Source organism: Nycticebus coucang, chromosome 8 (genome assembly GCF_027406575.1).
Source record: "Nycticebus coucang isolate mNycCou1 chromosome 8, mNycCou1.pri, whole genome shotgun sequence".
Classification (NCBI taxonomy): domain Eukaryota; kingdom Metazoa; phylum Chordata; class Mammalia; order Primates; family Lorisidae; genus Nycticebus; species Nycticebus coucang.
In genome coordinates, this window is record NC_069787.1 from 113,692,537 (window position 1) to 113,764,625 (window position 72,089).

At 37.5% G+C, this 72,089-nt stretch overlaps 1 protein-coding gene across 1 annotated transcript; it reads right to left on the reverse strand.

Annotated features, from left to right (window-relative positions):
• Positions 1–7,198: 7,198 nt before the first annotated feature.
• PLSCR5 (phospholipid scramblase family member 5) lies at positions 7,199–35,860 on the reverse strand. The gene is made up of 9 exons (XM_053598850.1): positions 35,612–35,860; positions 33,818–34,102; positions 31,031–31,067; positions 27,506–27,684; positions 22,235–22,277; positions 21,042–21,262; positions 12,237–12,398; positions 8,765–8,926; positions 7,199–7,281 (listed from the first exon to the last, which is right to left on the reverse strand). The coding sequence occupies exons 1-9, from the start codon at positions 35,858–35,860 to the stop codon at positions 7,243–7,245; spliced, it is 1,377 nt and encodes a 458-aa protein (XP_053454825.1). The 3' UTR covers positions 7,199–7,242.
• Between the last annotated feature and the right edge of the window lie 36,229 nt (positions 35,861–72,089).

The window sequence follows — 72,089 nt, forward strand, 5'->3', positions numbered from 1 at the left end:
TCTCTTGCCTCAGCCTCCCGAGTAGCTGGGACTACAGGCGCCTGCCACAACGCCCGGCTATTTTTTGGTTGCAGTTCAGCCGGGGCCGGGTTTGAACCTGCCACCCTCGGCATATGGGGCTGGCGCCTTACCACTGAGCCACAGGTGTTGCCCGTCTTTGTCCTTTTTGATTGATGAGTTTAGAGATTTTACTTTTTTTTTCTGGTTAGGTTAGCCAAAAGTTTATCTATTTTATTGACCTTTTCAAAAACTTTTTGATTTATTGATCTGTTGTATAATTCTTTTGTTTTCAATTTCATTTAATTCTGCTCTAATTTTGGTTATTTCTTTTCTTCTACTGGGTTTGGGGTTGGAATGTTCTTCCTTTTCCAGTTGCTTGAGATGTCCCATTAAGTTGTTAACTTCTTCTCTTTCCGTTCTCTTGAGGAAGGCTTGCAGTGCTATAAATTTCCCTCTTAGGACTGCCTTTGCAGTATCCCAGAGGTTTTGATAATTCGTGTCTTCATTGTCGTTTCATTCCAAAAATTTGGCAATTTCCTTCCTAATCTCATCTCTGACCCAGCTATCATTCAGCATAAGGTTATTTAACTTCCATGTTTTTGTATGAGTATGCAGATTTCCGTTGTTATTGAGCTCAACTTTTATTTCATGGTGGTCCGAGAAGATGCAAGGAATAATTTCTATTCCTTTTAAATTTACTGATGTTAAAATTGTGATCTAAGATGTGATCGATTTTGGAGTATGTTCCGTGGGCTGATGAGAAGTATGTGTATTCAGTTTTGTTGGGATGAAATGTTCTGTAGATGTCTGCTAAATCCAAATGTTGGATGGTTAGGTTTAAATATAAAATGTCTTTTCAGCTTCTTATTGGAGGATCTATCCAAAACTGCCAAAGGAGTGTTGAAATCTCCAACTATTATGGAGCTGGAGGAAATCAAGTTGCTCATGTCTGTTAGAGTTTCTCATATAAATTGAGGTGCATTCTGGTTGGCTGCATAGATATTAATAATTGAAATCTCATCATATTGAGTATTACCCTTAACAAATATGAAGTGACCATTCTTATCCTTCCTTACTTTTGTTGGTTTAAAGCCTGTTGTAACTGCAAATAAAATTGCAACCCCTGTTTTTTTCTGTTTAGCATTTGCCTGAAATATGGATAACCATCCTTTCACCCTGAGTCTATATTTGTCTTTTAAGGTAAGATGTGACTCTTGTATGCAGCAAATATCTGCCTGAGTTTTTGTATCCAGTCAGCTAACCTGTGCCTCATTAGAGGACAGTTTAAGCTATTCACGTTAATGGAGAATATTGATAAGTCTGGTAAAATTTTGGGTATTGAGTTTTTTGAAAGTCCAGTGGACATTTTTAATCCTTTTGCCAGTGTGGAAGTTGGAGTATGATCAAAAGTTTCTGAGTGAGTTTACTTTTGTGGTAGAGGATTGGGCTGGTCATTATGGAGGATAGGTCTGACAATATCCTGAAGAGCTGCTTTGGTTATGGCAAATTTCTTCAACATATGAATGTCATTAAAGTATTTCATTTCTCCATCATAAATGAAATTCAGTTTAGCTGGATACAGGATCTGGGGTTGAAAGTTATTTTGCTTTAGGAGATTAAAAGTTGATGACCACCCTCTTCTGGCTTGAAAAGTTTCAGCAGAGAGATCTGCAGTCATTCTAATATTCTTCCCTTTGTAGGTAATGGATTTCTTACGTCTGGCTGCTCTCAGAATTTTCTCCTTCATATTAACTTTAGTGAAGTTAATTATGATATTCCTGGGGGATGTCTTATTGGGATTGAATCATGCTGAGGTTCTGAAACTGTCTGCTATCTGAATTTCAGAATCTCTCGGCATGTCTGGAAAATTCTCTTTCACCTGGCTTATTGTACCCTCAATGAATCCCCAACAATAAAAAAAAAAAAGAAAGAAAATTCTCTTTCATAATTTCACGGAGAAGGGCCTCTATGCCTAGTGAGGCCACGTCATCACTTTCAGGCATTCCAATGAGGCAGATATTAGCCTTCTTTGAATTATCCCAGAGCTCTCTGAGAGAATGATTCATTTTTGCTCTCCATTTCTCTTCCACTTTGAGAGTTTGGGAGCATTCAAAGGCCTTGACTTTAATGTCAGAAATCCTTTCTTTTGCTTGTTCCACTCTGTTACCGAGGGATTATACTATATTTTTCAGATCTTTTAGGGCTGCAAATTCTTGCTTTGGTGCATCAAAATCTTTGGTGTTTTTTTCTTTAAATTTGTTAAATTCTTGAGACAACTTTTGAATTTCTCCTCGAATTTTTAATTCTGACTTTTGAATTGCTGCTCAAATTTCTAATTCTAAATGTTCCTCCATTCTATTAATCTTGTTTGCAATCCAAATTCTGAATTTGATTTCTGACCTCTCAGTCAGCTGTTTATGAATGGGATCTTCAGTTACATCTGCCATATCTTTCCTTTGGGGGGTGATCTATTCTGGTTATTCATGTTACCATGATTGATTCCACACCATGATTGTTTTACACTGTTTGATTTTTTCCCTTAGAATTTTGTCGAGGACCTGTACAGTGCTATGGCCTGAGAAATGGGGGACCTGTTTGGTGTGGTGGGCTAAGTGGTTCTGTTTTGTTTTCAGCTGGTCTCTGTTTGACCCTAGTGAAACAGTTACTCTCGGTTGAAGTCTCAGCTGTGGAGAAATACCAGCAATTAAGTCACCCTGCTCCCACAGGCAACAATTAGAAAAGGAAAATCAAACCTTCCTATAACCACACACTCAGGGCACCACCTGAATAATCCTCAGGTGATTGGCTCAGTTCAAAAGGTACAAATGAATTGTCTCAGTCAGCACCTGCCTCAGGTGGGAGAGTTTAAAAGGTCTCTGGCAACTGGATCTCAGGGGTCTGGTGACTACTCTGATATGGCTTGCTCCAGTGCTCTGTGGAGTCAGGAGGACCCACCCAGCAAATAGATCAGTCTGGGAAGGTTGATGCCTCCTTCCCCACCTTGCACCTCTGTCACACCTAGTCACTCATAGTCCCACAGGGCTTTGACCCAGTTGCCTGTAATGAATAGATACTCCAGGGGTTTACACCTGCCTGAATCACAAGGAAATCTATTTCTGCTCAGCCAGGCCACTGCGCTCTGCCTCTATCTAGCAGGGGGAGGTGAGGCCTGACAACCTCGGGTGCTTGATGGAGGCTTGGGGGTGTTCACTCAGTTCCAGCCCTGCCCCTGATTGATGTTACTGACAGAACAGAACAACTTTGTGGGAATTTGTTTCTGTCCCTGCTAAATTCCCCTGCAGAAGAGAAGCTGTTTTGAGTTCCCAGAGCCTGTGCCTCAGGCCCTGTCTTTGCTCTTGCAGGTTTGTATTCAGTTATCTGTCAGTTCTAGCCTCCTGTTTTCCCTTGTCTATAGGCTGACGATCCCCTGAGGGCTGGGTGCGTCTTAGGCTCAGTAAAGCGGTCTGCTGGGTCAGCCCCACCCTGGGAACTTCCCTGCTCTGCGCATGCGTTTCTAGTCCCCACGCTCCACCCAGGCTGGTACCACCTCAGGGAAACCTTTACTCACAGGGCCTGTGTTTCTGTCCCAGATCTGTTCTGTGGTGGTTGCCACCTGAGTAGATGCCCAGCCTCCTCTGGTTGCCCAGGGAGACAGGCCGTGTGGCTTCAGAATATCCGAGAGTGAGCCCTATTGTTGCTAAAAGACGGTTGCTGCTCTGTGCCTCGGGGCACCGCCTTTCTGGTGTGGTTCCCTCTCAGCCAACCATCCTCTCCTCACTTCTTTGCCCCAGAGTCAGCACTGACCAACTGCAGTTTAGGCCCTGTCCATATCCCTCAAGAAATCACCCAAGAATCTGGACTTCTGGGGCACAGACCTCCAGACCTCAGAGTGAGAGTGGAGGGGAGTGCTGGGAGCTCAGAGTTGCAGGTAGAGAATATATACAGTTTTATACAGTTTTATGCCTGGCAGGAGAACGCCGTGGCACCCTAGTAGGGGAGGTAGGTCCAGTTTTTAAAGGGTCTCTCCTGTGGAGTGTAGTGGGAGGACCGTTGAATTCTGCTCTTTTGTTTGTGGGGCACTCCAAGCTGTTCTCATGGGGGAGGGGACTCCCATCTGCTTGGTGATGGATTTTGTACCTTTTGTTTGTATCCTGTGGTCGCAGCTCACCTCAGTTGCTGTGCGTTCTTCAACCTTCTCTCTTGGTGCAGCTCAAATCCACCGGGTTACTTGCTAAATTTCTGTCCTTTAACTCTCCTTCTGGATGGGAGCCTCTGTGGAAAGCTGGCTTCAGTCAGCCATCTTGTCTCCACCCCCAATTTTTTTTTTTTTTTTGAGACAGAGACTCAAGCTGTCGCCCTGGGTAGAGTGCCGGGGCATCACAGCTCACAGCAACTTCCAAATCCTGGGCTCAAGTGATTCTCCTGCCTGAGCCTCCCAAGTAGTTGGGACTACAGGTGGCTGTTACAACACCCAGCCATTTTTTGGTTGCAGCCGTCGTTGTTGTTTGGTGGGCCCGGTCTGGATTTGAACCTGCCAGCTCAAGTGTATGTGGCTGGCACTTAGCTGCTTGAGCCACAGGCACTGAGCTGATAGCCAAATTCTTTATCTGTGTTCATGTCACTGTGATTATATTATGTTGTTGGGTGAATTATTATCAACTCTAATGTATGTAAGCGATACTGGTGCAGATAAGTTGTTACTTTTGTTTGCTGCTATAACTTAATGCTGACATTGATGCCCAGCACCCTGAATGCATTCCAAAAATATTTGTTGGAAAGGTGTTTAGAGTAGGGACGATGTGCCACTGAATATAATACCCAAGTGCCTAATCCAAAGCACAGTACATAGAAGTAGTTCTATAAAATAAGTAGCTAAATAAATTCATAGGAATAAGGTCAAGAGATGTATTGTACAACATGGTGACTATAGTTAGTAACAATGTTTTGTATTCTTGAAAACTCTTCAGAGCAGATTTAATAATAAATGTTCTCACCATACAAATGATATGTGAGATTAATGTGTATAATGATAATTAGCTCAATTTAGCCATTCCACGTGCATGTTTTTAAAACATCACGTTGTACATAATATGTATAAATTTTATTTGTCAAAATAAATAAGGATGAATAAATTCCTTGTCTATATATTTCTAAAAAATTTATTTTTAGGAACATTGCTGAAGTAAACCAAAAATTTTTCAGATCTCTATAGGTCTATGGTACAATTATCATAAACTCGTCTCTCTCTAGAAATACATGAGATGAAAAGATATTCACTTGTCTATTTGACATCTCCTCTTGAAAGACTTAAAAGACTTTTTCAGTGCCAAAAACTGAACCCATGGTCTTTACCCCCAAATCAGATCCTTTTGTCGTGTTCTCCCTGTCAGAAATTCCCCTTTTCTTTTGTGTCTCCATTTTCAACTCAGCCTCGGGTAATGTTTATTTTATCTCCTAAACACAGCTTGAATCTTCCTACTTCCCTCTTTCTCCATGACTGCCCTTTTAATCCAAGCTATTATTAGCTGTCACGTGCACTTCCACAGTGTTTATCAGATGCTTTGCTAAGAGGACAGCATCTGAAATCTTTGGTGTGGATGGAAGGCCCTATTTATCCTAATCTTGTGGCATATACCACCTTACTGCCTGAACTTTAGTCGATGGCCTTCTTTTATAACTTGAAATTGTCAGATCCACCTCTTTCCTCATCACAGAATTTTACAGACATTAGTATCTCTCCCTAAACTGTTCTGTCCTCCATTCTTATTTTTTTCTTCATACATATTAAAGCCAACATCACTCCCTCATTCCTTGAACAACATATCTCTAGATTAACACCTTGTCTATCTCCTTCAAAAACTTCTTATATTTGAAATCTGACTTCTGTTTGTGTCGTTTTTTTAACTAAAAGGGGTTTTTTGTGCTTTTTTTTTTTTTTTTTTTTTGAGACAGAGTCTAACTTTGTTGCCCTGGGTTTGAGTGCTTTACGGCGCTGACCACATACACGGAGGCTGGCAGGTTTGAACCCGGCCTGGGCCAGCTAAAATCAACAATAACTACAATGAAAAATAGCTGGGAGTTGTGGTGGGTGCCTATAGTTCCAGTTACTTGGGAGGCTGAGGCAAGAAAATCGCTTAAGCCCATGAGCTTGTGGTTGCCGTGAGCTGTGACACCATAGCACTCTAACAAGGGTGACATAATGAGACTCTGTCCCAACAACAACAACTAGCCAGGCATTGTAGCAGGTGCCTGCAGTCCTGGCTACTTGGGGAGGCCGAGGCAAGAGAATTGCTTGAACCCAAGCATCTGGGGTTGCTGTGAGCTATGACCCCATGGTACTCAACCAAGGGTGACAAAGTGAGACTGTTTCCCCACGCCCCCCAAAAAATGTTTTATTTGACTGGTTTTGTTTGGTTTTGCTTAAGTCTTGAAGTTGTCCGTTTGTTAGAGACTCAGATCCCAAAACTGATTGAACTTCCACTGCAAATAGACAAACGTCCTGCTGTTTTTACTACCTTAGATGTTTCTTTATATGTTTATTTAATTATCTGGCATTAAAAGGTATTTAAAACATGGTTTGGTTTGTAAATATTAGTTTCCTTATGGAATGTAACTGTGCCTCTTGCCATTGAAATGAATCGATACCATCGAACTTTCTCATCTTTAGATAGATTACTTATTCAACGTTTAACTTTTCTAATATACAACATCTTACTACAACAAGAAATTTAATAAACAAAGTGTAAGGAGCATACTTTTGAGAAAATATTTTAGAAATTCAGTCCTTTTGATTAGTAACCAGGCTTAGTACCAGAAAGACTTCAAAGTGTTCTCTAAACATTGAATTTTCATCAGTGATGCTGCAAGCCTTAGTTATCATCTTTCATGTTTACCATTGCAATAACTTCAAAAGGATAAAAAGAAAGACTCGTAATCTCTCAAAACAACCTTGTGCTCAGGCCAGTAATCGTGTATTTAGCTATACTGTGCATTCACAACTAGATAATTGCCTCATTAAATTATGTTTTAATAAATATCATAATTAACATTTTGCTACAAAAAAGCAAATACTCAAATCATTCAGAAACGAAGTCCAGAGCCCAAGGGATTTCTAGAAGAAAATGAAAAAGAATTAGATAGCGTCCAATATAGACATCTTCAAAGGTAAAGAGATCATTTAAACTTGCTTTTTACTCACTGAAATATGTTCTGCATATTTTATTGTTTTCATTATCATGCTTGTTATAATCCAGCCAGTGAATGTTCAAAGAACATGAAATCCTACAAATAAATAAACTGAATATGAGTGAATTTACAAAAAGGCAACAATTAAGATCAAGAGCCTGACATGGAAACTTTGATTATGAAAAGCAATTATATTTCCTGTGGTGTTCCAGCATGGTATGATTTATCAGGAGGAGAAAAATTGAAAAGTTTTCAGCTTCCTGACACTTACATGTTGAATTTTCAGAGTCTGAATAACTTGGAAACTTTGTATGAATAAGTGTGGTATTCTCAGTCTAAATTTTGGGTGATCAATAGTTTAGAGAATCAGATTGTGGCGTGTTCTGGGCTAGTGAAGGAAGATGTGATAGGCACTGACCTTTGAATAAAAATTAGATATATCATTACAGACAATGAGATCAGCGATTAAGTAGTCATCTGAGGAAGAACTGAAAACATCACAGAGAACTCAAGACAGTGGAGTATGAGGAGGGAGAGTTATGGGAAGTAAAGTGGTCACCTGGAACAAGAAGAGGCCAAAAATTAGGTTGCATTTGTGGATTTTTTTTTCCTACAGATCAGGAGGTATCCTCACATCAGCAGCTTTCTAAAGCTCTTTCAGTATTTGTACATTTCTTGTGAGTGTTTAGGAGAAATTCAGTAAATAAGGCTGATTTTATTCCACAGCAGCACGCATTAATATAGCTGTAAGTTTTAGGATTTTAAAAACTTCAGAGAACAATAAAATAAGAGGAGTAATTTAAGCTTACTGAAAAATTCTATGAGTTTTTCTGAGTGCATTGAAAATGGCAGGAAATGACTTAGATATTAGAGCAGGAATTAGGGGTAGGAGCCTGCCAAGAATTTTGGCACAAGTATTACTTAACTTCTGCTCTTCAACAAAATTCTAAGTTGAAGTAAAGATGAGGACATAATATCTTTGTAACAGCTGCAACTGCTACCTATTAAGTCATGTGTGTGCTCTCTTGTATCTATGTTCAGATAGTAAAGGCAAGAAAGCTGCATTTTTCACAGTCTGAGTATTAGCTAGCTCATTGATAATCAGGGTTCTGAACTTTACCCAGGATAAATCTTGTGATATTTATGATTGCATGTTTTTTTTTTTTTTTTCAGTTTTTGGCCCCAGGCCGGGTTTGAACCTGCCACCTCCAGTATATGGGGCTGGCTCCCTACTCCTTTGAGCTACAGGCGCTGCCCATGATCGCATGTATTTTAGTTAAAGTAAAAATAAGCCAAAAGTCTCAATTGAAGCTGAAAGTGGAGGAAAACTTGGTTCTGGAGGAAAGGATGAGTAGATGTTATGGGCAACATAGAAAGAGAGGGTGTGAAATCATAGGATGGGGGGCTGCCCAACAGAAAGGCAATCTTTTAAATTCTGATTTTTGAGAAAAGTCCATCTCAAACTAGGATTCTATGCATAAAATTTACTCTTTGGGAATAAAAACTGTGTCAACTAGGATTGGTTCTATAGTAATTAACAAGAGAGAAAAATACGTCACCCATAGAAGATCATACTTACAAGGAGAAAACAAGCGCCAATCATTGCTGCTTTGACTGACACATCCAGATCAGCTGGCACATGAATTCCAAAGTTGTCAGCATTTGTGAAGACATCATTTACAAATCCTGACCAATATTTTGAAATCTTCCCAATTGTAAGCTTTTCATTAATAGTTTTTATCTTCAAAAAGAAAATAAGAAGTAGTAAGTTTGAAGGTGAAAAAACATGGTTTTACACTTCTGAGGGTAAAAGTTCATGAGAACTTTCAATTATTTTATTCCTCATTTCCAAATGACAATTCTGTGCCAGTTATTCCTTTATGTAAGTATAGGTTTATAGATTTAACACTCCAGGTCACTCTTCAGAAATTGTACTTTTCTAATACTTTTTTAATCGATAGTAATTCTTTTTTTCTCTTTTTGTGTCTAAATGGAGACTGTAGTAACAATAAATAATTAAGGACAGGCTACCACAAGGTGGCAGCAGGTACATAGTTCAATTATATGGTTTAACCAAGAAAGTTATTTCTTTACCTGAGGTCTAGCTTTCAAACCTGAATTCTCCATTTAAAAAAAAAAAAGAGAGAGAGGGAGAGAGAAGGTATGTTTGAACAAAATTTAAAAGTAATTACATTAATTTCTAGGCACAATTTGTAAACTTTCAATCTTTTATTGCTACCTATAATGTTATTAAGACATTTAAATATTATCAGTAATTATTACATCACATTTTTATCTTATCCTCAGACATTTGTTAGGTCATTCCTTCTAACTAATCCTAAATCCTATTTTTACACCCAAAACCTCTCTGGTCTAATGTTTTACACAGGAAGTTCAGACCAATTTGACATCAAAGTCTGTCAGTCTTTCTCTGCTAGGAGTCTACAGTTCAACTTTACCAACTATTCATTTGCAAATTTGTTCCCCATCCTGATGCTAAAAGTGATTCAATATAAACTTCACTTTCCATATGGTAGAAAGAAATAGAAAATAGAGGAAGTAACTTAGGGCATCTCTATATCCTGAATCCTAAAACTCTTATGTTTTAATTTGCCATCCTATTACTCCAAGGAAAGTTATGCCAAATTGTTCTGGAATGGGATGGAGTTAGGATAGCTCACTTTGTAAAATTTACATTGTATTTCTAGAAGAATAATGTTTCCTGAAGTCCTGAAAATTGATGTCCTAGGTAAGATATATGTGAATGAATAAATGAATGAATGAAATAAATACACACTTTAAATTAGGCCATCTCCTCTGCCTAAGATGTTATCTAAGAGAATCTGTTAAGATAGTTTCTATTTTGAGTTCTTTGAGGATTCTCCACACTTCTTCCAAAAAGGCTGTATTAGTTTGCAGTCCCACCAGCAGTGTAAAAGTACTCCCCTCTTTCCCCTCTTACAGCCAGCATCTGTAGCTTTGAGATTATGTGGTGTGGCCCATTCTCACTGGGGTTAGGTCGTGTCTTAGGATTGATCCTGCAATCTCATTAGTGGGCATCTACCCAGAAGAAAAAAAAATCCTTTTATCATAAGGACATTTGGACTAGACCAATTTACAATTTAAAAACTGTGGAAATAGTCTAAATGCCTACCAAATCCAGGAATGGATTAACAAGCTGTGGGATGTGTATACTGTGGAATGCTATCCAGCCACTAAAAACAGATGGAGACTTTACATCTTTTGTATTAACCTGGATGGAGGTGGAACACATTCTTCTTAGTAAAGCATCACAAGAATGAAGCAAGAATCCAATGTACTCAATTATGATGTGAGGACAAGTGATAACCTAGTACATGGTCAGGGGTTAGGGAAGGGAAGAGCTGAGAGAGGGAAGAAGGGAGGGGGTGGGGAGTCATGATGTGTGACACACCTCTTGGAGGTGGGACACAATTATAAGAGGGACTTTACCTAACTAATGCAATCAGTGTAACCTGGTTCTCTACACCCTCAATGAATCTTCAACAATAAAAATAAATAAATAACACAACAAAAAAATAGTTTCTATTCTTACAAATTGAATTTGCAACTACTTATTGCTCTTTAGCATTCAATTTACACAAATATGAGAGTATATCATTTTATAAAATAAATTTCAAAAGTCTAGAAACACAGTTTTTAAAATTAGTGATTTTTAATGGAGTGTGCTTCTGAAATTAGATTTGAACATGGTTATGTGACCATCTGGGCTATAGCAAAGAAGTTATATAATTTAGATTATTCTAAATTGTATCCCAAGTATAATTTCACATAAATAAAACACACCAAAAGTTGAATGTGTTGCTATTTTTCAAAATCAGAAAATATAATTTAAAAAGACAAAACAATATGTTTTACTGCATTAAAAGCTTAATGTTGAAACAATTGGATTTTTTTTTTTTTTGTAAAGACAGAGTCTCACTTTATGGCCCTCAGTAGAGTGCCGTGGCCTCACACAGCTCACAGCAACCTCCAACTCCTGGGTTTAAGCGATTCTCTTGCCTCAGCCTCCCGAGTAGCTGGGACTACAGGCGCCCGCCACAACGCCTGGCTAAACAATTGGATATTTTTAAAGTAACAAGACATTTTACTGTGCTAAGTAGGGAAAGATAATGAACAAATTATCACAAAACACATAACATTGTATTTAGCTAAATTTACATTCAGGAAAAGTTTTATTTGATAACCATCATTATATTCAATTTGTTAAAATTACTTTGAATAGGGCGGCGCCTGTGGCTCAGTCGGTAAGGCGCCGGCCCCATATGCCGAGGGTGGCGGGTTCAAACCCGACCCCGGCCAAACTGCAACCAAAAAATAGCCGAGTGTTGTGGTGGGCGCCTGTAGTCCCAGCTACTCGGGAGGCTGAGGCAAGAGAATCGCTTGGGCCCAGGAGTTGGAGGTTGCTGTGAGCTGTGTGAGGCCACGGCACTCTACGAGGGCCGTAGAGTGAGACTCTGTCTCTACAAAAAAAAAAAAATAAAAAAAAAAAATTACTTTGAATAATACACTGGCTTATGACAAATATGACCAAAGTAGTATATTTTATAATACTATTTAAAAAAAAATTCTAAGACGGGCGACGCCTGTGGCTCAGTGAGTAGGGCGCCGGCCCCATATGCCGAGGGTGGCAGGTTCGGACCCAGCCCCAGCCAAACTGCAACAAAAAAAATAGCCGGGCGTTGTGGTGGGCGCCTGTAGTCCCAGCTGCTCGGGAGGTTGAGGCAAGAGAATCGCGTAAGCCCAGGAGTTGGAGGTTGCTGTGAGCTGTGTGACGCCACGGCACTCTACCCGAGGGCGGTACAGTGAGACTCTGTCTCTACAAAAAAAAATTCTAAGACTTAGCATCTCTTAAATTATTCGTAGAGCATATATAACTATAAGTACATTATATTACATTACTTCACAGATACATTATTTTCTAAATTTATTTGAGGTTAATTGATTTGACTATTTTAAGAATTAAAAAAATCAGAACCTAAGTGAAAACCTCCTTCATTTTTCAATCATACCTCAAAATCCACATCGCCAAAACAGCCACACGTTGCACAAGGACCAACAATTTTCAAAATATCTTCTTTGTTTGCATTTTGGATTGTGAATTTAGGCAGAAACGGGTCCCACTTCTGTGTGACATAACCAACTATAGTACCAGGAGGTGCTTGAATTTCTAACTATAAGAAGAGATAATAATAAAATAAGATTTTCTTGTTATTATATTTTACTGTTACTATAAAATCAATTTATCTCTAAACAGTGCAGATATAAAATTATTTTCATATTCTACAAATCATCCTAAATATCTGCTTTTAAGAACACAAAGCAGGGGACTTTTTTTTTTCTCTTTAATAGAAGCAAATTCATTGTATAGATACATGTTTGGCACTGTGCACTGAAAGACCGTGTCTTATTTTGCCTAAGGAGATTCTTCCCCAGGCCTATCTTCCGACTCTGGGACATTGGATTCTTTGCCATTTGATGCCAAGTACAACCGTTTGTCAAACCTTGAAGCTGTTCCACATGTACTACTTCTAATCTACTTCCTCTCAGTCGTAGCCACAATATATATCTATCTCAAGTCTCCTTTACCAGTTATTGAGTGTGCATGAGCTTTTTCTCTTTATATTGTTAACTTCCAGTTTGTGTGTAATTAAAAACAAATGCTTTTTGAAGTCATTAAACACTAGTTTAATTGCAGTTACAAGTGTTCCAAAGTATTAGAGACTAGCAGCTGTATTTTGCATTTTTAGAATTTGACCCCATTAGTCTTACATAAGCCAAACCAAATCTGATCTGTCACCTGATTTTAATTTTCTTATTAAGCTTATAGTCTTACGTATGTAGCATCCTTAGACAAATATGGTTTCAGCTAGATTGCTTAGAATTATGTTTACTTGTTCTGAGGCCACTTTTAAAGTACATGATTTGATTTTGACTGAATCTTAAAAATTTACTAATGGATATTATGACATATCTTATGTTTAATTTGTAACACTGGGTTTCTATTAAATAAAACATTGATTATCAGAAATATTCAAATGGCCACATAGTCTATAATTACACTGACTATACCATCTTGGGGCATACTAATATTAAATATTTTCAGTAGGTAGAGGGAAATTCTTGGGTTCCATATATGAGTACTTGAGACATCTTATCATGGGGTACCCACCTATAAATAGTTGGAAAATTAGCTTCAATATATATTATTAGAAATGACCTTAAGGGAAGGCAGAGGAAGATGGCAGACTAGAGACAGCTTCTTTGCAACCGGGTACAGTGAGATTTGGGAGAAAAGACTCCAGGCACTTCTGGCTTGTGGGCTCTACCAGAAATATCCATTTGGGGGCACAGGAAGGCAATGGGAGACTTCAGGACCCCAAGAGAAGGACAAAAGCAGTGGAGAAGTGGCAAGTGTTTGCAATCAGTCAGTGTCTGGCCAGCTGGCCGTGGTGGCCATGGTGGCTGCAATGGCAGCAGCTATGGCAGCAGTGAGAGTTTGCAGACAGGGCAGGCCTCCCTGTGGGGTTTTTTTTTTTTTGGACTTGGGCACTTGGTTGAGTTACCTTGGGAGACTTTGGGTGAGTGAGCGAGTGGCTGGGACTGAGCCACTGGAGACGAATGGTGCTTTTATCCTTCTGCTGCAGGCTGTGAGCAGCCATTATGGGAGAGCTGCCTTTCAGGCTCAGCCCTCAGGTTCCTAGAGCAAGGCTAGTTCTGGTGTGCCTGATAAGCGGGCAGCCACTTCTAGAGAGATCTGAGCAACACACACTTTCCTGGGAAAGCCACTGCTTAGTTAAAGGACACGGATTGGAAAGATGGAGGTGTGTCTATTAAGTGGGCTGAGGAGAGATTCAGGCTCCCAACACTGTGGGGTTTGAGGACAAAGAAGTTAGCAGAGACTTCCAGTCTCCATCTTATACAGCTGTATGAGCATTGTGATTAGCATCTCATACCTCAGAAAATCACCTGTTGCTCAGGCTATAGTCAGCAAGATATATATGTATAGGTAAATTTTTTTTTTCATTTAAAAATATTTTTTCAACTTTTCCTCTCTAGATTTTCCTTTTTTCTTCATTTTTCTCATGTAAATATAATTTTTATTGTTGCCTTCTTTAATAATAAGAGCTTCATTTTCACTAGTTTTTCTCCTTTGTTATTTGTTTTATCTCCCAATTTTATTCCTTAAGGTTTTTTGTTTGTTTGTTTTGGTTTGATTTATAGTATTTTTGTTTTTCTTCTCTATTTTGTGGAGGTGGGGTCCTGTGTCTCCTCAGGCTGGCAAAGAGCTACAGACATCCAGGGTCCACTCAACCCAGGCCCCCCAGAGGTCCAGATCTTGGGGTGTGGGTCAAAGTACTCTACTGCACACTACCATAACTTTTGTCTCTCTCTTCTGTTCCTCTCTTCTTTTTGTCAGTCTTCCATTTTACTCACCCCCCCTTTCCTTTATCTTTTTTCTTTTTTATCTTTTATCCCTTCTTGCTGTTCACTCTTCTTATCCTTTTAGCCCTTTACCAAAGGATACTTTAATACCTTAGGTCAGAGGCACAGTAACCTAAAGAGCAAGAGGAAGTGAAAGGAATAAGTAGGGTAAGGCAACAGACAAGAAAAGAAAACACTCATGAAGAAGAAACAGCAGAAAAATCCTAGCCACATGAAAAACCAGGCCAGAGCACCCCCACCCCCACCCAAGGGATCATGAAGTAGCTCCTACAGAGGATTCCACCTATACAGAAATGTTAGAAATGACAGAAGGGGGATTTAAAATATGGGTGGTAAAAACAATGAAGGAAATTGCTGAGAAAGTGGAAAATAACCAAAGGTAAATCCAAAACCAGAATCAAATAAGAGATGAAAGATATGAAGAATATAGAAAGGATATAGCGGAGCATAAGGAATTGAAGCAGTCCATCAGGGAACTTAAAGATACAGTAGAATGTATCAATAACAAATTAGACCATGCAGAAGAAAGAATCTCAAAGGTAGAGGATAAAGCTCTTGAGCTAACTCAGGCAGTTAAAGAGACAGAAAAAAAGAGAGAGAAAGGAGAATGTTTGATGACAGAATTATGGGACTTCATGAAGTATTCAAACATACAAGTTATAGATATCCCAAAAGGGGAAGAAGAATGCCCTAGAGGAATGGAAGCCCTAAAAATTTTGTAAATGAAAATTTCCCAAACATTGTCAAAGATTCTGACACACTCTTTTCAGAGGGATATCTAGGCCCCAGGCCATCACGGCCGAAATAGAACTTCTCCAAGACACATTGTGATGATCCTGCCCAAAGTTAAGGCAAAAAAGAAGATTCTGCAAGTTGCCAGGAGTAAGTGTCAATTGACCTACAAGGAAAAATCCATCAGGGTTACTGTGGACTTCTCAAATAAAACTTTTCAAGCCAGAAGACAATGACCACCTACCTTTAATCTACTTAAACAAAAACAATTTTCAGCCCAGAATTTTATATCCTGCTAAGTTAAGCTTTAAAATTGATAGAGAAATAAAATCTTTTACTGATATGCAAACATTGAGGAAGTTTGCCACAATAAGACCAGCTCTATATCAAATACTTAGATCTCTTCTACACACTGACCATCATAATGGACTACCAGGAAAGTAAACATCCACAAACTAAAGGACAATACTTAGCTTCCACAATGTAAGATGAATATTATATTCAGCACACTTATCAATTATCTCAATAAATGTTAACGGCTTGACTTCTCCACTGAAGAGGCATAGGCTGGCTGATTGGATAAAGAAAGCACAAGTCATCCATTTACTGTCTACAGGAAACACACCTAGCCTTGAAAGACAAACTAAAACTCAGGGTAAAGGGATGGAAGACAATTTTCAGGCAAATGGAAATCAGAAGAAAAGAGAGGTTGCAATCTTATTTTTAGATACAAGGGGATTTAAAGCGATGAAATTCAAAAAAGACAAAGATGGGCACTTCATATTGGTCAAGAGTAAAGTACAAGAAGACATTTCAATTCTAAATATTTGTGCACTGAACTTAAATGCTTCCAGATTCTTGAAACAGAATCTTAATTAGTCTGAGCAATATGATATCTCATAACATCATAATGGCAGGGGACTTTAACATTCCTCTTATAGAGCTATGCAGATCCTCTAAACAGAAATTAAACAAAAAGTCAAGGAACTTAAATGTGACCCTAGGACAACTGTGCTTGATAGACACATGTAGAACAATCCATCCCAAAGCTAAAGAATATATCTTCTTCTCATTGGCCCATGGAACATTCTCCAAAATATCATATCCTAGGACACAAATCAAACCTCAACAAAATCAAAGGAATTGAAATTTTACCTTGTATCTTCTCAGACCACAAGGCAATAAAGGTGAAACTCAATTTGAATAAAAATTGTCATCCTCACACAAAGTCATGGAAATTAACCTTATGCTGAATGATAGCTCAAAGAAGAGATAAAAAAGGAAATCATTAACTTCCTTGAGCATAACAACAATGAAGACACAAGCTACCAAAACCTGTGGACACTGCAAAAGCAGTCCTAAGAGAGAAATTTATTGCATTAGATGCTTACATGGGAAAAACAGAAAGAGTACAATAACATAATGAATCATCTTAAAGACGTGGAAAAGGAAGAGCAATCCAATCCCAAACCTAGGAGAAGAAAAGAAATAACCAAAATTAAATCAGAAATAAATGAAATTGAAAGTAAAAGAATCATTCAGAAAATTGATGAAACAAAAAGTTGGTTCTTTGAAAAGATAGATAACATTGATAAATCATTGGCCAGATTGATAAGAAAAAGAAAAGCAAAATCTTTAATAATCTCAATCTGAAATAAAAAGGGAGAAATAACAACTGATACTACAGAGATACAAGAGATTTTTTCTGACTACTACCAAAAACTTTATGTCCAGAAATTTGACAATGTGGAGGAAATGGACCAATACCTACAATCGCACCGTCTTCTCAGGCTTAACCCAGAAAAAATAGATTTCTTCAACAACCAATATCAAGTACTGAGGTTGCAGAAACAATAAAACAGCTCCCAACAATAACAATAACAAAAAAGGCCAGGACAAGATGGCTTCACATCAGAATTCTATCTCACCTTCAAAGATTAGCTTGTAGCTATACTGCAAAATCTGTTCCAAAACATTGAGAAGGAAGGAGCCTTCCCCAGTACATCTTATGAAGTAAACTTGGTTCATAAACAAACTTTGGGATGGATTGTTCTATATATGTCTATCAAGCAATCTTGATTCCAAAACCAGGAAAAGACCCCCCTAAAAAGAAGAACTACAGACCAAATTCACTAATGAATAGTGATGCAAAAATACTCAACAAAATATTAGCTAATAGATTGCAGCTACTCATTAAAAAATTATACACACAATCAAGTAGGCTTCATCCAAGAGATGCAAGGTTGGTTTAACATAAGCAAATCCATAAATGTAATACACCACAGCAACAGAAGCAAAACAACGACCATATGATCCTTTCAATAGATGCAGAAAAAGCATTTGACAAAACTCATCATCCTTTTCTAACAAGAACACTTAAGAAAATTGGCACAGGTGGCATATTTATTAAGGTATTGAAGCCATCTATGACAAACCCACAGCTAATATCATACTGAATGGTGTAAAACTGAAAGCTTTTCCACTTAGAACTGGAAATAGATAGGATGTCCACTATCACTCCTATTATTCAATACAGTTCTGGAAGTTCCAGCCAAAGCAATCAGGAAAGAGAAGGATATAATGGAGGCAGAGGAGGTTGAACTCTCCCCCTTTGCTGATGATATGATTTTATACTTAGAAACCCCAGAGACTCAACCACAAAACTCTCGGAAGTCATCAGGAAATACAGTAATGTGTCAGGATATAAAATCAATGTCCACAAATCAGTTGCCTTTGTATATGCCAATAACAGCCAAGTTGAGGAGCAAGTTAAGGACACAATTTCCTTCACAATAGCTTCAAAGAAAAGGAAATACTCAGGAATATACCTAACAAAACAGGTGAAAGATTTTTTCAAAGAAAATTATGAAATCCTTAGAATACCAATTGCAGAAGACACTAACAAATGGAAAAACATACCACATTCATGGCTGGGAAGAAGCAACATTAAAATGTCAGCTTGCCACCTGTAGCTTAAGAGGCTAGGGCACCAGAAACATACACCACAGCTGGCAGGTTTGAGCCTAGCCTGGGCCTGTTAAACAACAATGACAGCTACAACAAAAAAATAGCCAGGCATTGTGGTGGACACCTGTAGTTCTAGATACTTGGGAGGCCCAGGCAAGAGAATCACTTAAGCCCAAGAGTTGGAGGTTGCTGTGAGCTGTAATGCCATGACACTCTATGGAGGGTGACATAGTGAGACTCTGTCTCAATAAATAAACAAACAAACAAACAAATAAATAAATAAAGTGTCTCTTCTACCCAAAGCAATCTACAGATTTGATGTAATCTCCATTAAGATACCAATGTCCTATTTTGAAAAATTGGAAAAAATAGTACTTCATTTTGTATGGAACCAGAAAAACCCTGTATAGCCAAGGCTATACTTAGTAATAAAAACAAAGTTGGAGGTACCACCCTACCAGACTTCAGGCTATATTATAAGTCCACAGTAATCCAAACAGCATGTCTATATTTTGGCACAAAAATATAGACATAGACAGATGGAACAGAATAGAAAACCAAGAGATGAAACCGGTGTCTACTTGCCATCTGATCTTTGATAAACCTAACAAAACATACAGTAGGGAAAATAATTCCTATTCAATAAATGGTGATGGGAGAACTTGATAACCACATGCAAAAGACTGAAACTGAACCCACACCTTTCACTCCTTATAAAAATTGACTCAAGCTGGAAAAGACACTTAAATCTAAGACACAAAATGATAAAAATCGTAGAAGAAAGTGTGGGGAAAACTCTTGATGATGTTGGACTGGGAAAGATTTTATGATGAAGACTTCAGTGGTCATCACAACAAAACTTAACAAATAAAGCAACTTAAAGCTGAAAAGCTGGTGCATAGCTAAGGTCACACAAGTAAAACAAAAAGACAACTTTCAGAATGGGAAAAGATATTTGCAGGGTATCAAGCTGACAAAGGGTTGATAACTAGAATCTACAGAGAACTCAAATTAATCAACATGAAAAGAGTAAACAATCCTGTGTACCTCTGGGCAGGATATATGAACAGAACTTTCTTTGACAAAGACAGACAAATGGCTAACAAACATTTGAAAAAATGCTCATCATCCCTGATCCTCGGAGAAATGCAAATCAAAAACACCCTGAGATATCACCTGTACCCAGTGAGAATAGCCCACATCACAAAGTCTCAAAGCTGCAGATGCTGGTGTGGATGTGGAGAGAGGGGAACACTTTTATACTGCTGGTGGGACTGCAAAATAATACTATGTTTTTGGAAGGAAGTATGGAGAATCCTGAAAAAACTCAAATTAGACATCCCATTTGATCCTGCAATCCTATTACTAGGCATTGACCCTGAAATTCCTTTTATCATAAAGACATTTGTACTCGACTATTGCAACTCATTTTACAATCACCAAAATGTGGAAACAACCTAATGCCCACCAACCCAAGAATAGACTAATAAACTGTGGTATATGTATACCATGGAATAATATTCAGCCACTAAAAAGGTTTATATTAACCTGGATGGAGGTGGAACACATTCTTCTTAGTAAAGCATCACAAGAATGGAGAAGCAAGAATCCAATGTACTCAATTCTAATATAAAGGCAGTAGATGAGCTAATACAAGGAGGGCAGAGGACTGAGGGATCAAGGAAAGGGAATGGAGGGGATGGGAGTTCACAGTGTATGGCACAACTCTTGGGGGCAGGACACAATTACAAGAGGGACTTTACTTAACAACTGCAATCAGTGTCACCTAATTCTTTATACTTTCAATGAATCCCTAACAATGAAAAAAAAGTCTTTAAATAACCACCTTTTATATTAACACTTGTCCATTGTTCTAAGGATAGTGCTTATACACAAGTACTCAACGGAGAAGCTTATGTTTGGATTAGGATACCCGGATCAACTCCATGTATGATATTTCCTGAATGCACAATCATGGGCAACTCATCTCCACTTTATTTCCTTGACTGCAAAATGTGAAGAGGAAAACCTACTTTTTCTAATTCATACAGATATCATAATATCAATGTCAGTAAAAGAACTAAATGTTCTGTGTCAATTTAACTGCATTATGTCATGGAAGTTATTACAGGTCTATTAAACAATAATAATAATAATCTATTGTATATTAAAATAAAATAATTGCATTATTCTTTCTAGCACAGTAATGTTATTTTTGTCAAACCTTGGAGCTTGCCATAAATGGTAAACACAATGTGAGACTCTGTCTTAAATAATAATACCTACACAAGGGAACTCCTTACAGGATTTAGTATCACTTGGCACCTCCTGAACTTTGCTACTGTTCAAGAGGACAAAGGGTCCTTTTGCCCAGTAGGGGACATTACAAGTACCGGGCTAATTTTGAGATTTAGGAGGACATGTCTCATTTTCATGATACATGAGTTATCATCACCAAATAACATCATGGAAACCACTATAGATTTTAGTCGGAAAGAAAAAAATTTAGTGAAACCTGAAATTCTCAAACTATCCTGATTCTAACGGAGAAACATACTGATTCAAACAATTGAAAGGTTAATTACCTCATAGCTCCAGATGAATTTCATTTAAAGAAATAATTGCTATTATTAAAAAAAAAAAAAAAAAGACTTTCAAAGCCAGTGACTAACCTCTTGTAGGTAGCAAGGGAACCAGCAGCTGTTACACCTCAAGGGCCTGTTTACGGTAATCACCTCTCGACCTGAGTTATCCGTGATCCTCAGGGTGCAAGATCGCAGTGTGGAACAGAAAGTACGGTTGAAGCAGATGCTTTCCTCCACTGCAAAGTAAATTCTTTGTCCCAGGCTGTTTTTAATCTCATATTTATTAGAGGTCTCAGTGCCAAGTATCACTAAAGGAGCAGGAAGAAATGTCATAAAATAATGTTTTTCTTAGTACCATAACCTTTAAATAAGTGAAGGGGGAGTGTTATTAAGACAGAGTAGCTAATTAATTATTAAACCCACGATACCTTCACACAAATCTATTTCCATGCTTTAAAATTTAAAAACATAGCCGTGGAAATCAAAGTAAATGCTGAGACAAAGCTATATAATTAATAAATTATATTAATTTATTAATATATCTGATTCCAGATATATGACCTGCTTGAAAACATGTAGTATAATTTTTCAACTAAAGATCCAATGCTGAGAAGAATCTATTACTCAAATAATAAATCTATCATTGATACGTAAATTAGTAGAACAATTTACAGTGATAGTATTGTTTTTGTATAAAGACTGTATCTCAAAAATATGTCAAAAATATTGTTTTTGTCTAAAATCTATATCTCAAAAATATGTCAAAAACATTGGCATATTTTAGGAATAATATGGAATATTATAAACATAAAATACTCAAGTAATTTGAAGCCGCTTAGTCATTCCTGTAAATTTGTGTATTGTTAAATAATTTGCCTATACAGTGAATCACTGATAAAGTGATAAAACAGTGGCTTTTTGGTTTGATGGATTTTTGTTGTCTCAAACTTGACTTACATTTTTGAAAGTATAAAGAAATTTGAATGATTAACATTCGTGGAAATGATCAAATGGCTTTTATCATCTCAAGATTAAATATAATATTAGAATTTTAATGGCAGTATCACTGACTGAGAGTTTTATGCTTTTAGTTTTATCTCATCAGATTAATAACTTTACTCCTAGCTTTTATTTAAAAAACTAGACCTAGTTCTCTTTTTGATCTATTTCTATTCTACATATTTTATTTTATTGTTTTTAACATATTTTGATGTAAAGAAACTTCTGAAAATGAAAATATTTTCAACAGTTTTAACAAGTGAAGAATATGCCATACTTACTTCCAAGCAGCTCCACCTGCTGGTGTATAATTATCAGGTCTAACTGTTAAAGGATGATATAAAGGAGATACAAAATATTATGTCACAAACTTTGAAAATCGTTGGGGTTATTATTATTAACCTATTTACTATTCTACATGAAATTAGATTATTTTCATGTTTTTTTATTAGGAAAACAGTTGAAAACACCTCATGTTTTATAATGCAAAAAAAAAAAGAGAGAAACAGAGTGACTTGGATGAAGTCAAAATTTTTAAGAACTCTGAAAATTCCAAGACAAATGCCCAAGATAAGAATAGGAACAGTGCTGAATACTGTGCTTTTTCTGTGGTTATAGAAAGTAAGTCTTGGAAACAATAGTTTGAGAAGATTTTTAAAACAATCTCTGAATAATAATGCTCAAGATGTTTTAAAACTTCCAATCTACTTATTTTTAATGAAACAACACAGTAAAGATGTGAATTCCTGGCCTCTCCTCACCCTCGCTTAACTCTCCTGTCACCCTGACTGGCTGCAACACATTCCGCTCAGTAACGAAATGTCTTTGCTAAGGCTGAAAGATTATTCTATACATTTTTCTCATTCATATTTTCCTTTGGACAAAAAAAGATGCAGAAATCCCATTGATGTCAACAAAATACCAATCCAAGCAGAATAAAAGATATCACACTACATATGTGACATGAAATTTGCCTTTTGCAATTGAGAATAAAGTTAATTTACACAGATGAAGTATCTATCCACCGATGTTCAGAAGTGACTATCTTAGAAAGTCTACAATCCAACTTACTGTTTAGAAGGAAACATAAAGGACTAGTTCTTTGAATGCAGTTTATTTGTGTGTATATTAAATTTCAAATTTAGTACCTGAAAATTCACTAAAGCAAAATCATAAATATGGAATATACTGCTGACTGTATTTTCTAATGCTTAATTTTAAATTTCACCTTAAAATGTTCTTCACTTAATTTTCCCTCCATATTAATAAACTCACTAGTAACTGTTAAACTGAGCCACTCCTTCCTAAAATTTGGTATTGATTGGATACCACAATCCCAGAAAATTTGAAACTACCTTATTTCCTTCATTCTCCTTGTATAATTCTGAGGTGGAGAAAAAAATTAATCATTTTCTTTATTTAAATATTATTATTGATAAAAAAGGTACATGTAGTCTCTTTTTTTAATATTCATAAAAATATTTTTCCAAAAATAAGTTATGATATGAGATAGTATCTAAAACCTATGTTAACAGTTATGACAAAAGATTTTTTTTAAATAAGAAAGAATGTTTTATAGCGTATTTCATTAGTTTTGGTCTCTTCTGAAAAAAATGGAGGGTGTGGAGACAGAAGGATGTATCCTCAAGCAGGATGTTCATGATTATTTAGCAGTGGATCTACGCAGATGTGACTTAGAGATGAAGATCTCTAGGGCCAAGGCCAAGTCTGAGTTTAGGGACTTTGAGTATTTATGTCATAGATCAAGCATGAGTCCTCAACTTTACAAACTATCAATTGACATCCACTCAGAAAAAGGAAGTAGACCTTTACTGAGTAGACTCAGTAATAGCAGGTGAGTAACTACCATGATGTAGTCATTGGGTGCTGGACATTTTGACATAGTATTGATATATTATTGAATCCTCACCAAAACCCAGAGAAGAGAGTGAGATATCATTAATTTTAAATGTGAAGAAACAATTCTAGAGAGCTTAAGTAATTTACCCAAAATCACAGACCTTGTAAATGGCCACAAATTCTGACATAATTTCTTTTTCTTTTCTTTTCTTTTTTTTTTTTTTTTTTTGAGACAGAGCCTCAAGCTATCACCTTGGGTAGAGTGCCTTTGTGTCACAGCTCACAGCAACCTCAAACTCCTGGGCTTAAGTGGTTCTCTTGCCTCAGCCTCCTGAGTAGCTAGGACTATAGGCGCCTGCCATAACGCCTGACTATTTTTTTTGGTTGTAGTTGTCATTGTTTGGCCAGTCCAGGCCGGATTCGAACCCGCCAGCTCTGGTGTATGTGGCTGGCGCCTTAGCCACTTGAGCTACAGGCACCACCACTGACATGATTTCTATTCTGGTAATTTACTGTCATCACTTAAATAAACTTTGGAACTAAATGAAACCAGTCTTGTGACAATATGGAACTCCAGTGCCTTCTTCCCTGTTTTCTATACTCTTATATTGCCTTTATCCTCTGTAATAACATTTGATTTGATCTCTCAGGGCAAACCTGGACTTGAAAGTCTTATTTTTTATTGTTCTTGTAGTTTCCTTTGAGTAGCTCTAAGCCACTTATAAACTATGGTCCAAATGGGCATTTTCCATCCTTTTCTGTTGATTGATGGACCAGGAGTTGTTGTAAACTTTTCTTTTTTTTAATAGACAAAATCGTACTACGTCACCCTCAGTAGGATGCTGGCCGTAGAGTCACAGCTCACAACGACCTCAAACTCTTGGGCTTGAGCAATTCTCTTACCTCAGCCTCCCAAGTTGCTGGGACTATAGATGCCCAGAACAATGCCTAGCTGTTTTTTCGTTGCAGTTGTCATTGTTGTTTAGCTGGCCTGGGCAGGGTTTGAACCCACCACCCTTGGTGTATGTGGCTGGTGCTGTAACCACTGTGCTATGGGTGCCAAGCCAGTTGTTGCAAACTTTAATCAGATTGAATTATATATTCAGATGTCAGGGTAAGTAAAGCTCTCTTTGTGTATGAAAGTAGGAGAAGTGAAAATACAATAGCAATCTTGGATGTACAGCTTAGGAATTATCTTTTATCAGATTTATAGGCATCAGTGATTCTAGTTAATATACAGGGTGGCCATAATGTTCGTGTGCAATTTAAATTTAATTTGCACATGAACTTTATGGACATGCTGTATGTATTTTTTTTTTTTTTGAGACAGAGTCTCAAGCTGTCGCCCTGGGTAGAGTGCGGTGGCATAGCAGCTCACAGGAACCTCAAACTCTTAAGCATAACCGATTCTCTTGCCTCAGCCTCCCAAGTAGCTGGGACTACAGGTGCCCACCACAATGCCTAGCTATTGTTTTTGTTGCAATTGTCATTGTTTTTTGGCAGGCCTGGGCTGGATTCGAACCCACCAGCTCTGATGTATATGGCTGGTGTCCTAGCCACCGAGCTACGGGCACCCAGCCATCCCATAGTATTTTAAAGTAAATTGGATCTTTATATGTTTTCACTATTGTTACTCACATGTGACTAAATTATAATAATTATTCTTTGACACTATTGGGTAAAATGTCACTGCCTATTGTGAATATGTACTAATTTTATTCTTAGATTTAATCTACATTGTACACATATATATATGTATATACGACATATAGCCAAACATACACCTGTCTATACATTTACTTTCAAATTCTTCATGGAAACAAGATTCTCAGTAGTCATTGCATGGACTTAATTAATAGAGAATAAATGATTTTTTTTTTGAATATAAATGATTTAATTTTTTTTAATTTAGAAGGATTTTTTTAGTTTAGAAGGATTTTTATTGAATGTTTTTCTGTTTATTGACAAACGTACTATATCCAAAGGTTCCATGATTTTTATTTAATCTTAAGACTTTTAGATAAAAGTTAACTCATGAAAATTCATTTTACATTGTATCTCAGACTCATCGTAAAACACCATTGAATGTTCGGGCATCCTTTTATGGGTTCATTGCTTTCAAATAAATAATTGTTCTTTTAGTGTAAAGTGAGTTAAATTATCTTTCCCTTTAAGCTATAAAATATTCAACAATTGGTGGCATATTTATGTTTTCTGAGAAAGATTAGCAAAGAGTAATTTTGGAAAATTTTCTCCATTTTAGAATGTACACCAAGCTGTTCATATCTCTATCGAATGTAAAAAAACAAAAAATTGTATTCGTGTCAAGCATCTGGCTCCGGGTGTGTCATCACTCAGGGATGGAAGAAGAATATGTGACGACCATATGTGATCGTCAAACCCCAGCCCTCTGGCACTGGTATATCACTTTTAGACTTGGCAAAACCTTCTCTGACAACATTCCCAAACAGCTTGCAGCAGTTAATCAACTCTAGTCAGCTATTACAGCTGATCCGCTCTGCAGATGGAAGATGGTAGGTTCGCTTTTCCAGCTCTTTTACATATCTCCCAGAGCTCTCTAGTCTCCAAAGTACATTTGTCTGCCAGTGGGTTTCTGGAGAAGGCATCTGCAATTACAAACATTTTCCCAGGAACATATGCTGCATGCAGCTTAAACCCTATCAGGCATAATAGAAATCTCTTGTACCTTAAGGGAATTAACACAGAGATTTGATTTTGATAAAGGAGATAGACTTTATAGATTGAAAGGATGCCAAACAAGCTGAAAATTGCAGCAGATGTGCTGACATCTCAATATTAGTGTAAATGTATTTCTAATCATTTGTAGGATAAAATACAAAAGCAGCAATAGCATGCATATGTGAATAGCTATTTGTGAATAGCCCGATAGTTCAGAGGTTGATATTTTTGATTGATTTGTTATAGAGTGTTAATCCCTGTATACCCTACAATGACTAGAAGAGTGACTATGTCTCATTGTAATATCATCTTTCAAGCAAATTGATCTGGAGATGCAGCAGGATCAGAAGACAATAACGTTCACTTGATTTCTGTCTTCCTTTAAAGATGCAGTTGAAGATGTTCATCTCTCAGCTTATTGCAGAAGTCATTCCCAAGCACTTTGAGCCTTAACAACCTTTCTCTTCTATATGTACCTGCACAAATTACAAATGTGGGTTTAGCTGATGCTTGTACACATCCTTCCACATTTTATTAACATTTTTTGTCTTCCCCATTAGGGTGCAGAATGTTTGGATGAGATAGGCAAGGCTTTCTACTTTTTATATGCCTTGAGTATAGCAGATACTCAATAAATATTTTTTAATTAAATAGCTGTAGGTGACTAGACATACTAGACAATTCCTCATGGATAAATTTTCTCACACCTTGAGCAATGAACAGAAGGTGGATAAATGTGCTAAACTTATCAAAAATATTTATTCTTGTCACTCTGTCAAGTACATAGGAAAACGAAATAGTAATAAAGGAAAGTGATGTCTCCTAAATAATAGAAATAAATGACACCATCATTTTATAATTTTATGATTTATAATGCCTTTCTCACTTCAGTCGATGACTAAGGCCTTACAGTTTTGGTTGAAAAGCAAGAAACCAAGTTTGTATTAATTTTAAGGAGAAAATATTTGTAGGAATAGAAAGATAAAAAACACCTGGCTTAAATATTCTAGACCAGGAGGGAGACTGACTGTTGGCAGGGAACTTGGTGGAGAGAGACCCGGCTGCCATACTTGGTTTTCTGCATTGGAAGGTGAGGCTCGAAAGCTTTGGTCTGAGTCTGGAACTCCAGGAAGAAAACCAGGCAGAATCCTACTTTTTTGGCTCTGGAGATCTGCAAGAGAATAAAAATCCCAATGTATATTTAAATTTAGGCTACTTCACTGCCCTTCCTAAAATATTTGTTACTTAATTCAGAGGATAGATTCTCTCCCATGACCTTTCATTTTCATGCCCTTTCCTTCATTTTTACTACTCACTCCTACTACCACTTGATCCCTGAGTCAGAAAAAGATAAATCAAAAGACTACTGGTAGTAGCTGTCATAAAAGTTTGAATAATTTAACCAAATAAATAAATAAATATACGTAAATGTGTTTAGACAAGTAACATTTGTTTAAAGTCATTAATTATAAACACAAAAGAAAAATAAATGGCAAAAGTGACTAGATGCTCTCTGTTCATAAGAGGTTAAGCTTAGATTTAGGTTTTAATCACAGTGATGACTGCCTTTCAAGGCATAGTCTCCCCTTCCCAAATATTTGGGGACACCTCATGACTTCTGAGGATATTTTGTCTCGTTTTATCAAACATACGGTTATGGCTCAGGTTAATACAGTGGTTTTTATACTTTAGCCTTATCAGAATCATGCAGGGGTCCTCAAACTTTTTTTTTTTTTTTTTGTAGAGACAGAGTCTCACTTTATGGCCCTCGGTAGAGTGCCGTGGCCTCACACAGCTCACAGCAACCTCCAACTCCTGGGCTTAAGCGATTCTCTTGCCTCAGCCTCCCAAGTAGCTGGGACTACAGGCGCTCGCCACAACGCCCGGCTATTTTTTGGTTGCAGTTTGGCCGGGGCCGGGTTTGAACCCGCCACCCTCGGTATATGGGGCCGGCGCCTTACCGACTGAGCCACAGGCGCCGCCCGGGTCCTCAAACTTTTTAAACAGGGGGCCAGTTCACTGTCCCTCAGACCGTTGGAGGGCCGGACTATAGTTTAAAAAAAAAACTATGAACAAATCCCTATGCACATTGCACATATCTTATTTTGAAGTAAAAAAACAAAACAGGAACAAATACAATCACACTGCCTCATGTGGCCTATGGGCTGCAGTTTGAGGGCCCCTGACCTAGAGAATTTATTAAAACATGGATTACTAAGTTTTACTCCAGAATTTTTTATTCGGGAATTGAGGAGGGAGATAGGGCTAGAAAATTCACACTTCTAATATAGTTCCCAGATGAAACTAACCCTGCTGGTCTGAGGATATACTTTGACAACAAATTGTTTAATCCCACATACTATAAAAATATTCATAGCTAATTTGTAAGTTTCTTAAAGGCAGTATACTATTTGATCTCCAGGTTTTTAAAATTTTTATTTTACTTTATTTTATTTATTTATTTATTTATTTATTTTGAGACAGAGTCTTACTACATCACCCTGGGTAGAGTGCTGTGGCATCACAACTCACAGCAACCTCAGTCTCTTGGGCTTAAGTGATTCTCTTGCCTCAGCCTCCCTAGTAGCTGGGACTACAGGCACCTACTACAACGCCTGGGTATCTTTTTGTTGTTGTTGTTGTAGTTGTCACTATTGTTTTAGCAGGCCCTGGCTAGGTTCGAACCTGCCAGCCCTGGTGTGTGTGGTCAGTGCCATAACCACTGCACTACAGGTGCTGAGCCTCCAAGTGTTTTTTAATAAAAACAGCCAGTTTTTTTTTTTTTTTTGAGACAGTCTTACTACGTTGCCCTCAGTAGAGTGCTGTGGCGCTATAGCTCACAGCAACCTCAAACTCTTAGGCTTAAGTGATTCTCTTGCCTCAGCCTCCCAAGTAGCTGGGACTAGCGGTGCTCGCCACAACACCTGGCTATTTTTTTGTTGCACTTGTCATTGTTGGTTAGCTGGCCCGGGCTGGGTTCTAACCAACCAACTTTGGTGTATGTAGCTGGTGCCATAACCACTGTGATACAGGAGCTCAGCCCACCCAATAACATTTTGAAAGAATAGAATCCCTTCATCGTAGCTCACTCAACATTAGAAAAGATAAAATAATAAAAGAATCCTATGAAGTTTGACTTTGATTTTTTTTTTTATATATCATCTGTGTTCTATACTATTTCCAGGTAAATTTGTTATTATTTAAATAACTTCTCAGGTAGACATTTGGAGGTTTGCTATTTACTTTGCATTATTCTGTGTGATATTATGTGTAAGCCCTAACAAACAGTACATGCAAAAGTCTTTTGTGTTTAAAAATATAATTGATAGCCTTTCTGCTATTATTTTTTCTTTTTCTTTTCACATGACCATCATATAGGTATTTACTTCCGAGAGATTCTTTTTTCTTTTTCTAAGAATACCAGTGTTTTTACTTCTCGTCTTTAGTAATCAGCAAAGTAATAGAGTTTTCACAAGTGCATTTAGTTATTTTATTTTATTTCTTTATTTTTTGAGAAGGGCTCACTTTGTCACTGTAGGTAGAGTGCTATGGTGCTATGGCAATCTCCAACTCTTGGTCTCAAGTCATCCTTTTGCCTCAGCCTCCTGGGTAGCTGGGACTACAGGCATCTGCCACACACCTGGCTATTTTTAGAGGTGAGGTCTAGCTTTGGCTTAGGTTAGTCTTGAACTCGGGAGCTCAGGCAGCCCACCCACTTTGGTCCCCAGAGTGCTTGGATTACAGGCATGAAACACTGCCTGGACCCAGTTAGTTATTTTATTTAAAACGTGATGCTGTTTTAGGTTAAGTGCAGGTGTGGAGCAAGGTTTATAGCATGTACTTTCAAACATGAGAAGGACTGAAGACCAGTAATTCAGATCATCTCAAAGGTATATTGATAGGAAGGACAGTGAAAATGGTTCTGGATTCATACAAGGAGGAAATTTATAACACTTGGACAAAGATTTGAATAAGGGCTCTCATTTATACATATGCTCAAACTGAAGTGGCATCTACGTCATTAACACTAGATTAGAATGGTCTCAGTTTAGCAATGACAATGCAATCTATGAAAGTTTACATGTGGATGTGAGGGATATTTTTCTGTAACTTTAAATCTCTAAAAGCTAAATCTAAAATAATGAAATGGATTTTTTTGAAGACAGTAAATTCCTTGTCATTAAGAAAAATCAAGCATATTCTTAATTCATTCACTCCTTTTTTCATGAAATAAATGGAAAGCGTTAGTATATGGCTCCACTAAAATAGAACTCCATACTGATACTATAGCAGTTTGCTTTTCTACTAGAACTCCATTCCTGGACTTTTCTTTTCTTAGGTCTGGGGCAGACACAAAGGAATAGGCTGAGAACTCCCCTTGCTTTGAGAAGAGTCCCTGAATAGGATCCCAAGCAGTGAACCCAGAAGACTGTGTAACACCATATTAGATTCAGGAGAGGAGCTCATGGCCAACACAGCAGTAACAACTAGAATATATTGAAAGGCAAGAAACATACTTTTTTCAGCACTAGTTTCAAATACTTTTGTCATTAGCTTTCAGAAAAACATAGAGTTAAAATTATAATCTGGGGAAAACCAGTCTGCAATGATAAAATTCAGAATAGTGGTTCAATTTAGGAATGAAGATGCATGGTTTACTGGCCAGAAAGGGAACTTAATGGAATCAAATGTCTATGGTAGTGGTTACATTAGTGTAATGTAATTTTTATTTAAAAAAAAAATAATAAGGGCAGCACCCATAGCTCAGTGGGTAGGGTGCCAGCCACATACACCAAGGTTCGAACCTGGCCTGGGCCTGCTAAAGTGACAATGACAACTGCAACAACAACAACAACAACAACAAAATAGCCAGACATTGTGGCAGCTGCCTGTAGTCCCAGCTACTTGGGAGGCTGAGGCAAGAGAATCGCTTAAGCCCAGTGGTCTGAAGTTATTGTGAGCTGTGCTACCATGGCACTCTACCCAGTGTGACAGCTTGAGACACTGTCTCAAAAAACAAAAATAAAAATAAATAAATAAAAATTTTTATTTTAAAAATTATAGTGCCTACGTTTTTTGCTCTTTATCTACTTTATTGTACATGTGTTGTCCCTCAATTAATAATAAAAAATACCTAACAATTGGGGGTAGAAACTTACTAGATTCTCTCACTGTCAACTTTATTGTTAAAAAGACTGACAAATTACCACAATTTCACTTTGTAAACTGTGTTTGTTCTAACAAAATACAGTGGCTTATTGAGTGTCTGGTAAGTATTTATACCTTCCTAACCAAGATCTTTAGGTCCGAAGGACCAGCAGGACCAGAGGTATTAATGCACTTGGAGCTCAGAGGGTACCAGGTCTAAAGTCTTAACTCAGAAGTAGAAGATGGGTGAGGCTCTGTCAGAGACTGTTGAGAGATAACTATTCTGACATCACTTTTTTCCTCTTCTTGGATTTTAGTGTCTTTTATAGATAGCTCTTGTTCAGTTTAGATCATCCTGAAAACTTCTTTTTTCCTTGAACTTAAAGTTTCAGACCAGCCTGTTCTTAAATTGTTTACAATGAAACAGGGGGCTCCATATTGCACAATTCTGTCTTCAGTTCCAATGGCATCCAGTATTTAGACCCTGCTTTAGTTTAGCAGTGCTGATTGATTGGCTTAGAAATGTGTGAAAAGTCTAATTAGTTTGTATTCTCTGGGCAAATGCTAATTGCCAATACGGTTTCATGGGCCAGAAAAAAACAAGGTTATAAAAAATGTCTTTACCCATGTTTGAAGAAAACTGTCCACAAAAATGTTTTATGTAAAAGATGATGATAACCTGACTTGCCCTCTCAAACAAGATTTCTAATTCCAAAGAAAGCTACATTGTTCTTCAGATGGTCTTAAGTAGCATAGAGTCTCTGATAGATGTTTTATCCACTCCATGTGTTAATAAAACATCTTGAGGAAGTTACAGAAGGAGTGTCAGTTTTCCATCTGAAGTTTTGCCTCGAAGTTTAGTCTTAAGTCCTTAATCATCAGTGAACAGCACTACTTTTTTTGTAGATTAATCATATTTTGATCATAATGCTTTCTAGTCAGAAGTTTCTTCAAAGACTCAGACCACCAGATGAAGAAGAAACGCCTTTGAATTTCTATCTGGCTTTGAATTTCTATCTACTCTTTTAAAAATGTATAACTACCTTATAAATATTTTACACACTCTCCAACTCTTTACCTTACAGGCTTCAGCATTGCTGTTAACTCTTGTTATATATAGTGATGAAGTATTCTGGACTGAGTGTAAGAATCAGTCTTACATGAAAGAAAATATTTGTCAAGGATTTTTGTTTATTTGTCTTTGGATATAAAAAGTGAAGTATACATATACTAAAATTTCATGGATTTTGCTGGTTCATGTGTATATTTTACAAGTTGAACTTTCTTAGTGATTTTCAGATAACTAGTTTCTGTCAAATGTTGATGAAAAATGAAAAGACTTCTTCATTTGTTTCATAGTCAGTGGTGCCCCAAGGTGTGTTTTGATAAAGGGTGTAAGTAAGCACACACATTTTTTTGAATGGAACATTAATTTAATTTAAAATATTATAAATTGAGGAACAATATTATCCTCTTTATAATTAAATTAAAAGGTTTCCATCAATTATACTAATCATAATTCTTCATGCTAAAACTTTTCATCATAGCTTAGAGTTTAATGATTTATTCTGAAAATAAAATGCAAGCATATAATCTTAATTTTTATATAAGATGTACCAATTTTTAGTGAGATTGTAGTTTATCATCTTAAAAAGCAACTGTATCTCTTATTTTTTGAGAAATCCTTTAAATATGTCAGTAATTATATTCCTATATGTTTAGAGACTTAAGAAACACCTTAGCAACTCCCTCTCCCCAAGAGGACTTTAACACTTTCTAAATTATGTGTGAAAAGTTTTCCTGAAATCTCTTTAAATCTGGAATATCACCCTGTCCTTGTGTTTGACATTAAACATTCTCATTTTAAATTTTGCTCTGTAGCTTTTCTTATTAGTTCACTAAGTTTACGTTCATGATAACTAAAGCATTGTTTACATCTGAACTGTCACATTCCATAACATAGTGGATGTGTTCTCTTTTCTTTTTGCTGTAATGCACCATGTTTCTTGGATTTAAAATTTAAAAATTCCCATGTTCAAAAAGGAGAAATGACAGCTTAAAAAGTACCAGTCTTACTGACTATAACACCCATACACCTGTATATTTTCAGTCAAACTGTCAGGAAAATTGTATTAGGTTCTTATATTTATTCTTACCTTTAGAGGCCATGAAGATGTCGGAGGCACTTCTTCAAGGGCAGCCAGGTAAAACACAAACAAGGCTTTCCTGTTGCAGTCAGGAGAGAAAACAGAGCATGCATTAAACTTCAGAAGGTGTCTGTCTACCTCATGTAAGCTTACAAATAACAGAGGGAGGGAGTTCTGGCTGTTTCTAGAGTGCTGGATTTTATCAGTTTGGACAACAGAGGGAAGTGCTACATCACAAAGGTAAACACTGATACTCAGAAGCCTTCGTGTAACTTTCATAGCTGACAAAACGATCTAAAAATCATAAAAAGCAGAGCACACAACCTTCATTTTCAGATTCTTATTTGCATTTCATTCCTTTTTCCCCCCTAGAATATACACTTTTGCATTCACTCCTATATCAGAAATATTCTAATTTTTAGAAATTATCCTTGCCAGATTCTTTGATGAAACATTCTATCATGTGTAATTTTTTTGTTGTCATTGTTGATTTTAGCTGGCCCAGGCTGGGTTTGAACCTGCCAGCCTCTGAGTATGTGGCTGTCGCCCTACCCACTGAGCTACAGGTGCCGCCTAAGTTTTTAATAGTTTTAAATATAATTCTTTACTTGTTAAAAATATTTGGACACCATTATTCTTATTTTTCTCTCAGGATTTCTCTCTACCCTCTTACTCCAAAACAAACAAATGAGAAGAGAATATATTCTCTACTAGAATATAAAGAAATATTTTCATTTTAATTGGATTTAATTAACCAGATACATTGGTAAATGCAAATCCTCAATAACCTTGCAAAGCTAATCAAAACTTACATGTGACATTTCACTACATTTAATACAAAGAAAAAATAAAAATGCCATTGCCCACAGCTGCCTGGGTGAGCTTGGAGATTTTGCTCACCAAGTCAATTGCCATAAGTAATATGATTTGTAAAGGTTGAAAATGAAGGAGCTTGAACATGAAGGATATATTGTATTATCAGCAATGCTGTCTACTTCAAAAAATACTTAAGTGGTCTAGAACATCTAGATTGTGAGGAAAAAATTATAAACCCAACCTCAAAGACTATAGATTGCAAAAGTTTAAAATTTTGTTTGACAAAGAGGAGTTTTTTTTTTTTGAGTCAAATGCTGCTATTATGTAAGTTGTTATTTTACAGAAGAGATGTATAACTATGATCAGAATTTTTTTTTTTTATGGTTTTTGGCCGGGGCTGGGTTTGAACCCGCCACCTCCGGCATATGGGACCAGCGTCCTACTCCTTGAGCCACAGGCGCCGCCCAGAATTTTTTATTTAAATTATATTGCCTAAATTTCTTTTTCATTTTTTTATATTTCTTAAATTTCTTCACGTTTGTTATGTGTGTTTAGAAAAACTTTAATCCAAATAAATCATTAGCACTATTAAACAAGATATTTTATATTGTGATCATAAATGACCAGTTCATTTTGACTATTCTATAGAATACCGATTTTGGAATTAAAATAAAAATCTAAATGAATTAAAAATATTTGACCTATCCAAGGCCAACCATCGCTGTATTTAGACATGGCCGTGTAACAGACTGATGGGATCTTTCAATATTTAATCTGCAGTAGAGACTTTCCAGACCCTCCAGCTTGGTGAGGCTATTGGTAAGGTGTAATAACTGTCTATTTCATCCCTGTGCCTTCTTCCCCTGTTGCTCAAAACAGTACCAACATTATCTTTCTTTTTAAAGACTCAGCATTTACCAACCTGAAGTCTCGTTTCCCTTCCTTCCTTTTTGTTTCTTAGACTTTTTAAAGGAGAAGTTCACAAACCCTTCTTAATGCATCTGTCACATGTTTTAAGTGTCCTAATATCATGACTTCAGGAGACACTTCTCCACAAACTGGCCTCATCTTCTTTCTTGAAGCAAATGTGCTGCCATTCAATTTTGCCATCACAGTGCTTTGAACACCTGCTTCCTTTAGAGAAGAACCAGGACCACTATTATCACCTAAGATGGTCACACCATCCATCCTCTCAGCGCCATGCTCTGACTTTTCAAGAAGTTTCCACTTTGCCATCAGGCTGCAGTTTTTGTGGCCCCCTCACTCGTTCCCGTGCAACAGAGCCAAGACAAGGTGGGCATGTCTAATGGAACCTAAGACTTGAGGTCACCTAGAGGGATTGCTACACTAGATAGGAAACTTGAACATTTATATCAGAAACCCTAGGGCCAATGGTCCTTTCTCCACCAGCACACTCTAGGAAGGGGCCATCTCTGGTCTACTGCTCTGAGGCGTGGGCTTGTTCACCTACTCAGGATTTCTACCTTTACAGGCCTGTCCCTCCTCAAAGAAGAGCCTCTCACAACCCCCTTTTCTTCAGTTCTAGCCAAGAGGAAGTGAAAAAAAATTCACCATAATTTGCACAATTTCTCTCTGCCATGACTTATTTATAGGACATTTGACAGTATAGGACTTACACTTTATCACTGAAGGGTTCATCAAAATAGTTTCTCTCATTATGATGGAGTGACTGTCAATTTATTTAAATCTATACAGTGGCAGAAATGTCTCATACAACAAAACAAAGCAAAAATAGTAATACATGTATGTTGTAGAATGGGGAATGGAGTGAAATGTCATCCTACAGGTCTGGGGTAGAACTAAGGACTGGGTTGAAATGGCTTTGGGAATGCTCCATTATGGATATCCTGCCTCTGGTTTTACTGTAAAAAGTATGTGTCTCTAAAAATTATATGCTTATATATACACACACAGAGACAGACATATGAAAATATACATGGAATGAGACAGAATTACTTGGTTTTTGATTTAAATAATAAGTCAAATAGGTATGATTCAAAGCATATTTTACTCACTTAAGACTATATTTTTAAAAAATTCCTGATGGTGCATAAAATTACATTTTTTCAATCTTTGCATGTTATTCCATTTTTAGAATCTAATGAACACCTTTTATTATCATTGCCCTTTTAATGGATAATTAAGTGGTTTCCAAATGGTTCTTATGCACATGCGTAGCAGTCCTTTGAAGGTATATGTTCACAAATCAAATTGTTGGTTTGTGGAGTAAGAAGATCTTCAGTTTGATGAGGTATCACTGAACCCATCTCCAACGTATTTCCACTAATTTACATTTCTTACAGCAGTGGATAAAAGTGCCGCCTTCAACATATCCTTCCCACTACTGACTTGCTTAGTACAGGGGAGAACTAATTAGAGCAGTTCTAAATGTTAATTTATGAGAAGTAAGCATCACAAGATATTAATTATGCTATCATCTGAGTAATGTAAACGTGTGTGGTTTTGTTTATTCATCTTTTCTTATCATAGTGTGTCATGTAAGATTATTAATAGCACATTTTCTGAATAGCTGGTTATAAAAGTGACTGCTAGAGGTGGGACATGGTGTGTAAAGGATCTTTTCTTCTGTGATAAAATACCTCCTTTCATTCGGTGATGCTTGCGGAACGGTATCTTAACATACGACTCCACGTAAGGATTCAACCACGAGCACCTAAGTCATGCATTTCTGTGCATAAGTCTTGTCCCTGAATTTGTAACTTCCCATATTAAAATTTGTTGTGGAATTGGACAGGCCATGTGTAAGTAAATAAATAAAGAAAGTAAAACAAATGGGGTAGAAATATCAATATTATAAACTTTTCAGTCTTACGGCTTACAACCACCATGTTAAATAAGACACATCCAAACCCTTAATGTAATGGGTTTGGATTAACATTACATTAACCCTTAATGTAAACTCAGATACTGGGACTGTGTTATTCCATTAGCCATTTATTCACAGTTGACAAACTTCCTTTAAAAGTGCATTTCTTTATTATCTTATTCATACCTGACTTTTTTTTTTTTGAGACAATCTCACTATGTCACCCCGGGTAGAGTGCCGTGGCGTCACAGCTTACAGCAACCTCAAACTCTTGGACTTAAGCAATTCTCTTGCCTCAGCCTCCCAAGTAGCTGGGACTATAGTCACCTGCCACACCACCAGGCTATTTTTTTGTTGCAGTTGTTATTGTTTAACAGGCCCGAGCCAGGTTTGAATATGCCAGCCCCAGTGTATGTGGCCAATGCCCTAACCACTGTGCTATGGGGGGCCAAACCCTATCTGACCTCTTCACACAGTGCTTCTTTTTTGTATTAATTTAATAAATACTTATTAACTTTTTGCTATGTGCACAGCATTGTGGAGCATACTGAGATACAGTGATGTCGACTCTGCTGTGAGAGGAAGTGTCCTCTAGTGGAGTATCTCAATACAGGGATGCAATATTCTTTTAATTAAAACAATTGTAATCCCCTCAGCACCTGTAGCTTAAGTGGCTAGGGCGCCAGTCACATACACCAGAGCTGGCTGGTTCGAATCCAGCCTGGGCCTGCAAAGCAACAATGACAACTACAACCAAAAAATAGCCAGGCATTGTGGCGGGTGCCTGTAGTCCCAGCTAGTTGGGAAGCTGAGGCAAGAGAATTGCTTAAGCCCAAGAGTTTGAGGTTGCTGTGAGCTATGACGCCATGGCACTCCTTTACCCAGGGCGATAGCTTGAGATTCCGTCTCAAAAAAAAAAAAAATTGTAATTGAGTCAGTTACTACCTTCAGAAAATAAAATAATATAATTCATACTCTTTGAAAAGTGAGAGTAATTAAAATCAGTAATGTATCATTCAAATGAGCAACTATATTGTCCTATACATTCCTGTTAAATTTTCCCTTTCTTTTTTTTTTTTTTTGTAGAGACAGAGTCTCACTTTATGGCCCTTGGTACAGTGCCGTGGCATCACACAGCTCATAGCAACCTCCAGCTCCTGGGCTTAAGCAATTCTCTTGCCTCAGCCTCCCGAGTAGCTGGGACTACAGGCGCCCGCCACAACACCCGGCTATTTTTTTGTTGCAGTTTGGCCGGGGCTGGGTTTGAACCCACCACCTTCGGCATATGGGACCGGCGCCCTACTCACTGAGCCACAGGCGCTGCCCTAAATTTTCCCTTTCATTGATACTTTATTATTTATTTATTTATAGACATAGTCTCACTCTGTTGCCCTCAGCAGAGTTCTGTGACGTCATAGCTCACAGCAACCTCAAACTCCTGAGCTCAAGCAATCCTCTTGTTGTAGTCCTTCAGCTGGGACTACAGGTGCCTTCCACAATGCCTGGCTACTTTAAGAGAGAGGTTTTTCTCACTTTTGCTCAGACTGGTCTTGAACTCCTGAGCTTAGGTGATTCAGCCACCTCAGCCTCCCAGAGTCCTGGGATTATAGTTGTGAGCCACTGTGCTCGGCCTCCATGGTTACTTTAAAATAGAAAGTAATAACTAGAAGATACTCTTTTTTATATAATGAGGAATCCAGATACATGGTAGAATCTGAAACTATGAGAAAGATGGTTCTGGAGTAAATGTATCTAGAAGGTTCCATTCACCGAGATGACACGAGAAGATTCTTAATTTGGTGTTCTGTGCCCACCCACCTCATAGGACAAATGACACTCAGTTATCAGTAACTTGAAAGTCCAAGGCAGAAGCAAAAGTTTAGGTTGTGTATAGATGTTCTTTTTAAATTTTTCAGCTTTATACATTTTCTTGGGTAAGACTCAGTATCTTAGTCTTTTGGCGTTTTGTTGATTTGTTATGCACAATGCAAACTTTCGCTAGTTCATAATGATATTATCCTGCACAGAGTCTAAAAGATGAGCAAATATTCTAAGAGGTGTGGCTCATGTTAATATTCCAGGCTGCATCACAAGAAAAAGAGATGAAATTACAAGCAGACAGCCATACTCTACTGACATATGAAATCAACAACTAGTTAGAAATCCTTCAGAGTGTATGTCATACACGTGTCTGACAGAAAGAGGAAGGGAGGGAAAAGAAGAATCTGGAGCTACTAAGCAGATGGAGAGAGAAGAATTAAGAAGACTAACAATCTTCAGAGACCTCAATACTCCCCACCTGAAACTGTTTTACTATTTTGCAAATGTCTTTATTTCTTCCAGTATTTAAATTGTATTTACCTTGTGCCTTGCTCAGTGTGGACAATTTGCCTTCCCAGCATCTGTCTGCATCTTCAGATTTTGTCGATATACTGCAACAAGCTCTTCAGTATCTGCAGCCGACAGCCCGGCGGCGCTCTGCATGCAACTGCCTTCATGACAGCAGCCAGATCACGCAGGGCCAGTGCAGCTGCAGCTCAGCGCCGGCGAGAGCACACCCCTTATGCTCTGCAGCACATTTTCTTTGCATTTCCAGCAATGAAAATAAGTTTCCCTCAGCGTGGATCCTCTAAGAGCAAAGTTCCCAAGAAATTGAGATAATTATTGTAATAAATACATATTAAATATATAGGCAAAAACACATTAGAATTAATTTATGCTTAATAGTGCATATTTAGTATTTACTTTTAGTGCTATTTATAGACTAAATCACTGAGAAAATATTACTACAGTTGGCAGCATGCTTTGCTAAGCAGTGGCTAAGAATAGCATGGGTCCTATATGCCGTGTGGAATGTTGCTTCACTGAATGGAAGTTAATTTTGGTGGAAAGGAAAGTCTGTTGGTGCTATCTATGCCTTTTTTTTCTTCTTGTTGCCTGATGTCGAGGAGCTGCTAATGCAGGTCCTGATCCATTACCTGCATCCCTGAAATGTTCACTGAAAGAATGATGAAACAGATATCATCACAAGCATTGTTTTGCGTTTGGGTCTTCTCCTTCAGTTATTTTGCCACAAGCCCATGTGTGGACTATGAAAAAAGGATAAGAACTTTGATCTTGCTCCTGACTTCAAATTATAGTCGGTCATGATTTGAACAAGATATGTATTAAGACAAGTATGCTACTGTATTTTTGATGTGATTCGAAATATGGACGGCTACAATTTTTAGAAAACATGTTATTAAGGTGTTCTTTGCAGAATTAAAAAATGATAAAATAGGCATGGCAAAAATGTAGACCGAGATTTTCAGCTAACCTCAGATTCATATTCTTATTCACCTTATTGTGACTTGCAACTCAGATGAATTTTCTAAAATGTCATAATGACTCTTAAATAATGACTCTTACATAGCTCTTAAGAGGTATCCAGGAAATGTTAATTCAAAAACATTTATCGATTGTTAGTACCAAGTGCTGCATCATCATCTGGGGCTAGGAAGTTAAATAAGAAATGCAAAGAGTAGGCCAGCGGAGAAGTAGCTATGTAAATAAATCAGTATGATACAAAGCATAGTGTGTACAAAAGTCCTATAATTAAAGTAAGTATGTGTCATATAAAAAAGAGGACGCTAAGTACTCTCTGTGGTGTTGGGGCATACTTCTTTAATGGTTTTTTTTTTTTGTGGTTTTTGGCCGGGGCTGGGTTTGAACCCGCCACCTCCGGCATATGGGACCAGCGCCCTACTCCTTGAGCCACAGGCACCACCCGGGGGCATACTTCTTAATGAATGAGATGCCTTATCTCGTTTCTGAATAATAAGAGTGTGTTTGCAAAACGGAGTGAAAAAAGAACAATTTTCTTGGCTGAATGAATGGCATTGCCGGGAAATAGAGACGTGAAATTACAGTGGGCTTATTGTGTGAAATAAGTGAGTTTTTAAAAAAATGCACTGGGATAAATTTTAAATACATTAATTACTCAAATCACTGTTGCCTAAGTTATATAAATGATTCATAAATTTCCAGCTTCTGTGAACAGTGTGTTTGAATTTTGTTTTGGTTCTACTTAGGTATGTTTATGCTTTGTGTAGTTTTGGCTTTCTTTGTTTTTTGAAACTGCCTCAGTCATCTTTTTCTCAATTTAATAAATATATTTTAGGGCACTGCTGTCAGTAGAAAAGTGTTGTGAGACAAATAGGTAATTCAAAATTTTCTAGAAACCACATTAAAAAATAAAGAGGTGAAATTGAGTTGAAATGATGTATTTTATTTATCACGCAAATTAAAAAATATTAGTAATTTCTACACATGGCATTAAGCACAGTTGAAGTACTCAATATCCACATGTGACTATTGGCTACCATATTGACACGAAAATCCGAGTGTGTTGATTTTGCAAATTACATGGTTGGTGACAGATTAAAAATTATTTTATAGCCTTATGTGTTTGATTATCTTTTCCCTCATACTAGTTCTTTTCCCCTAAAATAATTAATGTTAATATTTGTACATATATTTGCATCTAATTATGCTTATTAGTATATATGGTATATATGCAGAGGGTGGCAAAAATGTATACATATTTTCAGAAAGAAAAAATCATATTAAAATAATAAATTCAATATATACCGATACTAAAAGATGAATACAAGTCACATTTGAGTATCTTTTATAACGTCAGGAATCAAACACGACTTGAGTATTACGATTTTAATACAGTTTTTTCCTTTCTTAAAATGTGTATTCATATTTTTGGCACCTTCTGTATTAGAATATTTACTCATGTGAAGTCTTATATAAACTGATTTATAGAGTGCTCGGTTTCAACAGGAAGTGGAAATACTATTAAATACTTACTGGAATGGCAAAAATTAAATGGATTGATCATACCAATTGCTGGCAAAGCATGGAATAGTATTAGCTTTTATACACTGCTGGTAGGTGTTGTCATTAGTAAATGTCGTCCTTCCACAGTATCAAGTTCATGAGTTCTATTCCTGTATTTTCTTTTCCTATTTCTGGCTCACCCCTTCTGTCAGTCCCACTGAAGAAAATTTTTTGCATCACAGTATCCAGTACTCCCTACTCCTCGCCCTGTTCATGTCTCCTCTGTCTTATTCATTCAGCTTAAATTCCATGGAGCCTTTTTACAATCCGACTTCTGCAAGTAAGCATATCATGTTACGTAGTACTTACTTGGTAAAAAATAAAATAAATCCTAGTTAATTCTGACCTTTATCCTATTTAAAACCTGTGCCCAAACATATATGAGTAACACAAAATACAGGTCTCATTTTTGTTTTTATTGTTTGGGGTTTATTGAGGGTACAAAGAATTAGGTTACACTGATTGCATTTGTTAGGTAAAGTCCCTCTTGTAAGTGTGTCCCACCCCGAGAGGTGTGCCATACACCCTAACGTTGTGCCCCTGAAGTGAAAGCACCCCTTTCCCTCTCCCTGCCCCCTCGTTCCCCTGTCACCACCTTGAATCGATTTGAGTTTTTCTCTTAGGAGGGTAAGTATTAGATCGTCTCCTGGCTTCATATTAGAATTGTGTTATAGGACTTACTTTTATATTCATGACCTGAAAATCAAATGGGCTTTCAGGGCTGGTGGTCACCACTTTACCCACTCTCCTAGATGACACCTTCCCTTTAAACAGGCCCCAACACCTCTTATCCTATCCTTGTTCTCAGCCTATGACTTTATCCTATTTCACTGAGAAAATGGAAGCTATCAGATGACTTTTAAAAACTCCCCCCAGCATCACATCTTCCCACCCTCCTCAAGTCCAGCTGCATTAGTCTGCCTTCCAGTCTGCTCAGGTGTGACGGCCAGGCCCTCCCTTCACCGGTGCCCTCGAGCTCACCCTGTCTTCCTCGTGCAGGGACATGACACCAGCATTCCTCTCTTCTCTCCTGCTTCATCAGGATTTTACTCTCCGCGGGATTATGTCCACGGGCACACACGCTGCTTTTATAGCTTCCGTGCTAAATGTTTTTTGACCCACTTCCCTTCCCTGCTGTCACCTTTTTCTTTACCCTTCTTTGTAGCAAAATTCCTGAAAAGAGATTTGTGTACTTGCAACTTATGATTTTTTTCTCCCACGTTCTCTCTACTCACTCTTTTGTCATTCTCAAAAACTACTCTTTTTAAAGTTACTAATAATCTCTCTCTTCTTAAATCTGATGGCCAGTTTTTTGATTTTTCTCTAATTCGATCTCTTAGCCTCTCGCACAGTTGACGTCGTCCTCCTCCTGGCAGGATAGGTTATCAGGATACCACCTTCTGTTGGTTTTTACTGGTCACTCTTTTCTAGGTCTGTTTTGCTGGTAACGTCTCTTCTTGCAGATGTCTGTTTTTGGTGTCTATGTCTCACTCTTTAATCCCTTTATCTATACATTCACTTGGTGAGGAATCTCATCTCGCTCTGTGTATGCTGATTGCTACAACATACATCTCTATTTCAGTCTGTCTACAGTATTCTCCATTGATACAGTAACATTCCAAACTCAACAGGCTCTCACTGAACCCCTCATCTGCTTTGCTCACCTCGTCCATAATATCGTCTCTCCAATTAGGCTAAATCATCTCTCCAATTAGGCTAAATCGTCTCTCCAATTAGGCTAAATCTTATAGTTATTCTTTTTTTTTTTTTTTTGAGACAGAGTCTCACTATGTTGCCCTCGGTAGGGTGCCATGGCATCACAGCTCACAACAACCTCAAACTCTTGGTAGCTGGGACTACAGGCACCTGCCACAACACCCAGCTATTTTTTGTTGCAGCTGTCATTGTTGTCTAGCTGGCCGAGCTGGGTTCAAACCCGCCGCCCTCGGTGTCTGCGGCTGGCACCATGAACGCTGTGTTACTGGTGCTGAGCCATTGTAGTTGATCTCGACTCTTTTCTCTCCTGCCTTCTATTTCACACAGGACAGCCTTTGGCTCTCCCTTCAAAGTATGTCAGGAATCTAATCAGTGCTCACCATTTCCTGCTTCCATCCTCGTTCTTTTATGGATTTTATGGATAGAGAGTCCTAGACACTCTCGTGCAGTAATTTCATAAATGGACTCCTCGTTTCTACCTCTGCCCTCTGCAGTTAATTCTCAAGGTCACAGCAAACATCTTAAAACACACAACACAAAATGTGGATGTTTCAACATACCTACAAATTAAAAGATGTGTACTAAACGTACAATTATAAATCAGTCCATCCATAAAGAAAAGAGTTGGTTCTGTTAGTGTTGAATTAAACAAGTTTGTGATTCACTCAATTTCAAGATCCAAAAACATTTTAAACAGCAAAATGAACAGAGCCGATATTAAAAAAAAAAAAATCCAATCTGATAGTATCTATATTCTACTAAGTCTATTCCTTTTGTATTCATTTCAATTTCTGATTTATTTGTGCTTGTTTCTACCATCTGATTTCATGTGTTTATTTTCCTGATTCTTTTTTAAGTTACTTTTGTTTCTGTTTTGATTGGTAAAGTTTTCTTTTTCTTTCTTCTTTTTTTTTTTTTTTTTGAGACAGAGTCTCCCTATGTCACCCTTGGTAGAGTGCCTTGGCGTCATGGCTCATAGGAACCTGGAACTCTCTGGCTCAAGTGATTCTCTGGCCTCATCCTCCCGAGTAGCTGGGACTACAGGTGCCGGCCAGAAAGCCTGGCTATTTTTAGATACAGTGTCTCACTCTTGCTCAAGCTGGTCTCACATTCTTGAGCTGAAACAATTACCCGTCTCTGCCTCCCAGAGTGCTGGGATGACAGGCCTGAACCGCTGTGCCCAGACTCGATAAAGTCTTCTTCATGCTTCCTCCTTATTTCTTTTCCTCTCTTGGCTTGGAAGTTGTCAGTTTTATTTCTATGGGAGACTTACTTACTAAATGAGCATGTATATTTAATACAGTCACAAGTTATTTTCTAAAAGCATGTGTCTTAACAATATTTGGTTGAAGTCTTATATATAGCATTTCACTGCTTGCCATTAGCCCTTTAAACACAACATCACCGAATCATGGGTCATTAAATTCTTCATAGTTCTGTGTTTTCATGAAGCAGTTCATTGGTTTGTGTTTTCTTAATTCAGACATACCTAAAAATACTTGATAGATTGGCTGAGTATAACATTCCTAGTTTAGACTTCATTTCTTTTTAGATCATGGTAGACTCTGCTTCTATTGTCCTTAAATATTTATGTGGATGTCTGAAGACAAGGGACATTTTTCAGCATTTTTCATTTTCTAGTTTTTCTTGCTTAGATGACTGAAGAAGTTTTTCTTTATCCTTGAATCTCAAGAAGATGACTACTATATGTGAGATAGTTGATTGTTTTGCAGTATTCCTTTTAAGGCACATAATCTTCTGCAGCATTCTTTTTAAGGCACATAACCTTTTGATCCACACATCTATTTTTATATAAAAAATTTGAAAATAATTTTGGGGTTCCAATAATTGTGTTTCTACTTCAGGTACAAGAATTATCCTCAGCTTTTTACTTTTTATTTACTTGCTCTTCATTTATACTGTTTTCTACTTGCTCTAAAGTTTACTTTATCTGGGAGATGCCTGTGGCTCAAGGAGTAGGGCCCAGGCCCCTTACACTGGTGGTGGCCCCATATACCGGGGGTGGTGGGTTAGAACCCTGCCCTGGCCAAAAACTGCAAAAATAAAAAAAGGTCACTTTATCTTATTTCTCTGGATTGTCATTGTTATCTCAAAGGTCACTATGTTATTTAGTCTGTTACCATTCTGCTATGTAACTTAATAGAATCTAGTTTACTTATGTTACTTATTACTTACAAATTATTTCTTAGTTCTTTAATGTTGTTTTTGCTTCTTTGTTTTCTTAATCTTGCATTTGAATTTTATTCTGTTAGATTATTGTAATTTAACATATTGACCTTGGATATAACCTTGAATTTGTGTTTTCTTTTTCTTTGGCAAGAAACAGTAGATTGTTTTCTTTATTTTCTTAGGTAGTTTTTTTCTTCTAAGGTTAATTTTCTTTAATTTTACTTTTGTATGCTGTCATCCCATCCTCTCTCTCAGCTACCTTCTTCTTGATTCTCTTCCTTTTGTCCCTTTCCTTTTCATTTTGTCCTTTCTTCTTGGACTAGCATTTTATAGAGTTAACATGCTGCCTTCTTTTAAAAATTCTTTGTTTAAATTGCAAAATATTAAGGTGGGGAGCAAATGTTTTTGGCTACATGGATTACTTTTGTAATGCTTGAGTCAAGGCTTTAAGTGTGCCCATCACCAAAATAGTGTTCCCTGTAGCCATAGGTGGGGTTTTTTCCCATCCCTTCCTTCTTTCTTTAATCCATCTCTGTGGAGGTCTTTTAATTCTCCTGGTGCAGTCTGGGTAAAATTTTCAACCTAACTTAAAATTCAAAGTGCTTCTGTTTAAGTCAGATTTTGGCACTTTTTTTTTTTTTTTTTATTTTTAAGTATTCACACTTTATAAAACAATAATATCATAACTGCACAAAGATTTTGGCACTTTTATGTAGGCTGAGACCATGAAGGTTAAGAGAATAATTCAACCCAGAGTCTGTAACACCTTAAGTAAATGATTTGGTCTTTGCTCCTTCTTCCCTCCCTCCCTCCCTCCCTCCCTCCCTCCCTCCCTCCCTCCCTCCTTCCCTCCTTCCCTCCTTCCCTCCTTCCCTCCTTCCCTCCTTCCCTCCTTCCTTCCTTCCTTCCTTCCTTCCTTCCTCCTTTCCCTCCCTCCTTTCCTCCCATCCTTTTGTGAGATATTTTGTATCAGGTTTCAGCATTCTAAGTTGGCTCGGTGACCTGCTTCTGTTCCGTGGGGGAACATTCTTGCGTCCAAACTAAAGTGGGCTTCTCAAGTCCTCCTTTGATTCTGAGATGGTTACTTAGGTAGTCACTTCTTCCTACAGCCATTTCTGCACTCTCCCCAAGCAGTGGAACAGAAATACAGGTTGCTTCAACCACAGAATTTCTAGAATGATGAGTCTATTAAATGTGAGGGTTAGAGTTTAATAGTTTGGGGCCCTGCACAGTAAAAGGGACTGAGACTGTTATTAACTGTTTAGTAGGCCCAGGGCCTATCACCTCCTTCCCCTCAGAGGATTTGTGTTTTCTTAAATTTTTTGTCTTCAGGCACTTTGCCTTCCTGTTTTACTTTTCCTTGACTCTGGGAAGGGTGATTCAATATTTCTTTCCTTTAAATATTCTTTCTTCTGAAAAAATCTAAATGAAGACTCTTATGTATTTTTCCTCCCCCTTCTGAGGCTCTGACCTAGTGAGGAAGGGTGGAGTATCTACGGCTCTGTCCACATTTTTCCTATCCTGTATCCACATTTCTTCAAGGTTATCCCTCCAGATTGGAAAAATAAAAAATTTTTAAAGTATAAAATTCATGACATAAAAAAATTCTTAAAATTATATACTATAGTGTGTCCTAATAGCTTAAATAGCTATTCAGTTTATATTATAATTCTGATAGTAAGCACGCAGAGTTATTTAGTGAGAAAATCAAGTTTCAAATAAAACAGTGCCTAAGTTTATGCAAGTAGCTAAAAAATATCTCCCAACTCTAGATTTCTTGATGCCCTTCTCACTCTACTTTCTATTTTTCTTTGTTTTCTTTTCTTTTTTATTTTTGTTACTAAATTCCATAAAAAATACTGGGGCATCAAAAATATTTATTTTAGTCTTTGGGATCATTCATAATTAAGTCAACTTTAAAAGACTTTTAGCTTATTTTTAAAAAAACATTATAAAAAAAGCCTAATATACTTTGGCTGGTTAATCAGGAGCAGGGATTTTGGTTTGCAGATTCATGCTGTTATAAATTGAGATATTCTACCCAATTTTTTTATGAAGGAGCAAAGGGAGGCTTCATTAAATTTCAAAGGCCTGTCTTGTGCCTGACCGTCAATGTGCTATTATTACACTAATGTCTCATTCCTCATGAGGAAAATCTTTTTCTTTTTTAAATCCCCTGTCACCTTCCAAATCATCATTTTTGAGACTCTACCAATCAAAGGAAATTGTGACTCTTTGAGCCTCTCAGCTGTACTCCTTGTAACCATGGAAACCAAGCCAAACTGTTACCAAGGTTACCTTCTAGAACCCATGATTTCATTCTCATTGTCAGTTTTTCCTAGGATTAATAAATTAATTGAAAGCTTAACATAAAGAATGCTATATTTGTGTATAATTTATAAGTTACTATATGGTTATTTTTAATTATCTTCCACTTAAAATATACATAACAAGATTTGTGGTTCAAGTGAAAGAACAAGAACATTCACTTGGCAGTATTTTGAACAATTGTCTAAAAAGGGAATTAATTTGACCTTGATGCTGAGAATGTTTTCCTTTTAGTGGTACATGTTTAGTATCTTAAGGTTATTTGTCCTTTTCTTTTTTCTTTCACAACTTGATCATACAATAGCGTAGAATATTATATTATAAATACTATCATTAATCTTTACTTTTGTAATCAATCTATTATTAAAACATAGAGATACTGGCTATAGATAAATAATAGATAAAAAATTATAGAAACCTTAAAAATGTAAAAAATTATATAATTTTGTATGTATTGGAGGGTGGTGAAAGGAAGAGAGATCTCTTTAAATGGCTAATCTAATAATTTTTGGAGTCAATAGGTATCATTTAAATTGTTAAATTGGGAATCCAAATCATATTTTAGGATAATCTTATTAGTATTTTACATGTTTAGATAGTTGAATATATTCAGAATATATTCTAGAATTTTCTAATATTCATTCCAAGGGGGTAGAAAGTAAATTGTTAAAAAATGACAACGGAAGCAAAGGTTGGACGCTGGGATATAAAACTCATATTTTAAAATGTTTATGTGTTTTGAGCCCTAAAGACTTTACACAAATGTCAGGGATTTTGTTTCTTTGCAGTGTGGAGTGGTGTTTTTGAAAATGACCATAGTACATGTGCTGGATTTTGTAGAAGCATCCTATTCTCCACAGTCTTTTCAGATTGTTCTTTTGCTTTCTTTTTATCAGTGGAACTGAGGCCCAAATGTGGAGCCTGAGGAAAAGGAAAGGCTAATTCACACAATGGCTGAGTGTGAATGAGGAAAGGACCTGTGGGGGTCCAGGGTACCAATAGGAACCCAATGACAACTTCAAAATACAAGAAAATCAGGTGTGTTTCTTTACAAAGGGATTATTTATAAATATGTGCATATCAGACCCAGAAAGAATATCCACCAGTCTACTGGTTATTCCTAAAGAGACAAGCATGTGATTAACATGCTAAGAAAGCAAAAGAACAATCTGAAAAGATTGTATATTGCACCTTTTATCTCTTATAATTTCAGAGATCAAATGTAACTTGATTATTACTTTTGCCAAAAAAAGGGTAATAATCAAGTTACGTTTGACCTCTGCAATTACAAGAGATAAAAGGTGCAATATACAAGATAAACATTACTGGTATATACGGAGTATAACAATTTTAACACAGTCATTTCCTTTCTTTTTTTTTTTTTTTTTTTTTTTTTTTGTGGTTTTTGGCCCGGGCTGGGTTTGAACCCATCACCTCCGGCATATGGGACCAGAGCCCTACTCCTTGAGCCACAGGCACCGCCCAGTCATTTTCTTTCTTAAAATGTATTTACATTTTTGGCACCCTTTGTGTGTATAGGAAAACACAACAAAATGATTCTTACTATAGGAATAACAACTTTAAATATTTTTTTTCATGTTTGGGAAAACACAACAAAATGATTCTTACTGTAGGAATAACAACTTTAAATATTTTTTTCTTTAGAAAAAACTAGATTCTTTGTTTGACTTGAGAAAGGAAGTGTTTGAAGGAGAAAAGGGGAAGAAGAAAATTCACAAGCACTTAACATCTTACCAGATGCTGTAATAGGGGGTTAAAGGTTGTATGTTACTGGGCGGCGCCTGTGGCTCAGTGAGCAGGGCGCCAGCCCCATATGCCGAGGGTGGCAGGTTCAAACCCAGCCCCGGCCAAACTGCAACAAAAAAATAGCCGGGCTTGTGGTGGGCGCCTGTAGTCCCAGCTACTCGGGAGGCTGAGGCAGGAGAATCGCCTAAGCCCAGGAGTTGGAGGTTGCTGTGAGCTGTGTGATGCCACGGCACTCTACTGAGGGCGATAAAGTGAGACTCTGTCTCTACAAAAAAAAAAAAAAAAGGTTGTATGTTACTTATTTGCAACAAAGTGATAATGTGACTAAATCTCTCTCCCTTTTACAAATGTTGTATATGTTTTCTACAAAATGTATTTCCAGTCACATCTGTTGATTGTTCTTCGGTTGAAGGTGATTATAAGACTTAAAATGACTCAAATTAGATGAAGAAAGAAATGTAAGAAAGCAATAGACTAGATCAATGAATTTCAAAATGTGTCTTGGGAAAACCTCTGGGACTTCTGGGACCCCAGTGGGGGTGGAGCAGGTGAACCGTCCCTTCCCTCTGTTAAGCAGAGGAACCTTAATTTCATTTAAGTAGAAATGTACCTGTAATTGGCTCACTATTCACATAAAACACAGTTTTGCCTATTTTATTGCACAAAGGTTTCTTAACTCAGTTAAGGCCAAGATAGTTCATTTAAAAAAATACACGACCAACCCCTTACAGCAGTTTTTTTAGAACACAAATGTGAGAAACGCTAGAATGTGAGCTCCCAGGCTAAAGATAAATTTCATGTTCCTTCTTGAGTTCTGGCATTTGTTTATTTTGGGGGAGGCTCTCACTTTTTGATTTCCCTCCTACATATGTCAACCGAATAGCCTTGAATTATTTATTGAATTAATAAGCAAACATACCTTATCTATTTACTACATGAATATTTTGATGCCAATCTGAGTCTTGAAGTGATCTGTCGTTTTGTCTGAGCAGGTGGAGGTGTGAAACCTACCTATGAGCTACACAGAAAATTTTAATTGACTCTGCTGCCAATGTATCTTGAAAAAAGGTAAAGGTAAAAGAATTCAAAGGAATTCAAAAGTTTGCTCTTGTTTATAAATGGTAGGGGATTAACCAAAGTAGGAGACTCTAGGGATGACCCAGAAGTTCACTGCCCCCCTCTTTGTTGTGAGCAGGGTAGAGGAAAGGGAAGAATGAAATGGTCTACCCGTTTAAAGTAGACAAAGGGAAATAAACTATACCTGAGCGTCTTCTGTTTAAAAATTGTTATATGTAGAAAGAAAGGACACGACTTGCAACTAATTCACTTTTGATTGTTTTATTTGTATTTGCACATATTTGTGTACAAGAGAACTGGCAGAAGAAAACTGTTCAGTCAAGTACAAACAAATAAACAAGGGTGAGGAAGGAATGTGAAAACCGTAGTAGAATTTGGCTTGGAAGTATTTGTAGACAGGACATTGGATGTCCTTACTTGACATCTGTGTTTAATTTTACCATGCATATTTTATCTTCTTATAATCAGGAAGAATCTGAGAAATGTTGCATTAGCCTCTGTAAGGTGCTCCTCAGGAGACTAATTACAGTGGACGCAGGAAGGATGGAGCAACAGTGCTGCGGAGTGGTGAGGGGGCTCTGGGGGTTACCTGTTTCATCTCCTCAGCCTCAGGCACATTTTACAAGTCATTTCTGCAGGTAAACCTAAAGGAAAGGTGATTCCACGACCCATTTCTAGTAATTCATCGTAATGATTTCTTGACCTGCCCTTCCTGGCAGGAAGTTTTGAAATCTGTGTGAAATGCTTTGTTCAGGAATTTAAGTATCATGTGAAAAAAAGAAAATGAAGCAATACTTTTCTCATTTACTTCTCTGCCAGTTGCAACAGCAGACCCTTTGTCTCTTTTATTTGAATAGAAGCTTCTTAAAATATGTGTCAATATTTGCTTTCTCAATATCGTGTCCCCACCCATGGTTGGCGATTTAGACAAGTGTAATCTGCCCCTGCCACCTCACGCAAATGTCTATCACTTCTCTGAAACTACTGTTTCCAAGGTAACATATAGCCCCCTGGTTGCCAAACATAAATCATCTTTGAAATCTTTCTTCACTTGACCTTTCTTGGCACTTAACTGTTGATAACTCTCTTGTTTCAAAACACTTTCCTTCTTTGGTTTATTTGATGTTATCTCCTCCTGGTTTTGCTTTTAGGACTCTGAGGGCTTTCTTATGTTTACTCAACCTTTACTTTTAGTATGTTCTATGCTGCCTCCTTCAAACTTTTCCCTTTCTCATTCTGTCCTCGCTCCCTGAACAATCTTATCTACATGCTGGCTCTAATCTCTATCAATTCCAAAATCCATAATATTAGTTTTATAGCTATCTTCTGGTCTTCACATTTCTATAAACATTTTTATAAAAATGTACGGTACTTATCCATACTGCTTACTCAAAAATCTCTGATGGTCTATAAATTGTACACACAATCTCTCCTGTAACTACTACTACTACCACTAATTCTATATTATATTAGATTTTTTTTTTTTTTTTTGGCCAGGGCTAGGTTTGAACCCACCACCTCTGGCATATGGGACCGGCGCCCTACTCCTTGAGCCACAGGCGCCGCCCTAGATTTTTAACAACACAAATCTTTCTGTGGACCATTCATGGTGCTGACATAGGACTTAGAATTAAATGAATTATACACGTGGCCTTCCAGGATCTGCAGTTGCAGTGCACTTGACATTTGTCTTAGCTCTCCCTCTCAGGGCTACCATGCCGTCTTGTCCTTCCTGATCACAGGGTATATAACCACGTTGTGCTGTAATTTCCTACTTCCTTGTGTATATCTCTGCCTCTTACTGTCAAGAGGGCAGGGACTTCCTCTATCTTATTTATGTCTCCTTCTAACTCAATATATAATAGATTCTCCCAAGTGCCACAGTGGGTACACAGTCTTAGTCTCTTTGGGTTGCTATAACAAAGTACCATAAACTGGATGGCTTATAAACAACAGAATTCATTTTTCACAGTTCTGGAGGCTGAGAAGTCCAAGATCAAGGCATTGGAAGATTCAGTTTTTGGTGTGGGTCCTATTCTGGCTCATAGACAGACATGTTTTTTTGTTGCTGTTGTTGTTTGTTTGTTTGTTTTGTTTTGTTTTTGACATGCTGGAGGAAACGAGGAGTCTTTCTTGCACTATAAGAGCACTGATCCCATTCATCAGAGTTATAGCCTCATGACCAATCAGCTCCCAAAGGCAATCTCTTAATACCATCACTTGAGGGGTGAAGATTTCAACATATAAATTTGGAGGGGAATGCAAACAGTTAGACCATAGCACCTGCCAAGAAAAATTTATACTTTCTCTCCTGAGTTTCATTTTCATACTTCTGCAATTGCTCTCTTAGCAAGTCAAGAACATTCTATTTAGCCATTCCCAGTATGTGTTTGATATTTATGGACTAAATAGAAAGGATCATGATTAAAATGCAGGTAACGTTTGGTAAACCTTCAGCTTATTTAACCAAAGACCTATAAATACCCCATTAGATTTTAAAGAACTACCAACTAATAAAAGCACCTGAAATTGTGTGTGTGTTCCATTCTAGCTAGGATATGGAAAAAAAATGATAATGATTTTATTGAATCTTTTTATTTAAAAGTTCTTACCATATAGTTTTGTTGGTCCAAGTACTGCAATGGAAAACCTTACATATTGACAGTAGTGTATATCTGTTCCACAGTGAAAATATCTATTATATTTCCAAGATTTTTACTTGTAGGAGGGGTAAGGGTATTCTATGATGTCTTTGAGATTATATCCAAATATTGGTAAACACAAGTTTATTTTATGAAAGAGGCTCTGTTGCTTTTATCAGTTTCTCAGAGGGATCTGTGTTGCCCCAAATGTTAAGAACCACAGTGACAATAGTCTTTACTATGTGTTATATTTTACAATGATTTCTGAGAACAAATTTTCAGAGAAAATGCCAAATGAATATTGAAGTCAAAAAAGCCCTTTTCTTTTTTGAAATTTACACTACACAGAAATTAAGCTCTCTTGATGCTGACCCTACAAGGGCATCTCTATTTGTATCTGAATAGATTCATTCTAGATTTGGAAGGTAGCCCATGTTCCATTACCATGCTGCCCACAACATAGTCGAGATTGCTAATTAGGGTGCAAATTGTGGTGGTGTATCTGGTGACCTGGACATGTGTTCAATAGAAACAGAAATGAGCCCCTCAACTCATTTCACATAGGCCTGAAAACATCTGCCAGATGGTAATAGCTTTCAGTAGCTATAAAACTGGATCACATTTGAACAAATGACTTAAATATATAGTGTTTAAGAGCTTATTCTAAAATTTCTAACATATCCATGGAGATTAGTCTTAATGAAAAACTACATTAATCTACTTCATGCATTGTGATTAGCCTAAAATGGGTAATTCCTTTTCACTTTAGCCAAAGTCTAGCTAAAAATGCCTTTTATCCACTTTTATATAATGCTGACAAAACATCTGGGAGATTTATTGATATAAGCGTATCTATCAGGACATCAAAATTAATTTCAATTCCCTCAGCTATCTTATTTTAATTAACAAATCCCTGATCCTATTCTATTAATAAGCATTTAATGGAATAAGTTTGAAATGAATTGAATTTTATCAAAATATTTATCATCGTGATAATAAAAAAGCATTAACAATCTCAATCTAATTTGTTTTATTCTTTTAATAACAATCTTGAATTCCATCAGAATAATAATATAGCTATTATTCATTATGTTTATTTAAGGCTTTATTTTCAGGGTGCATATTTTTTTGAAAGCCTCATTGTCAGTGGCACCATAGTTTTAACATTGTATCTTTTAAAGATTACTAATGTGGCATAAGTTCATTTAATGTGTCATATTATTATATTTTTATTAGGTAGAAGCTACATATTTATTTCACTCCCCAGTTGGTTTGTTTCTGATAGGACACTGAATATGACAAACCAGGTTGGTAGAATTGGTAAATAGCTCCCTGTTCCACCCAAACATACATTTTTGACATAGTCATATATTTTAACCTAGATAGTTAATTTTGGTAAATTCTTATATTTTGAAGCTTATCGTAAATATAGTTACTATTACAGACAGACTCTGTTGTCAATGTTTTTTTTTTTGAGACGGAGTCCCACTGTATCCCTTGGTAGAGTGTTGTGGTGCCACAGCTCACAGCAACTTGAAGCTCTTGGGCCCAAGCGATTCTGTTGCCTCAGCCATCCAAGTAGCTAGGACCACAGGTGCCTGCCACAATGCCCCGCTGTTTTTTTTGTTGCAGTTGTCATTGTTATTTATGTGATCCGGTCCGGGTTTGAACCCACCACCCTTGGTGTATGTGGGTGGCACGTAACCATTGTGCTACGGACCCCAAGCCAGCTAATGTGTTTTTATTTGAAGGCATCCTATAATTATTCTCCTATAAAATTATAATGTTCAAATAATATCTGATACAAAAAAAATCAAGATTTTGTATATAGTTTCTCTTTTTGCATCTGTTACACTGCTAACGTATATGGTATGTTATCTCAAAGAATCATATAGTAAATATTTTAGGTTGTGAATCAAGAGGAAAAATCGAGAAAATCATAGAGTTCATTATGTAACAAGCGAGAGGACAAGTTTCTACAAATCTTATTTATGAAATTCAAAACATAAAAATCGGAGATATGTTCGGTAATACAGATTCACTAATGAGGAGAATGTTATTCTCTTTCAGAAATAATATTTCACTTAACTGAAGTTTAAAATTAGTGTTCTGTATGGTCAAAGTAAATTGCAGCTCTGATATGGGGTTTAATGTTGGTCTGATATGGGATTTAATGAATTTTGTCTTTGACAATGCGTTTTACACAAATAGGTACTACCAAATACTGATATTAACTCTTGGCACATATAAGACACTTACAGAATTTTGTCACATTCTTCTCCAAATATTTGCCTGTTTGCATGTCATTACATTTCAGATTATTTACTTCCAATTGAAGGTTAGGTGGGAGCTCTTCACTTACATAGTTAAATGGGTTTTAAAATATGGAAATTTCCTTTGAACTTGGAAATATTGGAACTTGAAATGTATTGAGCTTGAAATGTATATATGCTGAAAAATTGTGTGGGAATGGAGGTATTCCTTTTTACCTTAACTTTTAACAGTCTAGGAAATGTATAAAACAGGTTGACATTACTTATAATTCAAACAATGTTAGTTGTCATCAACATTAATTCCTACAGTAGAAGTTTGAATATAAGTGATATTTTCTCCTATAATTTTAGGTTAAATTAATTAGGCAACATTACCAAGCCTACAACAAATGGCAATTTCCAAAGCCATTTGGCATTCAAAACGGTGATTCTAAATGTGATTTTCTTGATCATGAAATTTCAGTCTTGGCCCTGACTTCAACAGACTTGTAAAGAAATCTTGCCACTACTAAGATATCAAGTTGTTAACAGGGTTCTTAGCTTCTATTTCTAATACAAATTCACAAAATTGATAAGGACTGAATCAACAGGGCCAATGCAGATCACTGTTGATACTATTGGTAGTGGCTTACCTGGCATATTTTAATCTTGTTGCATTTATTGACAATAATTCACAGAGTTAGTTCAGTTCCTCTAAGAGGCACCATGATGGAATTAGAGCAAAATTTGTGGGATGAACTACAGCCCCAGTCATTGCAGTCGATCTTGGACTGAAACTGATACTCCTCCTCTGCTCTCTACACAATCCGTTCCAAATCTTCCCGTACTCAGCAAATCACGATTTTCTCCCTGAGGTGTGACCCAAACTTTCATTCCTGAGAGTCTGAGTGTGCTTGATGGCCATACTTGACTTGGGCCTTGGCTGCAGCATGTTCAATGGGGAAACGGGTACCAAAAGGTACCCAAATGGGTAATGTGTGGATCCCTGCCCTCCGTATGTAAAAGCAACCTTACCTTCTCTTGTGGCTCAAGGTCAATTACTCTTGTTCATATGGTGATACCTGTTCTTGCTGAGTGGTCCTTGAACATAAGGAGTCCTGGAGAATGTAATGCCCTGGTGACAGCTGTAGCTTGTAATTGGTAAGAACAGACTCTGTGTGGATTTCAGGACCTCCATTCCTGTACAGTTTTAGAGCTGCAGAGATGAGAAGCACAGAAGTGCCCAGGGGTCATTGGGAGTAAGTAGGGTCACTCTTGTTTCTACCCTTTGATACTTGAATCCATGTAGTTTTAAATACAATTCCTTACTGAGGCCTCTGATTTAGTGCAATTTAAAGCATACGGAAGGATGTTATCCCATTCTTTCACACAATTACCTTTGGCCTGGTGCTGAAACTGTGCCTTTCAAAAGCTGTTTCAGCATCCTGCAAAGCCAGCTGCTTCTAGATGGAATATGACTTAACCAATGAATTCTGTGGTCAGAGACCCACTCTATTACCTCTTTCATTCCAAAGTAGGACTCTTGGTTAGATGCTATGCCATATGAAATCCTTGCCTTTGGATTAAGAATTCCATAAACTCTTATAAACTACAATGGTGTAGGTAAGAATGGCAAACCCATACTCAGAATAGGAATCTACCAGGGGTGTCCAAACTTTTTTTTCCTAGAAGGATAAGACTTTTCTTGGGCCACAGATTAAATACACAAACATCAATGAAAGCTGATTAAGAAAAAAAAAATCCATGCATACTTTTTGTGATCCAGCACTACAGGTAAGCAAAAAAGTCTTCCCCAAATCAGCATGTGGCCCACAGGCCATAGTTTGGACACCCCTGAACATGGCCTTACCAGTATGGAATGTGGCTAAGTTGTCAGTTGGTCTTCCCGAGTAATAATACTACCATATCGATGTCAAGAACTGTGAAGGAACTTATGTTTGACCCTATTTTTAAGCCAATAAATTTACTTGCCATATTTTCACAGATTTTGGTAGATGAGTCTCTTGTATCTGAGAAAATGGGCAGTTTATCCCTTAAAGCAATAGCGTGAGTTAAGGGACAGGAATTTAGTAAGTATCCTGGTGGACTTGAGCCTCACCAAGAGAGAAGGTTGAAGAACGCACATCAACACCGCTGAGGCAAGCTGCGATCACAAGGACGCAAACAAAAGGTACAAAATCCACCACCAAGCGGACAGGAGTCCCCCCCCCATGAGACCGGCTCTAGAGCCCCACAATTGAACAAGCGGGCAGAAATTAAAGGCCCTCCCACTACACTCCACGGGAGAGACCTTCTAAAAACTGGACCTACCCCCCCTACTGGGGTGCCGTGGCATTCTCCTGCCAGGCATAAAACTGAATAAAACTTTGGGAATCCTTCGCCGGCAACCCTTCCGGCGCTCCCCTCCCGCCCACTGAGGTCTGGAGGCCTGTCCCCCAGGAGTTTGGATCCTTGGGTGATTTCTCAAGGGGAGTGGACAGTCCCCAAGTTGCGACTGGTCAGCGTTGACTCTGAGGCGCACGAGTGAGGAGAGGGCACCGAGCTGAGGGGGAGTCACGCTTCGCTTCGCGGCACTTCCCTGCGGTGCAGTGCAGCAACCCTCCCCGGGCACAAGACTGAATAAGACTCTAGCTTCCCCGCTGAGAGCTGAGAGCCCCTACTCTCACTCGGGGTCTGAGGGCCTATCCCCCAGGAGTTCGGATCCTTGGGTGATTTCTCGAGGGGAGTGCACAGTGCCTGAGCTGCGTCAGGTCAGCGTGGACTCTGGGACACGTGAGCGAGGAGAGGGCACTCTGCTGAGGGGAAATCAAGCCTTGGCGGCACTTCCCTGCGGTGCAGTGCAGGAGCCCTCCCCAGGCCGTATTGTTGCCTAAAACTGAATGAAACTCTAGCTTCCCCCCCCCACTCCCATTCGGGGTCTGGGGGCCTATCCCCCAAGAGTTCTGATTCTTGGGGGATCTCTTGAGGGGTGTGGACCCAGCACAAACTGCGGCCGCTCAGTGCTGACTCTGGGGTGTGAGACAGAAGAGAAAAGGGTCGCCTGAGTGCCCACACCAGAGCAGCAGTTCCCTGGAGGTAAATCAACAGTTCTTTAACGGCAGAACGCTCACTTCTGGATATTCTGAGGCCACACCCCCTGTCTCCCTGGGCAACCAGAGGAGGCCACCGGTGAGCGGGGGATTTCCTGACACTGCTCACAAACCCGGGAAGCTTCCAGGGTGGGGCCGACCCAGAGAGGTGATCGGACTCAAACCTCCAACACCAAAGACGTTTGAACTCAAAACAGCTCGTCTTCTGTAGGTGATTTCGACAGGAACAGAGACAGAACCCCGCAAAGTTGTCTGTTCTGTTCTGTTCTGTTCTGTTCTGTTAGCAGCATCCACCAGGGACGGGGCTAAGCCTGAGTGAACACCTCCTTCCCATCACCTGCATCAAACACTCATAGATGTCAGGCCCCATCTCCTCCTGCTAGATAGTGGCAGTCTGCGGGGGCCTGGCAGACTTCCTTGCGATTCAGGCAGGTGCAAACCCCTGGAGTGTCTGTTCACTGCAGGCAACTGGGTTAGCCATCTGCAGAGATACCAGTGACTGGGTCGACGGATGGGCAAAGTGGGGAAGGAGACGTCAACCTTCCTAGACTGCTCTGTTTGCTGGGTGGCTCCTCCTGACTCCACGCTGCACTGGGGTGAGCCGTGTCAGAGGAGTCACCAGGCCCCTGTGATCCAGTTCCCAGAGACCTCTTGAACTCTCTCACCGGAGACAAGTGCTGATTGAGACAGTAGATTCGGACCTTTTGAACTGGGCTAATAGACTGAGGACTTTTCAGGTGGTGCCCTGGGTGTATGGTTGTAGGAAGGTTGATTCTCCTTTTCCAACTGGGGCCAGAGGTGGGCAGGCGGGGTGACTTAATTGCTGATTTTTCCACACAGCTGAGACTTCAAGCCAGAGTAGAAGTTGCAATAGGATCAAACAGAAACCAGCTGAAAACAAGACAGAACAACTTTGCTCCACCACACCAGACAGGGCCCCAGTTTCTCAGGCCACAACACTGTACGGGCCCTCGATAAAACCCCAGGGGAAAAACCAAAGGGAGTAAAATAACCATGGGGCGGAATCAGCGGAAAAACTCTGGTAACATGAATAACCAGAATAGATCAACCCCCCCCAAGAAAAGATACGGCAGATGTGATTGAAGATCCCATTCATAAACAACTGGCTGAGATGTCAGAAATCGAATTCAGAATTTGGATGGCAGACAAGATTAATAAAATGGAATTAGGAATCTGAGGAGAAATTCAAAAATTGTCTCAAGAATTTAACGAATTTAAAGACAAAACCACCAAAGACTTAGACACACTGAAGCAAGAACTTACAGCCCTCAAAGATATGAAAAATACAGTAGAATCCCTCAGTAACAGAATGGAGCAAGCAGAAGAAAGGATTTCTGACATTGAAGATAAAGTCTTCGAACGCTCCCAATCTCTCAAAGAGGGAGAGCAAAAACGGATCACTCACTCAGAGAACTCTCAGATAATTCGAAAAAAAGCAACATAAGGATTATAGGAATTTCTGAGAACGATGATGTGGCCTCCAAGGGCACAGAGGCCCTTCTGCATGAAATTATGAAATAAAATTTTCCAGACATGCCTAGAGAATCTGAAATTCAGATAGCAGACAGCTTCAGAACCCCAGCACGATTCAACCCCAATACGTCATCCCCCAGACATATCATAATTAGCTTCACTAAAGTTAACATGAAAGAGAAGATTCTCAAAGCAGCCCGGCGAAAGAAAACTATAACGTACAAAGGTAAGAATATTAGAATAACTGCAGATCTCTCTGCTGAAACTTTTCAAGCCAGAAGAGGCTGGTCATCAAATTTTAATCTCCTAAAGCAAAAAAACTTTCAACCCAGGATCTTGTATCCAGCTAAACTGAGTTTCATCTATGATGGAGAAATTAAATGCTTCAATGACATTCATATGTTGAAAAAATTTGCCATAAGTAAACCAGCTCTTCAGGATATTCTCAGACCTATCCTCCACAATGACCAACCCAATCCTATACCACAAAAGTAAACTCACTCAGAAACTTCGGATCAAACTCCAACTTCCACACTGGCGAAAGATTAAAAATGTCCACTGGACCTTTGAAAAACTCGATACCCAAAATTCCACCAGACTTATCAATACTGTCCATCAATGTGAATGGTTTAAACTGTCCTCTGAAGAGGTATAGGTTAGCTGACTGGATACAAAAACTCAAGCCAGATATTTGTTGCATACAAGAGTCACATCTCAACTTAAAAGACAAATACAGACTCAGGGTGAAAGGATGGTCATCCATATTTTAGGCAAATGGTAATCAGAAAAAAGCAGGTGTTGCAATTTTATTTGCAGATACAGTAGGCTTTAAACCATCAAAAGTAAGGAAGGACAAGAATGGTCACTTCATATTTGTTAAGGGTAATACTCAATATAATGAGATCTCAATTATTAATATCTATGCACCCAACCAGAATGCACCTCAATTTATAAGAGAAACTCTAACAGACATGAGTAACTTGATTTCCTCCAGCTCCATAATCGTTGGAGATTTCAACACTCCCTTGGCAGTGTTGGATCGATCCTCCAGAAAGAAGCTGAGCAAAGAAATCTTAGATTTAAACCTAACCATCCAATATTTAGATTTAGCAGACATCTACAGAACATTTCATCCCAACAAAAATGAATACACATACTTCTCATCAGCCCACGGAACTTACTCCAAAATTGACCACATTTTAGGTCACAAGTCTAACCTCAGTAAATTTAAAGGAATAGAAATTATTCCATGCATCTTCTCGGACCATCATGGAATAAAACTTGAATTGAGTAACAACAGGAATCTGCATACCCATACAAAAACATGGAAGTTAAATAACCTTATGCTGAATGATAGCTGGGTCAGAGATGAGATTAAGAAAGAAATCACCAATTTTTTGGAATAAAACGACAATGAAGACACAAACTATCAGAACCTCTGGGACACCGCAAAGGCAGTTCTAAGAGGGAAATTTATAGCACTGCAAGCCTTCCTCAAGAGAACGGAAAGAGAGGAAGTTAACAACTTAATGGGACATCTCACGCAACTGGAAAAGGAAGAACATTCCAACCCCAAACCCAGTAGAAGAAAAGAAATAACCAAAATTAGAGCAGAAATAAATGAAATTGAAAACAAAAGAATAATACAACAGATCAATAAATCAAAAAGCTGGTTTTTTGAAAAGGTCAATAAAATAGATAAACCTCTGGCCAACCTAATCAGGAAAAAAAGAGTAAAATCTCTAATATCATCAATCAGAAACAACAAAGACAAAATAACCACAGACTCATCAGAAATCCAAAAAATCCTTAATGAATATTACAAGAAACTTTATTCTCAGAAATATGAAAATCTGAAGGAAATAGACCGATACTTGGAAGCACGCCACCTTCCAAGACTTAACCAGAATCAAGTGGAAATGTTGAACAGACCCATATCAAGTTCAGAAATAGCATCAACTATATAAAACCTCCCTAAAAAGAAAAGCCCGGGACCAGATGGTTTCACGTCAGAATTCTACCAAACCTTTAAAGAGGAATTAGTACCTATATTACTCAACCTGTTCCAAAATGTAGAAAAAGAAGGAAGACTACCCAACACGTTCTATGAAGCAAACATCAACCTGATCCCCAAACCAGGAAAGACCCAACAAGAAAAGAAAATTATAGACCAATATCACTAATGAATATAGATGCAAAAATATTCAACAAGATCCTAACAAACAGAATCCAGCAACACATCAAACAAATTATACATCATGACCAAGTTGGTTTTATCCCAGGGTCTCAAGGCTGGTTCAATATACGTAAATCTATAAATGTAATTCAGCACATAAACAAATTAAAAAACAAAGACCATATGATTCTCTCAATTGATGCAGAAAAAGCTTTTGATAATATCCAGCATCCCTTCATGATCAGAACACTCAAGAAAATTGGTCTAGAAGGGACTTTTCTTAAACTGATAGAGGCTATCTACAGCAAACCCACAGCCAATATCATATTGAATGGAGTTAAATTGGAATCATTTCCACTCAGATCAGGAACCAGACAAGGCTGCCCATTGTCTCCATTGCTTTTCAACATTGTAATGGAAGTTTTAGCCACCGCAATTAGGGAAGAAAAGGCGATCAAGGGTATCCATGTAGGGTCAGAAGAGATCAAACTCTCGCTCTTCACAGATGATATGATTGTGTATCTGGAAAACACTAGGGACTCTACTACAAAACTCCTAGAAGTGATCAAGGAATACAGCAGCGTCTCAGGTTACAAAATCAACATTCATAAATCGGTAGCCTTTATATACACCAACAACAGTCAAATTGAAAAAGCAGTTAAGGACTTTATCCCATTCACAGTAGTACCAAAGAAGATGAAATATTTGGGAATTTACCTAACAAAAGACGTGAAAGATCTCTATAAAGAGAACTATGAAACTCTAAGAAAAGAAATAGCTGAAAATGTTAACAAATGGAAAAACATACCATGCTCATGGCTGGGAAGAATCAACATTATCAAAATGTCCATACTACCCAAAGCAATATATAATTTCAACGCACTCCCTATTAAAACTCCACTGTCATATTTTAAAGATCTTGAAAAAACATTACTTCGTTTTATATGGAATCAGAAAAAACCTCAAATAGCCAAGACATTACTCAGAAATAAAAACAAAACAGGAGGAATCACACTACCAGACCTCAGACTTTACTACAAATCAATAGTGATCAAAACAGCATGGTATTGGCACAAAAACAGAGAAGTAGATATCTGGAACAGAATCGAGAACCAAGAGATGAATCCAGCTACTTACCGCTATTTGATTTTTGACAAGCCAATTAAAAACATTCAGTGGGGAAAAGATTCCCTATTTAACAAATGGTGCTGGGTGAACTGGCTGGCAACCTGCAGAAGACTGAAATTGGACCCACACCTTTCACCATTAACTAAGATAGACTCTCATTGGATTAAAGATTTAAACTTAAGACAAGAAACTATAAAAATACTAGAGGAGAATGCAGGGAAAACCCTTGAAGAAATTGGTCTGGGTGAGTATTTCATGAGGAGAACCCCCCGGGCAATTGAAGCAGCTTCAAAAATACACTACTGGGACTTGATCAAACTAAAAAGCTTCTGCACAGCTAAGAACACAGTAAGCAGAGCAAGCAGACAGCCCTCAGAATGGGAGAAGATATTTGCAGGGTATATCTCTGACAAAGGTTTAATAACCAGAATCCACAGAGAACTCAAACGCATCAGCAAGAAAAAAACAAGGGATCCCATCGCAGGCTGGGCAAGGGATTTGAAGAGAAACTTCTCTGAAGAAGACAGGCGCACGGCCTTCAGACATATGAAAAAATGCTCATCATCTTTAATCATCAGAGAAATGCAAATCAAAACTACTTTGAGATATCATCTAACTCCAATGAGACTAGCCTATATCACAAAATCTCAAGACCAGAGATGTTGGCGTGGATGCGGAGAAAAGGGAACACTTCTGCACTGCTGGTGGGAATGCAAATTAATACATTCCTTTTGGAAAGATATATGGAGAACACTCAGAGATCTAAAAATAGATCTGCCATTCAATCCTGTAATTCCTCTGCTGGGCATATACCCAGAAGACCAAAAATCACAACATAACAAAGATATTTGTACCAGAATGTTTATTGCAGCCCAATTCATAATAGCTAAGTCATGGAAAAAGCCCAAGTGCCCATCGATCCACGAATGGATTAATAAATTGTGGTATATGTATACCATGGAATACTATGCAGCCTTAAAGAAAGATGGAGACTTTACCTCTTTCATGTTTACATGGATGGAGCTGGAACACATTCTTCTTAGTAAAGTATCTCAAGAATGGAAGAAAAAGTACCCAATGTACACAGCCCTACTATGAAACTAATTTGGGACTCTCACATGAAAGCTATAACCCAGCTACAACTTAACAATAGGGGGAAATGGGAAAGGGAGGGGAGTGGGTAGAGGGAGGGGGATCGGTGGGATCACACCTGTGGTGCATATTACAGGGGTATTTGAGAAACTTGGTAAATGTAGAATGTAAATGTTTTGGCACAGTAACTGAGATAACGCCAGAAAGGCTATGTTAACCACTGTGATAAAAATGTGTCAAATGGTTTATGAAGCGAGTGTATGATACCCCATGATTATATCAATGTATACAGTTATGATTTAATAAAAAAAATAAAAAAAAAGCAATAGCGTATCATCTCTTTTAAACATTCATTTTATTTTCTATTGGCAAGTCATAATTATATTTCCTTATGGAGTATGTTATGTTTTGATATATGGATACAATGTGGAATTATAAAATCAAACTAATTAACATATCCATCACCTCACTTAACATTATTTTTTTTGTGGTGAAACATTTCAAGGCTGAAGTTATCTTAATGGAATTATAAATAGGGCAAAAGTTTGGTTCCATAATGTTAAATAGTTGCTAAGAACAGTTAATTGATATTCATTACACTAAGATAAATAATTATTTATTTATTTTTGATTTTTCATATCATATGCTGATATAAGCTATTAAGATGTAAAGCATTTAGCCCAGTTTCTAGTACAATACAAATGCATATTTAGTAAATAGTACCACTAAAATTTAAAAGAAAACTATTTAATAGCAATATTTTTTAAATTAAGGGGAGAAACTTTCATAACAGAGCCACCTAGTGGGGACAGAAATTTATTATTATTTGGTTCAATATTTCAGAGAAGTTTTATGGAATAACATTTAAGATACAGTTATTTTAATAAGATGTAAATAATAGAAAATAAAAATTATAATTTTGCTAATATACATTTTATTTATCATAGTTATATGGTAAATTATAATTTTATAGATAATTATTTTGATGTATAATATTAGTAAGTGATGGGAATGCCAGTGTTTAGTGTGTGTGCTTCTTACTGTCAAAGGACATAATTTCCCTGTCCAAAATGTTTATGACCCTTCCCCCCCTTCTTCCTACATGTGTCAGCAGCACAAAACTTAATCCTTAGCTGCTGCTGCTTTTTTTTTTTTTTTTTGAGACAGAGTCTTACTATGTTGCCCTCTGTAGAGTGCTATGGCATCACAGCTCACAGCAACCTCAAACTCTTGGGCTTAAACAATTCTCTTGCCTCAGCCTCTTGAGTAGCTGGGACTACAGGCGCCTGCCACAATGCTCAGCTATTTTTTTGTTGCAGTTGTCATTGTCGTTTAGCTGGCCCGGGCTGGGTTTGAACCCACCAGCCTGGGTGTTTTTGGCCAGTGTCATAACCACTGTGCTACAGGTGCTGAGCCAATCCTTAGCTTCATTACATTTCAGTTCTCCTGCATGCAAATTACGGTTACCAATATTTCCACAAATCATTGATCTGTGGTCAAGCACCCTAAAATTTTTAGTTACCTCTAAAGTAAAGGAACATTTAATTAATTACCATTAAAAATTATTAATGTCTCATATTTTTTCATGAAATAAATGTATTTATAGTAATATTATGCAAAATTAGTGGAACAAGAAAATATTTTCACTTTATAAATATATATAATGGTTTTCTATTATGTTTAGTGTACTATGTTAGCTCCATTTGTTTTCTGGGGTATACAGGTTTGGAGATCTTGAATACAAGTCGAATCTTAGTACAAAAATGTTTATGAATAATTCAGTATGATTTCTTTCATCTTTGTTTTGTAATCTCATATACATGTATGTGTGTATGTGCATAGTATATTTGGTTGTGATGTTTGCATTTAACCTAACCTAAGTTACTTCTTATGTGACTAATGATAAGTATTTCATATCTAATTGATTTCCTTGGGAAACATATTTTTACCATCCTCTTGAGCCAGTATTAATTTGTCTTGCAAACTGTAATTTAGTACTGATTTACATATATATGTATATAAACACACACGCATATGTGTTTAACATACATTGCTTATCAATTAATTTTTGAGTCATGGGACTTTTTAAAAGTCAAAATGTTGCCGTTGGTCAATTTGTGGAATGTGGCATTTATATTTTTCTCCAATAGTGTTGGGTTTTTCTTACCTGGCTCTTCTTAATGATGCTAGGTCCCCATCTGTGAGGGGTGTGCCCTGCTTTTTGATACAATAATGTTAGTTCATTTCTAAGAAGAATCTTTGGGCTATATGATAATGACTAGAGAGGTTACCACTCTTATTGCCCTATAAATTAACAACTAGACTGTATACTAGAATACTTCAGAAAGTAGATAGTTTAATGCTCACTACCTATGAAGTTAAATATATGAATTGAAGAGATTTATGTGGTGGAAAAGTATGCCACATGCATTTATCTTTATCATAGTAATTAATCTAATACATGTATTTGCTTTTGTTTGTTTGTTTCTTTTTTTGAGACAGATCCTCAAGCTGTTGCCTTGGGTAGAGTGCTGTGGCATCACAGCTCACAGCAACCTCCAACTCCTGGGCTTAAGTGATTCTCCTGCCTCCGCCTCCCAAGTAGCTTGGGACTACAGGTGCCTGAAACAACGCCCAGCTATTTTTTGGTTGCAGTCATTGTTGTTTGATGGGCCCGGGCTGGATTCCAACCCACAGGCTCAGGTGTATGTGGCTAGTGCTGATACAGGACAGGTGGCGCAGTGGTGCCCCAGCTAGCTCAGCCAAGCTGAGCTAGAGAACCCGCCGCCTCTGCCTTGGCGGTTTTGGTGCAGCAGCAGCCAGCAAAGGAACCAGCGGGTTGGAGGGTAGGCAAGGGGGTGGGCCACCCCACCCCACCCACCCCCACCAGAGGCTCCAATAGCCAAAGGAGCAGAACAATTGGTGGGGAGACACTGGAGCCTCCAGTGTCTCCTTCCCTTTACACTTTTGACTGAAAATGGAACCCTGATTTCCTATGCCTAGGTCAATTTCATGTAAGTTTCCTAGGCCTCAATTCTGTGAATGGACTGTGTCCATTCATTAATACATTCGTTCACCGTGCCCCAGTGGAAGACTGTGTCCACACCTATATATACAGCTAGACTAAGAGAGACCAGAGAGACAAAGAGAGCTTTTCTCTCTGACTTGGGTTTTCTCTCCGGGAGCTTTAGTGTTTTCGTATTCTTTTCTGTAAATAAATTCTGTCTTACCACTGATTTGTGGTCGGTGGATTTATTCTTCAAATCACGAGACCAAGAACCTGAAATTCCAGTATCAGCACCTTAGCTGCTTGAGCCACAGGGACTGAGCCTGCTTCTGTTTCTTTTAAATGTTGTGGACTTGATTGTTTAATTGCCCAAAATATCATAGACAATTGAAGAATCTCTTAGAATACCACTTTGGGCCCAGGTGTCAGGAGAATGGAAAGTTTTATTTCCCCATTCTAAGCATTTCCGCTAAAACATAATGGGATTTCCTAGAACCCTGGGGCTATTTGCAGTTTGGGTGTCAGGAGGAGTTCTGGAGTCCAGAAAGTGTTCAGTAGGATTCTCCCACCAGGAAGGGGTTTTGGGGAGCGGTTGGAGAAGGAGGCATAGATTAGGACTATGTTAAGGAGATAGTACAGCTTTATCACACAGTATTCACTAACACATAACTATTCCAAGGGAGAGGGTCAACAAATCCTTCATATGTGGAAAATTTGAACTTAATAGACTATTTTGAAAGGTTGAAATAAAGTATGTAATGTACAAAAATAGATTACATGTAGAAAATGACATACTCAGCCACAAAATAAAATTTATAACGGGGGTATATTTATTCATACATATTAGAATGGAGATACCTGGTAGGGTATTAAGTCGTATTTACTTTACTAAAGCAAAAGGGCCTTTTAAAATTTCATATTTTAAGCAATTGCCTTAGCCCTAGGGCATTTCCACTGTCAAATGCTGGCTTATTTGCATGTATATGGTCCAATGTTGCCATCGTGTGGCCAGTTTATCACACCTTCCTCTTTCACACAGACTATTTTTGACTATTTTTATATGGTCCTTGGGAGGGGGCAGATATGGTGTTCATTAGGGTCATTATTTTAGTGAAATAACAAATTAAGCATGTTAATTAAAATAGGCTATAAAATAAGTTTACTGTTATTGTCACAAATTGATTTTTAATTTGTATTTTCTGGTGCTCTTAGAATTTTTCCTTCATATGGGCAAATTATTCGAGTTATAAACTCTTTGCAAGTGTTTTCTTAAGAGCACAGTTTTTTTTTTAAAAAAAAATGTTTCTATCTACTCTGAAAGTCATCTCAAGTTACCGAAATGTCCATTTTTTTGTATACAGCTTGGGAACTATTTCTAAATGCATACCTCATCTTAAACAATAGGGGGCATTATTATGTCGTGTTTTTGGTTTTCTCTAGGAAGGCAAGTGTTTTCTTTCCTAGTCAAAATCCTGGTTTTTCTTTTCGATAAGAACACTTCTATAAATTCAGAAGCATATTTGTTTTATTATGACAGTATTTGCAATGCGTATCGGCGTTGTTATATACTTTGGGGTATCTCGTTTCTTAGAGAAAATACTATGCTAGTTTATCACTCTTTCCATATATGCACATATTCTAAATTGAGATAAAAATCCAAATAAATTTATATTTAATTCAGAGATAATTATTATTATATTATAATTAATATATTTAATTCAGAGATTATTATATTTAATTCAGAGATTTTGAAGCATAACTTGATTTACTTTTTCACAGAAATGAAAAATATTGTCATTTTCAAGTGTTTTTAAATCAATCTTTTTCATTATATAATGTCCATAAAAATCCATGTGCAATTTAAAATAGTTTAATATTTTACTTTAAATATTTTATTTTAAATAAATACTTTAAATATTTTATTTTAAATAAAAATTTTAATATTTTACTTTAAATATTTATTTTAAAAATTTTAATGTTAAACTATTTTAAATTGCACATGAACTTTATGGACACCCCATGTATTACCATGAAGGCAAACTCTCTTAGAGTTAAACTTAAGGTTAAAAAATCATGAAGTTAAAGTTAATTTAAATGCTTAACTTTTGAATAGTTTGAAATCTTTAGAGAACTAGGGTACAAAATGGTAACACAAAAACATTTTCGAAGTTGTTTGATTTTTTAATATTAATTAAGAATTTATTTCAGTGTATGGTATTTTATCTTTTCATGGTTTACACAGGATTTAAGTTTCAGATAGATTATAGGGTAAAACAGAAGTTAGTAAATTAAATATTTAAGTTTAAAATCGAAGGTTTTGGATATAGAAATGTGTATTTAATATATTTTTTAATGATAAACATCTCCTCCATGTTTCTTCAAACAAGTGTAGGTGAATTAAGAATAAGACAACTTCCATCTAAGACCACAATTTCTTTCTCCATGCAAAATAGTATAACAGTTGTCAAAGCTTTTATATTTTATTGAAATTATACGTATTAAATTACTACACACTTTATCTCTTGTGAAAATTAAAACATTAAATAAGTCCTAAAGAATTGATCACTGGGAAAGAGTTATTTTATTAAACAACATATAAAAATATTTTTAATTTATTAAAAGATATCTGGAGTATGGCTCGGTGCCTGTAGCTCAGTGGCTAGGGTGCAAGCCACATACCCCAGAGCTGGCAGGTTCGAATCCAGCCCGGGCCTGCCAAACAACAATGACAACTGCAACCAAAAAATAGCCAGGCATTGTGGTGGGTGCCTGTAGTCCCAGTTACTTGGGAGGCTGAGATAAGAGAATCATTTAAGCCCAAGAGTTTGAGGTTGCTGTGAGCTATGATGCTACAGCACTCTAACTAGGTCAACAGCTTGAGGCTCTATCTCAAAAAAATAAAACATTATTGGAGTAAGAAAAGTTTTCTTATTATGATAGAAATTTCTCAAGGGACCCAAACATAATTTTGAAAACAAAACAAGTCCTCTATAATGTACTGGTTATATTCAACTCAGATACAAGTAGAGATAGTTCAGTGGCTTTTTTTTAAATTATTATTATTATTTTTTTTATTGTTGGGGATTCATTGAGGGTACAATAAGCCAGGTTACACTGATTGCAATTCTTAGGTAAAGTCCCTCTTGCAATCATGTCTTGCCCCCATAAAGTGTGACACACACCAAGGCCCCACCGCCCTCCCTCCGTACCTCTTTCTGCTTTTCCTCCCCCCCCATAACCTTAATTGTCATTAATTGTCCTCATATCAAAATCGAGTACATAGGATTCATGCTTCTCCATTCTTGTGATGCTTTACTAAGAATAATGTCTTCCACTTCCATCCAGGTTAATATGAAGGATGTAAAATCTCCATTTTTTTTAATAGCCGAATAGTATTCCATGGTACACATATACCACAGCTAATTAATCCATTCCTGGGTTGGTGGGCATTTAGGCTGTTTCCACATTTTGGCGATTGTAAATTGAGCTGCAATAAACAGTCTAGTACAAGTGTCCTTATGACAAAAGGATTTCTTTCCTTCTGGGTAGATGCCCAGTAATGGGACTGCAGGATCAAATGGGAGGTCTAGCTTGAGTGCTTTGAGGTTTCTCCATACTTCCTTCCAGAAAGGTTGTACTAGTTTGCAGTCCCACCAGCAGTGTAAAAGTGTTCCCTTCTCTCCACATCCACGCCAGCATCTGCAGTTTTGAGATTTTGTGATGTGGGCCATTCTCACTGGGGTTAGATGAT

Bases quoted from the DNA above. Each gene is read 5' to 3' on its own strand.
- PLSCR5 (XM_053598850.1), bottom strand. From the start codon at position 35,860: ATGGCAAAGTGGAAACTTCTTGAAAAGTCAGAGCATGGCGCTGAGAGG. The intron at 8,927-12,236 runs GTATGATTGAAA...TTCTTTTTGAAG, and splicing joins TTGGCGATGTGGATTTTGAG to ATAAAAACTATTAATGAAAA. The intron at 7,282-8,764 runs GTAAGTATGATC...ATTTATTTGTAG, and splicing joins TTGGCGCTTGTTTTCTCCTT to GATTTCATGTTCTTTGAACA.